This window comes from Taudactylus pleione, unplaced genomic scaffold (genome assembly GCF_031769625.1).
Source record: "Taudactylus pleione unplaced genomic scaffold, aTauple2 ptg000355l, whole genome shotgun sequence".
Lineage (NCBI taxonomy): Eukaryota > Metazoa > Chordata > Amphibia > Anura > Myobatrachidae > Taudactylus > Taudactylus pleione.
Window position 1 is genome coordinate 1,369,943 of NW_028284756.1, and position 70,081 is coordinate 1,440,023.

The following is a 70,081-nucleotide window of genomic DNA, read 5'->3' on the forward strand; positions in this document are numbered from 1 at the left end:
CCGAGTTGAGCAATTCTTAATTGATCGACTGTTTAACCTATTGACTGATTGGCTGAATGACTGAGCAAAGACCGCTGAGCTAGGACAGGGTGAGCTTTCATGTTCTTGTCTATTAGATAAAAGAAAATTCAGGGAAATCATATTTCATGCACCTACTTGCTCTCTTATCCTCCAACTAACCAAACAAAAGGTCACGCTGAGATTGCCTAAAAAACACACACGCACAAACATTTAAGGTGAATAACGATTATACAAAATGCATCTCCACAGCATATATGCCATGTTTATAAATGTAGAGTTTTTTGTGCAAAAGATGTTTTGATGTTTATATGCCATGTATGTGTTATATACAGTAATGTAAGTATACTGTGTATGTGATTACCATATCATAAAAGATATTTGTTTCACTCTTTCATTACCCTCAAACTCCCATTTATTCTCTTTTACTTTCTTCTCTTCCTCCTTTTTTCTACTTACCACCTTTTCACTCTCCTCTAATCTTCTCTTCTTGCCAACTTCTCTTTTTTTTTTAAATACGATGTATTGAGCGTATAACAGTTAAGTACAATCAACATAATAATAATAATAATAATAATAATAATAATAATAATAATAATTACTTTTTCTTGAACGTCCCGGCCGCCAATTGGTAAAGGAGGATTTGCATATACCTGGGGGAGAGGCAGGAATATGAAATTATGGTATTAAGGGAAATGGACCTGGGGCTAATTTGAAGCATCTATTAACAAAATCCCAGACAGCTAAAGGGAAACTACAGGGTGGGAAATTACTGTCCGGGGGAGACGAATCCTGGGAAGCCAAAACAGGGAAGAAACTGTGGCCAGTACCAGCTCCTCAGCCTCAATGTCCACCCAGACCTTCCTCGCATCTGAGTTACACCTCTGCACACAATGAGAAAGCTGTACTGCATAATAATATTTTCTAAAATTAGGAATACCCAAACCACCCCTCTAGAAGGACGCTGTAGTAATTTAAGTCATGTCACCTTTTCATTTGCTTCTTACTCTCTCACCTTACCACCTTTTCACTCTCCTCTAACCCTCTTTCCTTGAAACCTCTTCTAAACTTCTCTTTTATTGGCTATTCAAAACATGTGAGAGCCGGATAGCCAATATGATGCTGTCTCTAAGATCCGAACAAAACTGAGTGAAACCAAACTGCACATACTTACCACCTTTTCACTATCCTCTAAACATCTCTCCTTTCTATCTATTAATTCACCTCTTTCTCTCTCCTTGCCAGCTTTTCACTCTCATTTTCTCTTCTCTACTTTTTATACCTTTTCCCTCTCCTCTAACCCTCTCTCCTTCCCACCAATTCTCTTTCCTCTAACCATCTCTCCTTCCCATTTCACTTTCCTCTAACCATCTCTCCTTCCCACCATTGCTCATTCCTCTAAGCCTCTCTCCAATCCACCTTTTCACTCTCCTCTTACCCTCTCTCCTTGCCACCACATTTCCCTATTTTCTAGCCCTCTCTCCTTTCCATTTCTCTTTCCTCTAACCCTCTCTCCTTCCCATTTCACTTTCCTCTAACCCTCTCTCCTTCCCACCATTGCTCTTTCCTCTAAGCCTCTCTCCTATCCACCTTTTTACTCTCCTCTAACCCTCTCTCCTTGCCAGCATTTCTCTATTCTCTAGCCATCTCTCCTTTCCATTTCTCTGTCCTCTAACCTTCATTCCTTCCCACCATTTCTCTTTCCTCTAACCCTCTCTCCTTCCCATTTGAATTTCCTCTAACCCTCTCTCCCCACAATTTCTCTTTCCTCTAACCCACTCTTCTTCTCACCTTTTCACTCTCCTCTAACCCTCTCTCCTTGCCACCATTTCTCTTTTCTCTAACCCTCTCTCCTTTCCATTTCTGTCCTCTAACCCTCTCTCCTTCCCCCCATTTCTCTTTCCTCTAACCCACTCTTCTTCCCAACTTTTTAACCTTTCTAACTCTCTCTCCTTCGCACCTTTTCCCTTTCCTCTAATCCTCTCTCCTTCCCACCATTTCACTTTTCTCTAACCCTCTCTCCTTTCCATTTCACTTTCCTCTAACCCTCTCTCCTTCCCACCATTTCTCTGTCCTCTAACCCTCTCTCCTTCCCACCATTTCACTTTCCTCTAACCCTCTCTCCTTCCCACCATTTCACTTTTCTCTAACCCTCTCTCCTTGCCACCATTTCTCTTTTCTCTAACCCTCTCTCCTTCCCACCAGTTCTCCTTCCTCTAACCCTTTCTCCTTCCAACCATTTCTCTGTCCTCTAACCCTCTCTCCTTTCCATGTCTCTTTCCTCTAACCCTCTCTCCTTCCCACCATTTCTCTTTCCTCTAACCCTCTCTCCTTCCCACCATTTCTCTTTTCTCTAACCCTCTCTCCTTTCCATTTATCTGTCCTCTAACCCTCTCTCCTTCCCACCTTTTCACTTTCCTCTAACCTTCTCTCCTTCCCATTCAACTTTCCTCTAACCATCTCCTTGCCACCATTTCTCTTTCCTCTAACTCTCTCTTCTTCCCATTTCCCTTTCCTCTAACGCTCTCTCCTTGCCACCATTTCACTTTTCTCTAACGCTCTCTCCTTTCCATTTCTCTTTCCTCTAACCCTCTCTCCTTCCCACCATTTCCCTTTCCTCTAACCCTCTCTCCTTGCCACCATTTCTTTTTCATCTAACCCTCTCTCCTTCCCACCATTGCTCTTTCCTCTAAGCCTCTCTCCTATCCACCTTTTTACTCTCCTCTAACCCTCTCTCCTTGCCACCATTTCTCTATTCTCTAGCCATCTCTCCTTTCCATTTCTCTGTCCTCTAACCTTCTTTCCTTCCCACCATTTCTCTTTCCTCTAACCCTCTCCCTTCCCATTTGACTTTCCTCTAACCCTCTCTCCCCACAATTTCTCTTTCCTCTAACCCACTCTTCTTCTCACCTTTTCACTCTCCTCTAACCCTCTCTCCTTGCCACCATTTCTCTTTTCTCTAACCCTCTCTCCTTTCCATTTCTGTCCTCTAACCCTCTCCCCTTCCCCCCTTTTCTCTTTCCTCTAACTCACTCTTCTTCCCAACTTTTTGATCTTCTCTAACTCTCTCTCCTTCGCACCTTTTCTCTTTCCTCTAATCCTCTCTCCTTCCCACCATTTCACTTTTCTCTAACCCTCTCTCCTTTCCATTTCACTTTCCTCTAACCCTCTCTCCTTCCCACCATTTCTCTGTCCTCTAACCCTCTCTCCTTCCCACCATTTCACTTTCCTCTAACCGTCTCTCCTTCCCACCATTTCACTTTTCTCTAACCCTCTCTCCTTGCCACCATTTCTCTTTTCTCTAACCCTCTCTCCTTCCCACCAGTTCTCCTTCCTCTAACCCTTTCTCCTTCCAACCATTTCTCTGTCCTCTAACCCTCTCTCCTTTCCATGTCTCTTTCCTCTAACCCTCTCTCCTTCCCACCATTTCTCTTTCCTCTAACCCTCTCTCCTTCCCACCATTTCTCTTTTCTCTAACCCTCTCTCCTTTCCATTTATCTGTCCTCTAACCCTCTCTCCTTCCCACCTTTTCACTTTCCTCTAACCTTCTCTCCTTCCCACCATTTCTCTTTCCTCTAACCCTCTCTTCTTCTCACCTTTTCAATCTCCTCTAATCCTCTCTCCTTGCCACCATTTATCTTTTCTCTAACCCTCTCTCCTTTCCTTTTCTGTCCTCTAACCCTCTCTCCTTCCCCCCATTTCTCTTTCCTCTAACCCTCTCTCCTTCCCACCATTTCCCTTTCCTCTAACCCTCTCTCCTTCCCACCATTTCCCTTTCCTCTAACCCTCTCTCCTTGCCACCATTTATCTTTTCTCTAACCCTCTCTCCTTTCCATTTATCTGTCCTCTAAACCTCTCTCCTTCCCACCTTTTCACTTTCCTCTAACCCTCTCTCCTTACCATCATTTCACTTTCCTCTAACCCTCTCTCCTTGCCACCATTTCTCTTTTCTCTAACCCTCTCTCCTTCCCTCCATTTCTCCTTCCTCTAGCCCTCTCTCCTTCCCATTCCACTTTCCTCTAACCAATCTCTTTCCCACCATTTCTCTTTCCTCTAACTCTCTCTTCTTCCCATTTCACTTTCCTCTAACCCTCTCTCCTTGCCAACATTTCTCTTTTCTCTAACCCTCTCTCCTTTCCATTTCTCTTTCCTCTAACCCTCTCTCCTTCCCACCATTTCCCTTTCCTCTAACCCTCTCCTTCCCACCGTTTCTCTTTCCTCTAACCCTCTCTCCTTCCCACCATTTCTCTTTTCTCTAACCCTCTCTCCTTCCCCCCATTTCTCTTTCCTCTAACCCTCTCTCCTTCCCCATTTCACTTTCCTCTAACCCTCTCTCCTTGCCACCATTTCTCTTTTCTCTAACCCTCTCTCCTTTCCATTTCTCCTTCCTCTAACCCTCTTTTCTTGCCACCATTTCACTCTTATCTAACCCTCTCGGCTTCCCACCATTTTCCTTTCCTCTAACCCTCTCTCCTTGCCACTGTTTCTCTTTTCACTAACCCTCTCTCCTTCCCACCATTTCTCTTTCCTCTACCCCTCTCTCCTTTCCATTTCTCTTTCCTCTAACCCTCTCTCCTTCCAACCATTTCACTCTCCTCTAACCCTCTCTCCATCCCCCCATTTCTCCTTCCTCTAAACCTCTCTCCTTCCCATTCCACTTTCCTCTAACCCTCTCTCCTTGCTACCATTTCTCTTTTCTCTAACCCTCTCTCCTTTCCATTTCTCTTTTCTCTAACCCTCTCTTCTTGCCACCATTTCACTCTCCTCTAACCCTCTCTTCTTGCCACCATTTCACTCTCCTCTAACCCTCTCTTCTTGCCACCATTTCACTCTCCTCTAACCCTCTCTTCTTCTCACCTTTTCAATCTCCTCTAACCCTCACTCTTTGCCACCATTTCTCTTTTCTCTAACCCTCTCTCCTTTCCTTTTCTGTCCTCTAACCCTCTCTCCTTCCCCCCATTTTTCTTTCCTCTAACTCTCTCTCCATCCCTCCATTTCCCTTTCCTCTAACCCTATCTCCTTCCCACCATTTCCCTTTCCTCTAACCCTCTCTCCTTGCCACCATTTATCTTTTCTCTAACCCTCTCTCCTTTCCATTCATCTGTCCTCTAACCCTCTCTCCTTCCCACCTGTTCACTTTCCACTAACCCTCTCTCCTTCCCACCATTTCACTTTCCTCTAACCCTCTCTCCTTGCCACCATTTCTCTTTTCTCTAACCCTCTCTCCTTCCCCCCATTTCTCCTTCATCTAACCCTCTCTCCTTCCCATTCAACTTTCCTCTAACCATCTCCTTGCCACCATTTCTCTTTCCTCTAACTCTCTCTTCTTCCCATTTCACTTTCCTCTAACGCTCTCTCCTTGCCACCATTTCTCTTTTCTCTAACCCTCTCTCCTTTCCATTTCTCTTTCCTCTAACCCTCTCTCCTTCCCACCATTTCCCTTTCCTCTAACCCTCTCTCCTTGCCACCATTTCTCTTTCATCTAACCCTCTCTCCTTCCCACCATTTCTCTTTCCTCTAACCCTCTCTCCTTCCCACCATTTCTCTTTTCTCTAACCCTCTCTCCTTCCCCCCATTTCTCCTTCCTCTAACCCTCTCTCCTTCCCTTTTCACTTTCCTCTAACCCTCTCTCCTTGCCACCATTTACCTTTTTTCTAACCCTCTCTCCTTTTAATTTCTCCTTCCTCTAACCCTCTCTTCTTGCCACCTTTTCACTCTCCTTGAAACCTCTCTCCTTCCACCATTTCCCTTTCCTCTAACGCTCTCTTCTTGCCACCATTTCTCTTTTCTCTAACCCTCTCTCCTTCCCACCATTTCTCTTTCCTCTAACCCTCTCTCCTTTCCATTTCTCTTTCCTCTAACCCTCTCTCCTTCCCACCATTTCACTCTCCTTTAACCTTCTCTCCTTCCCCCCATTTCTCCTTCCTCTAGCCCTCTCTCCTTCCCATTCCACTTTCCTCTAACCATCTCTCCTTGCCACCATTTCTCTATTCTCTAACCCTCTCTCCTTTCCATTTCTCTTTCCTCTAACCCTCTCTTCTTGCCACCATTTCACTCTTTTCTAACCCTCTCTCCTTCCCACCATTTCCCTTTCCTCTAACCCTCTCTTCTTGCCACCATTTCACTCTCCTCTAACCCTCTCTCCTTCCCACCATTTCCCTTTCCTCTAACCCTCTCTCCTTGCCACCATTTCTCTTTTCTCTAACCCTCTCTCCTTCCCACCATTTCTCTTTCCTCTAACCCTCTCTCCTTTCCATTTCTCTATCCTCTAGCCTTCTCTCCTTCTAACCATTTCACTCTCCTCTAACCCTCTCTCCTCCCCCCCATTTCTCCTTCCTCTAACCCTCTCTCCTTCCCTTTCCGCTTTCATTTAACCATCTCTCCTTGCCACCATTTCTCTTTTCTGTAACCCTCTCTCCTTTCCATTTCTCTTTTCTCTAATCCTCTCTCCTTCCCACCATTTCACTCTCCTCTAACCCTCTCTCCTTCCCCCCATTTCTCCTTCCTCTAGCCCTCTCTCCTTCCCATTCCACTTTCCTCTAACCATCTCTCCTTGCCACCATTTCTCTTTTCTCTAACCCTCTCTCCTTTCCATTTCTCTTTCCTCTAACCCTCTCTTCTTGCCACCATTCACTCTCCTCTAACCCTCTCTCCTTCCCACCATTTCCCTTTCCTCTAACCCTCTCTCCTTGCCACCATTTCTCTTTTCTCTAACCCTCTCTCCTTCCCACCATTTCTCTTTCCTCTAACCCTCTCTCCTTTCCATTTATCTTTCCTCTAGCCTTCTCTCCTTCCAACCATTTCACTCTCCTCTAACCCTCTCTCCTTCCCCCCATTTCTCCTTCCTCTAACCCTCTCTCCTTCCCTTTCCACTTTCCTCTAACCATCTCTCCTTGCCACCATTTCTCTTTTCTGTAACCCTCTCTCCTTTCCATTTCTCTTTTCTCTAACCCTCTCTTCTTGCCACCATTTTACTCTCCTCTAACCCTCTCTTCTTGTCACCATTTCACTCTCCTCTAACCCTCTCTTCTTGCCACCATTTCTCTCTCCTCTATCCCTCTCTTCTTGCCTCCATTTCACTCTCCTCTAACCCTCTCTTCTTGCCACCATTTCACTTTTCTCTAACCCTCTCTTCTTTCCATTTATCTGTCCTCTAATCCTCTCTCCTTCCCACCTTTTCTCTTTCCTCTAACCCTCTCTCCTTGCCACCATTTCACTCTCTTTTAACCCTCTCACCTTGCCAACATTTCTCATTCCTCTAACCCTCTCTCTTTCCCATTTCACTTTCCCCTAACCCTCTCTCCTTCCCTCAATTTCACTCTCCTCTAACCCTCTCTCCTTCCCACCTATTCACTCAACTCTAACCCTCTCTCTTTCCCATTTTTTCACTCTCCTCTAACCCTCTCTCTTTCCTCTAACCCTCTCTCCTTCCCTCAATTTCACTCTTCTCTAACCCTCTCTCCTTCCCACCATTTCTTTTTCCTCTAGCCCTCTCTGCTTGCCATGTTTCCATTATCCTCTAAGCTTTTTTCCTTTCCATTTTGTCACTCTCCCTTCTCTTCTCTCTACAAAGCTGAAACATTACATAGTGATGCCTGACTAATCACTGTTTCCTGTCATTACAATTCTTTACTACCACTCCTATAAAGAAATCTGTCTTTAACATACACACAGATATTATGAACATTGATGTGCCACATACCACAAAACATTTCCACTACAGCATTTCTGAGACACATAGTTAAAGAGGATCTGTCATCAAAATGTGGTAGAATTCTGTTTTGATTTACACACACCCCATATAACTGATTGTAGCTTTTTTTCATTGTTAGAGACATGTTTTATTTCTCTACTATTTTTATCTAAGAGTTACAGTTTTATCTTGCTGTTTTCCTTCTATTTGCCATACAGTATGTTGGAAGCGATAGTTGCTTTCATTTAATTTTTTCTTTGAGAACACAGTTCCCATATTATTTTATTCACAGAGGTAACAATAAACTCAAATGAATCACTGTTTAAACAATGCTTTACAGATAACAAGCTACAATAGCTTGAAAAATAATATATAAGCTGCCCACACACTATATTATTCTGGTTTCTAATTTTGATAAATTTTGCCAAAACATGATTTAGTGCATATGGCGAGAGGAGACCTTTACCACATTTCATCCAATCGTCGCAGTATTTAGCATAGCTCAGGTTGCTAGTATGCCTAGTAACATAATACACAAACTTAACGCATCTGTAGGCAGTGCTGCGCATGCGCTGGTTTTACAGATGTAACAGCGCATGCGCAGCACTGTTTCCAGATGCGATAAGGTAGTGTAGGCAGGGAAAAGTATCTATTTCCCGAAAAGCTGTCATCGCAAAAATGACAGCTTTTCGGAATAGATACTTATGGAGAGGTGGGATGATGAATTCCACCTATAATTAGGTAGAACTCCATGCGAGTTCTAAACCTAATTATCTCTAGAGAATTTTTAGGTTTAATGAATAGGCCCCCTAATCACAGGTGGCCAAGACCCCCTTAGAAAAAAACCTTTAAATAAAAGGTTGGGTGCTGTGAGACCCTAAGCCAGGGGCAAAATCCTGAGTGGGGGGTGTCACAGTCAGTGTGATTGCTCCCCCCCATAGACAGGCAGAAGAGACTCTGACCCCTTTGCAGCCCAGCATACAGTAGCATTGTTGGGCTGAGAAGAGAGTTTGTTGACAGGTAAAAGAGTGGTAATTAGTACCCACACCCCCTCTCTCAGTGCACCTGATTACCAAGATGGGTTGTTATCAGTGTCCGTTGCAAGGTGGGTGCTGCAGCGCACACCAAAACTGCCAGAGGAGTGCTGATAAAACTATAAAAATAAGTCTAGCCCAATCCAAACACTGATGTTGTGTATTGATTATCAAATTCACAGAGGTTCAGCTGGATCTCTGTGTGTATCACAGGCACCCTTGATTAGCCTGCCCCCAGACTCCTATGTCAGCTAAATCCCATTGGCAACAGTGTCAGCTAGCTCACATTGATAACTGTTCAGCTAGCTCCCATTGGCAACTGTGTCAGCTAGCTTCCATTGGCAACAGTGTCAGCAAGCACCCATTGGTAACAGTGTCAGCTAGCTCCCATTGGCAACAGTGTCAGCTAGCTCCCATTGGCAACAGTGTCAGCTAGCTCCCATTGGCAACTGTGTCAGCTAGCTCCCGTTGGCAACTGTGTCAGCTACTGTAGCTCCCATTGGCAACAGTGTCAGCTAGCTCCCATTGGCAACAGTGTCAGCTAGCTCCCATTGGCAACAGTGTCAGCTAGCTCCCATTGGCAACAGTGTCAGCTAGCTCCCATTGGCAACTGTATCAGCTACTGTAGCTCCCATTGGTAACTGTGTCAGCTACTGTAGCTCCCATTGGCAACTGTGTCAGCTATCTCCCATTGGCAACATTGTCAGCAAGCTCCCATTGGTAACAGTGTCAGCTATCTCCCATTGGCGACAGTGTCAGCTATCTCCCATTGGTAACTGTGTCAGCTAGCTCCCATTGGCCAAAGTGTCAGCTAGCTCCCATTGGTAACTGTGTCAGCTAGCTCCCATTGGCAACAGTGTGAGCTAGCTCCCATTGGTAACAGTGTCAGCTAGCTCCCATTGGTAACTGTGTCAGCTAGCTCCCATTGGCAACAGTGTCAGCTAGCTCCCATTGGTAACTGTGTCAGCTAGCTCCCATTGGTAACTGTGTCAGCTAGCTCCCATTGGTAACTGTGTCAGCTAGCTCCCATTGGCAACAGTGTCAGCTAGCTCCCATTGGCCACAGTGTCAGCTAGCTCCCATTGGTAACTGTGTCAGCTAGCTCCCATTGGCAACAGTGTCAGCTAGCTCCCATTGGCAACAGTGTCAGCTAGCTCCCATTGGTAACTGTGTCAGCTAGCTCCCATTGGCAACAGTGTCAGCTAGCTCCCATTGGTAACTGTGTCAGCTAGCTCCCATTGGTAACTGTGTCAGCTTGCTCCCATTGGTAACTGTGTCAGCTAGCTCCCATTGGCAACAGTGTCAGCTAGCTCCCATTGGTAACTGTGTCAGCTAGCTCCCATTGGTAACTGTGTCAGCTAGCTCCCATTGGCAACTAATTATCGTTTTTTGCTTTCCTGGTCATTTTTCTCAAGAGATTTTACAGTTCAGCCCAGGTCACAAAACACTAAAATCACCTATCATCAAGGGATTACTACAAAGGTCAAGACCCACATTAAAAGCAAGAGTATAAAAGTATAGCAATTAGCCATAGATGCATTAATCCCTGTACTGCCAGAGGGGATATGATTTAGAGGTTATTATTGAATTCTCTTCACAGGTTAAACAAAAAAATGTGTAGAAACAACCAAATGCAGCTTGCATACCATTAGAAAGGAACATTGAGAAAATATATAAACATACTGGCAGCACAAACAAAATAAGAATTGCAAATTGAGAACTACAAAGATTTAGAGGATGCACAGGACCTTTCTCATGTTGGCGCATCGCGTATTGTATAGACCATTGTTTATGACTAGGAAACTAAAGAAAAGTTTTTGGAGAAAGCAAGAAAGGAAAGCCTCTGAAAAAAAACCAAAGTGCTAACGTTAGCCAAGCTTTCTTGGCTAATGTCATCTTATGTCCCTGCAGTTGCATCCTAATTTATGGGTTGATTTATACAGTGTAAGCAAGATCCCAGCAGCAAATGGCTGAGGAATTTCTTGGAAATAAAAATAATCAAAAGATAAGGTTGCAAAAGTGGAAAAAATATTTTTGCAGTATGATTCCAGTCTGTAAATCTATTAAAGGCAGGCAGGGACTGGCCATTGTATTGCCATGCCAGACACAACGAAACATGGTAAAAAGTACTTTTCCTCATCCGTGCGCTCCCTGAGCGTTCCACAAATTTGTATATACTGCAGTATATGTTATTGCACAAATCATTACATAAAATGCATAGCATTGGAAATAAAAATTACGCTTTGGGGTATATTTACTAAGGTGCAGGTTTCTAGAAGTGGATAGGTTACCTATTAGCAATCAATCAGATTCTACTTACTATTTATATAGTACCTTCTAGAAGAAAATAACTAGAATCTGATTGGTTGCTATGGGCACTCGCTAAAGGGGTTATGTAATCTTTTCTGTAATTAAAAATGGCGGTAATCTAAGATTACTGCTGTTTGTCACAGCATCTAACGATGGCGAGAGCGATGCAGTCCCTATTGATGGCAATGGAGACCTGGTGGTGCCTTTCCGGCTTCAGTGAAGCCTTCCAGGGACTGCCGGGTCCCCGTGTCTTGCCCATGTGCAGATGGAACGTCTGATATGTGCATTACACCGGAGCATTAGGCTGCCAGCAGGTGAGCGGAGGACCCCGCCGATGAGGAGGACTTTGCTGAACCAATGTATTATGTATGCATGTATAACAATTTTCTGTGAGTGGAATTGTACTTTAACCATTATACCTATGTGCTGGATTTTCTTTGTAAGCGGGATACTTGCCTTTGTAATGACTCCTTTGAGTTGCTCGGTTGGAAGTGACTTGTATGCCCTTGATAGATATTCCAATGGATCTACCGGTGGCGGGCTGTTGCTGACCTGCCCAAGTTTTGGGTGACTGGATGAGTTAAAAATTTGGCAACACATGTGCGCAGCAGTTTCTGCATTTCCAAATACCACAGGGTCCTATTACTGTGGCCAGTAGGGGGTCATAAGTCAAACAAATGTACACGTTTGCCCAATAAACATCCAGTATTTTTGGACTGGATTATTCCCTGGCATCACGCTTATTTTGACTCCACATACAGCCAATTGGCCAATATCACCCAGCAGTATCAATGTATTTGAGGCCAGCCATCTTCGTTGAAGTGGATATTGGTAGTGGTAAGGATTATTATACTGTGCTGCACCAGAAAGCTTTAACTATGTTATCTTGTTGCAAATTCAACATTTGTGTTCGTGTATGTCTTTTGGGCTACTATTATTCCTGGAGTTCGATGAATCATTGATAGTTGTAACTTTTCTTGCATTTTTACTATACAAATGTAAAAAATATGTATTATTAAAAATATATAAAATACAACATGAACGAACAAATTGGGTCTGATTCAGTCGGACGCAAATGTCAATGTTCTCGGAGTTGATCCATTGCTTGCTACTGCATGTGCGTGCAAATCCCTAAAAACGCCTATGGCACATGAGTTACGCAGTGTGTTTATGTACAACAGTTAATCAGCATATCATGTAACCCAATAGCCATCATATATAGGTCAATGCCCAGCCCATACAGTCCTAAACCTAACAAGCATAGTCTATATGCCTATCATACACAGTGCCATGGTCAACAACCTCATGTGCCAACCACCTATAGTCCCACTGCCCACCACACATACACTGTCTTCCCACTGAATACAGTTCAAACTATACCATGTATGTTATTGTATCCAGCGTATAGGCCCAAAATATCTTAATCATACAATCCCATATGGCAAACTACATAAACCCTATGTGCCCACCACATACGGGCACATATTACCACTACATAGAGCTCATGGTGCTCATGAAATGCAGCTTCATGCAAACCAAATAAAGGCTCTGGCACCAGATGGCTGCCTCAGATGGTTCCTTTTTGGGCTGGATGAACAACATGTGAATCTATTAATTCAGTGTGTATCATATTACACATGTTTTGGTCACCCGTAAATATGTTTAAGTTTGTTGTATAGCTTATCTCACACAATGTAACCTTAGTAGTGCGTCCAAGATTGCTGCCTCGACTGGTATGCCCCTGGGTGGGATGAGAAATACTTGAAACTGATGCCAATGTAAATGCTCTGCTTCTACCTTTAGTATGCAGCATCTTCACCATTTTGTGTCATCTAGGCGTTGCTTATTATACCCAGAGTAACCTGTGTAGCGTGCCCAAAATGGCTGCCTCGTCTGGTACCTTTCGTGTGTGGGTTATGCAACATGTGGAATTTATTACCCAAAATGGCTGCACTAACCCTGCTTTAAGTTCCTTGTCCCCATTATGTTCACTATGTTTATTGTTTTTCGTTTTGTTTTCTTCTAGCTGTAATCCTAAAAATCTGTGCTATGTTTCTGATGCTTGTAATGCGGGTTTGAGTCCTGCTGGAGAAAAGTGCTCTATAAATAAAATTATTATTATTGTCATTGCATAGTTATCCTGGGCACATGTCCTGGCAGCAGTACTGGGTAATTGGTCTGATCTTTGCAGCATGTGTGGACTTAAAACCAGCCTGATAATAATCTAAATCAATGGTATCATTAACAGACATGTTGGTAATTGAGGTCAGATGATGATTATCTGGCTGTTTGTGTAATCGTCTGACTAGAGTTTCTAACAACTGATGCTCATATATGTAAATACTCCAGTAAATAATATGCATAATAGACACATGTATGTTCGAAAATGTTTAACCTACTCCTGAAAGATTTAAAAAAAAATTAAATTTGGCATTTAAATTTTAGCTTCTAGGTCCCAACTATCAAGAAAAATACAAAACATTTTGACATTCATAGTCTCCCTGTAAGAAATTATAGGAGTCCTCTGATTTAGTGATGAAATACAGGCACGCTGAAATGTAGTAGCTGACTAGGCTGATCAGATGACTAACTTACATCTTAGACGGTCTTTGTGATGATAGCTTTAGTATAAAAGTCACTGCTTGGTATAGACCAGTTATTGTCAGCTGTATATAATATACATATATACAAACAGTTAATCTATAAAGGAAAACTTAAATTATGCTTAAATAGACTCATTTAATGTTCTTAAGATTTTAACACCAAATGACACGGCAATCAATGATTGATTTTCAAAACTCATGAATAAGGAATACTGAATCAATTGCATAATTATTTGATGCTAGAAGAATGCCGCCTCACAAACTCTCACTAAAGATTGGTGCTGTATGATTCTGCAAAGGAACCGGAGTGCAGGTGCGTGGAATGGAATCCCACGTATATACTAATGAGCAATGTCTCTTTATACCATATATACCAGTATTGCCCAGTGACTGCCCCATGGAGTTTAAGCACCCCCAGTTCACTATGCACAAGACTCAAAGGCAGTGCAAAGTGTTCAGGATCACATGTACTTTCTTCTCACATGGATAGTGTTAATGCCTGCTAGACAACTAGCAATTGATGAAGAAGACCAGCAGTCAGCCCATGGAGGATGGTGGTACTGAGGGCGGCAGAGGGGCAGGACATAGAGACAGAGATTGAGGTACAGGTGTGTTTTTGGGAGATATCCCACAAATATCAACTGATATATAGGCCCATACTGTAGTTATATAATGGAAAACAGGGAGATATTTATCTTTTTACTAAGGTTTTATGTTTTGTTTTTTGTTTTTTAAACCTTCACAGCAGTCACAAGATGCATATTAGCATAACTTGCAGATCAAATCTTCTAAACTGAACTGAAGAGTAAAGGTGCGTACTGTACACACGGGACGACTGCACGCCGATCAGATAACGTTAACGATCGTTATCTGATCGTTCTGCATGTGTTTGATGATCGTTATCGAACATCCAACACATACATTAACCTATAATCACCCGCAATTAACAATCATGGGACCCTATAGTAAACAGGCTAACATGGTCGAAATCGACCATGTATGGCGGTTTGCCCGGGCGATGGGCGATAACGACCATTCATACCCGCGCATCGACCATCGTTTGGTCGTTTGCAGGGGTCAGAAACTGGACGATTTGAATGATAGCAATAGGATCGTTATCGTTGAAATCGACCATTTTATCTGAGCGTGTGTATGCAGCTTAAGTAGTAAGGTATGTACTATCTAGATCTAGTGTGCCTGGATCTACGGCAGACAGGTACAGCTGAGCTGCTGCAGTAAGTTCTGCGACACTGCTCAAAGCGGCTGCAAATTGTTTGTTAAATCAGATTGTCGAATTGGTACAAAATTTACCAAAATAATGAACTTCAGATCATTTCGAAAAGAAAATAACAAAACAAGAAATTCCAACATGTTCCACCATGTTAAAGCCGCTCAACACGTGTGCTGTACATACGAGCTTATAATGAAACATTGAGACATGTACCATGTGTATTGTTTTCAAGTAGTCCATTTTTATTTAGGTAATCGCCACTGCTCAGTGAAATTTGGCATTTATTACAGATATTACTTGCTTCCACAACCACTCTCTCGTCCTAATTTGTTTGACCTGTCATCATCCTTATAAAGTTATTGTTACCTTTACAAATCTTTTCTGTGGATTAACTCTGAGCAGCACCCACATTAGTCTAACGCCTGGAAAACAAGTAGATCAGGTGACACAGAATCACACCCCTATTCTTGCTGCTGGGCTATAATACTTACTGCTGTATGGTCAGAGAACTGCGGATACAACATTTTTCTCTCACTTAGGGGCCTAGTGCAAGTACATGAACTGTTAGATAAGTGTGACTGTTACACTTCTGCTTAAAGGTTATTCCTGATTCTATTAACATTTTGTATTATGTTACGTAAAAAGCATCTTGAAAATAAGTTTTATATATTTATAATGCAACTTGGTAATAAAATAAAAAATAATGCTCAATAAAGATTTAATATATGCGCTTTATTAAGTATTATTTTGTTATTGTATTAGCTAGTTGCATACCTCATACCACAGTGTGTTCTGCAAACATGTATAGTTGATGCTTCTGTAGCAGTTGTCTGTTGGGCATGTTAAATTTGCTATCTTTTACTGTGACAAACATTCTAAGGGGCATATACACACACATGCATATTTTATATAGATGCATAGACATACACATACATATATATATATATATATATATATATATATATATAAACACAAACACAGACATACTATCTATATACAATACACACACACATATATACATATATACGCACAAATATATATATATTAGGGATGTGCAGGCTCGGATAGGTTCGAGTTTGCACGCCGAGTTCGGATTTTTCCCTCCAAAAAAACGGAACTCAGAAAGAGGCTAAACGTCATCTTGCATGGACAAACATCATCATTCCTGGACTTTTGTCCAGGAATGATGATGTTTGTCCATGCAAGATGACGTTTAGCCTCTTTCTGAGTTCCGTTTTTTTGGAGGGAAAAATCCGAACTCGGCGTGCAAACTCGAACCTATCCGAGCCTGCACATCCCTAATATATATATACTAGGGGTGAGCGGGTTCGGATTTCTGAAATCCGAACCCCCCCGAGCCCCCCCGATCTGAGGCCGATCCGAGTCAGGCTCGACTTTTCCCGCCTGAATCGGATCTGAAATCGAGGCAAAACGTCATCATCCCGCCTTCCGGGTCTCGCGGGTTTTGGATCCTATTTTCTGTGTTTCTGAATTGTGTGCACTGTGGCTGCACGTGCATCAACAAAGGAGCAGCGCCAAGCGTGCGCCTGTGTCCCATAAGTAAAGGGCTGGCTGGCTTGTCCATTAAAGGGTGCTGTAACCCCCAAAGTGCACTCCAAAAAAAATAAAAATATATATTTTTTTGTGTTTGTGAATTGTGTGCGCAGTAGCCGCACGTGCATCAACAAAGTGGCGCCAAGCGTGCACCTATGTCATAGGTAAAGGGCCGGCTGGCTTGACCGTTAAAGGGTGCTGTAACCCCCAAAGTGCACTCCAAACCAAATAAAAAAATATTTCTGTGTTTGTGAATTGTGTGCACTGTGGCTGCACGTGCATCAACAAAGGAGCAGCGCCAAGCGTGCACCTGTGTCCCATAAGTAAAGGGCCGGCTGGCTTGTCCATTAAAGGGTGGGGTAACCCACTCCACAAAAAATTAAAAATTCTCCTTTTTTTTTCTGTCTTTGTGATTTGTGTGGGCTGTAGCTGTGTCCAACAAAAATAAAAAATTATTTTCTGTGTTTGTGTGCGCCTTAGCCGCACGTATATATCAATATAACATAAATGGAGGACCAAACTTTCTCCTGATAAAAATAAAATAGGGAAAGATCAAGAACCACTCCCTCCTAGTTATGAAGCTGCTGCCACTAGTCATGACATAGATGATAACATGCCATCAACGTCATCTGCCAAGGCCGATGCCCAATGTCATAGTAGAGGGTACATACAATCCCAAATGATAAAGTTCAGGAAAATTACCTTAAAAAAAACATTTAAATCATTGGGGAGAAACGTAAACTTGCCAATATGCCATTTACGACACGGAGTGGCAAGGAACGGCTAAGGTCTTTCCCTATGTTCATGACTAGTGGTTCAGCTTCACATGACGATGGAAGTCCTCCTCCCGCTAAAAAAATTAAACGAGTTAAGCTGGCAAAAGCACAGCGAAGAACTGTGCGTTCTAAGAAGATATCACAAATCCCCAAGGAGAGTCCAAGGGGGTCTTTCAGACCCGGTCGTTAGCGCCGATGCGCTCGGACAGGGTCGATGGCCCCCGACAGAGCATGCGCACGCCGGCGCCATCGTGCGCATGCGTGAGACCCGCTACGACCGACAGCGCCGGTCGTAGTGGGTCTCGATCCAAAGGGGACGAGCTGTCGATGTTGATTGACAGCTCGCCCCGTTTGGAAGGCGGGCCGGGGGGGTGGCAGCCCAAACGGAGGCGTTCCCATGGGAACGCCTACCGTTTGGGGGAGGCCCCACTGACATCACTAGTGATGTCAGTGGAGAGCTTCCGGCTCAGACAGAGCCAGAAGCTCTCCGGGGCTTACGACAAGGGAGACCCTACCCTAGGGTCTCGTCGTAAGCCCCGATGGTCTCTGACCATCGCGACCATCACTTGGAGCGGTCGATAGAGCTGTGGGTGTTAACCCACAGCCTAACGACCGCAACAGAGGCGGGCGGTCAGGATGCAAGCGGCCGCCCAGTTTCTGAGCGACCGCTTGCAACCTCCGACCAACTCTGAATGAGGCCCCAAGTGTGGTGGCGGTTGCGATGCCTGACCTTCCCAGCACTGGACGGGAAGAGGTGGCTCTTTCCACCATTTGTACGCCCCCTGCAAGTGCCAAAAGGAGCACCCACAGTCCACTTGCTGATATGCAAATTGCAGATGTCACTGTTGAAGTACAACAGGATGAGGATACTGGTGTAGCTGCCGCTGAGGAGGAAGTTGGCGAGGAGGATTCTGATGGTGATGTGGTTTGTTTAAATCAGGCTCCGGGGGAGACAGTTGTTGTCCGTGGGATGAAAAAGCCCATCACGGTCATGCCTGGGCAGAAGACCAAACATTCCACCTCTTTGGTCTGGCAATATTTCTATCCAAATCCAGACAACAACTGTCTTGCCATATGTACCATATGTAAAGGTGAAATAAGTAGGGGTAGGGACCTTAACCACCTAGGAACATCCTCCCTTATACGGCACCTGCAGAGCGTTCATAAAAAGTTACTGTCAAGTTCAGAAACTTTGGCTAAGACCGTAAGCAGTCCAGGGACACCTAAATCCCGTTGTCCTGTTGTATCCAAGCGCCTGCAAACCACACCATCAACTCCCTCCTCGTCAATTTCCTCCTTAGTCAGGATCGGAAGTAGTCCTGCAGGCCATGTCACTGGCATGACTGACTCTGATATCCGGGATTCCTCCGGAGGATCCTGCATTGCTACGCCTACTGCTGCCGCTGCTGCTGTTGCTGCTGGGAGTCGTTCATTATCCCAGAGAGGAAGTAGGAACACCACTACTTTTACTAGACAATTGACCCTCCAACAGTCCTTAGCGAGGAGGATGAAGTACGACAGCAATCATCCAGAAGCAAGACGTATAACTGAGGCCTTGACTGCTATGTTGGTGTTAGACGTGCGTCCGGTATCCGCCATTAGTGCAGTGGGATTTAGACAATTGATGGAGGTAGTGTGTCCCCGGTTCCAAATCCCATCTAGATTCCACTTCACTAGGCAGGCGATACTGAGACTGTATAGAAACGTCAGAAAAAGTGTCCTCAGTGTCCTGAAAAATGCGGTTGTACCCAATGTCCACTTAACCACGGACATGTGGACAAGTGGAACAGGGCAGACTAAGGACTATATGACTGTGATAGCCCACTGGGTAGATGTATCACCTTACGCAGCAACAACAGCAGCGTCACCAGTAACAGCATCTCAGAAACGCCAGCTCGTTCCAAGGCAAGCTACGCTGTGTATCACCGGTTTCAGTAAGAGGCACACCGCCGACAACCTCTTAGAGAAACTGAGGGAAATCATCGCCCAGTGGCTTACCCCACTTAGACTCTCCTGGGGATTTGTGATATCTGACAACGCCACCAATATTGTGCGGGCATTACATCTGGGCAAATTCCAGCACGTCCCATGTTTTGCTCACACAATAAACTTGGTGGTGCAGAATTTTCTGAAAAGCGACAGGGGCATGCAGGAGACGCTTTGGGTTGGCCGAAAAATTTCTGGCCACTTTCGCCATTCAGTGACTGCGTGCCGAAGACTGGAGCGCCAGTAAACACTCTTGAACCTGCCCCGCCATCACCTGAAGCAAGAGGTTGTGGCGCGGTGGAACTCAACCCTCTATATGATTCAGTGGATGGAGAAGCAGCAAAAGGCCATTCAAGCCTATACATCCACCTATGACATAGGCAAAGGAGGGGGTATGCACCTGACTCAAGCGCAGTGGAGAATGATTCCATGTTGTGCACGGTTCTCCAGCCCTTCGAACTTGCCACATGTGAAGTCAGTTCAAACACTGCCAATTGAGTCACGTCATTCCCCTCATCAGGCTTTTGCAGAAGCAGCTGGAGAAAGTGAAGGAGGAGCTAAGACGGAGCGATTCCGCTCGGCATGTGGGACTTGTGGATGAAGCCCATCATTCGCTTTGCCAGGATTCCAGGGTGGTCAATCTGTTGAAATCAGACCACTACATTTTGGCCACCGTGTTTGATCCTAGGTTTAAAGCCTATGTGGTGTCTCTCTTTGCGGCCGACACAAGCCTGCAGAGGTGCAAAGACCTGCTGGTGAAAACACTGTCAGTTGAAGCGGAACGTGACACGTCAACATCTTCTTCTTCATTTTCTCCCGCAACTGGGGCTGCCAGGATAAAACTTAGGTATCCTAAGCAACACGCTGGCGGTGATGCAGGGCAGGCAGGACCAAGTTTGGACATCTGGTCCAGACTGAAGGACCTGGCAACAATTTCTGACATGTCTACTGTCACTGCATATGATACTGTCACCATTGACAGAATGGTGGAGGATTACATCTGTGAAAGCATCCAAGTAGGCATGTCAGACAGTCCGTACCTGTACTGGCAGGAAAAAGAGGCAATTTGGAGGCCCCTGTACAAACTGGCTCTATTTTACCTGAGTTGCCCCCCCTCCAGTGTGTACTCCGAAAGACTGTTTAGTGCAGCCAGGAACCTTGTCAGCGAAAGGCGTAGGAGGTTGCTTCCACAAAATGTGGAGAAGATGATGTTCATAAAAATGAATTATCAACTCTTCCAGGGAGACCAGCCTCCAGAACGTACAGAGGGACCTGTGGTGGTGGATTCCAGCGGGGACAAATTAATACTCTGTGAGGATGAGGATGTACACAACACTGAAGAGGGTGAGGAATCGGTGGATGAGGAGGATGAGGACGACATCTTGCCTCCGTAGAGCCAGTTTGTGCAGGGACAGATTAATTGCCAGCTTGTTTTGTGGGGGCCCAAACGAACCAATCATTTCAGCCACAGTCGTGTGGCAGACCCTGGCGCTGAAATGATTGGTTTGTTAAAATGTGCATGTCCTGTTTATACAACATAAGGGTGGGTGGGAGGGCCCAAGGACAATTCCATCTTGCACCTCTTTTTTTTCTTTGCATTATGTACTGTTTGGGGCCTAGTTTTTCAAACTGCCATCCTGTCTGCCACTGCAGTGTCACTCCTAGATGGACCACGTGTTTGTGCCGCCCACTCGTGTCGCTTAGCATAGTCATCCAGCTACCTCGGTGCAACCTTGTGGACATAAAAACACTATTGTGAGGTGTGAGGTGTTCAGAATAGACTGGAAATGAGTGGAAATTAAGGTTATTGAGGTTAATAATAGCATAGGAGCAGAAAAACCAACACATTCTGTGATTTTAGCTGTTTTTATGCTTTTTAAAAAAAAAATACAGATCCAAAACACAAAACCCAGAACCCAAAACACAGAAGGGAGGTTTTGGCAAAACCAATCCAGATCCAAAACACGAAGAAAGATCCAGATCCAAAACCAAAACACGAAAAGTGGCCGGTGCACACCCCTAATATATACACACATATATGTCACACATACATTACACAAACATACATACATATATATACACACACATGTATGTTACAGTCACATACATTACACACACACTGCAGCTGCGGGCTGTAGATGGGGATAGGACCCGTCACCATGTCATTAGGTCCCTCCCCTAGTAGCAAAATAGCAAGATTCAAAGGTCAATCAGGAGGGGGTGGGGCCAAAATAACGCGGTTTTAATGGAATTGCATCATATTTGCTGCTCCTCCTCCCATTGACCCGCAAATTGTGACATTTTGCAGTGAGGCTTAATAACATGGTGTCTGCTCTCTCGTCAGTCAGGGGGGATCTGGGTACTCAGAAACCCCCCCTATGTGTGCCACTGGGCGAGCTACTGTGCATTCATGGTCAACGGACCACGTATGTGTGTGTGGCCATTGCTTGGGATGAATCCTACGGATCCCTCTTTCAGTAAATTGCGGAATGTAGCCTATAGGCTACAGCGGCTACCGCCATAAGCTGATTGTGTTGGCGACCGGAGCCAAGCTTGATAAATTCAGTGTTTAGACAGCCCCTATAGAAACCTGTGGGGGCTACTTTTGCAGTCAAAAATGAGGGACCAAAGGAGCTATCTCCGATATCAGCTGTGGTCACCCCCTGGATACATTCAAATGATATGTGAAATTTAAGGATAGCACAAAAAAATGGGGTGTTCGGGGGAAATACTGCATATTACTTTTTAGAAATAGGCTCCTAATACTCTAACTGGCTATAGAGTAATGGATTTAGCAAAGGCACTGAGGGCCTGATTCAGAGCCAGTCGCTCTGAGAGAGCGCTCGCTCTGAATCAGGGCCGGTCTATTTTTTTTTTAGAACGGCCTCCTGGCCACTTGCATAGCTGTGGGTGACCACCCACAGCTATAGCGAGCGGCCAGGAAGATGGTCGCGATGTTCAAGACCATCGCGACCATCGGCATGCGACGAGACCCTTGTGGTAGGGTCTCGTTGCCACAAGCCCCAGAGAGATTTCAGCTCTAACAGAGCCGAAATCTCTCCCACTGACATCACTCGTGTCAGTGGGGCCGCCCCCAAACGGAGGCGTTCACATGGGAACGCCTCCGTTTGGGCAGCCACTGCATGTTTTTATTATGTACAGGTGAAGGATCACTTATCCGGAAACGCTTTATCCTGAACGTTCTGAGAATGTGAAAATAACAAGTAAATAATTGCTGCTGCTCTGTGATCGTGTTATTTGCAAGAACGTGATCACATACCGACCATTTTCTCCCACTGAGCTCAGCTAAACAATGCAATACATAGAACACCAGGGGCAGTGTGAGGAGAGACAGGAGACATTTTTTAAATGTGATACAAATAAGGTTTAGTAAATTGTTAGGTATGGTGATTCGATTTTAGGGCTTTGAAGTCCTGCCTAAGGGGAAATACGGCTTTTATAGCTGGTGAAAGGATTTTATCCTATTTATTAAAGGATAAAGCCAGTTGTGGCTTTTGCCAAATGCTGTCAGTGGTAGCCATCGCTGGGGCTCTCCTATTTGGCAAGGAAAACACTGTCCTCCGAAGAATATTCCAATCTCCGGATGGTGATAGCTGGGGACAGGAGAAGAAAATACCCAGCAGTGTCTGGAAGGGTTCACTGAAGCCGTACCATACCACTGTTTATTGAATACTGAACAGATGATACATAGCGGGTGCTAAAGGGGTTTTGTATCATTGTTAAACCGGGCCCTATATATCTTATTGTATCTATCTATCTACTTTTATAATTCACATTGACTACAAGTCCTGACCATTATACTGTAACTTTGAAAAGTATCATGTGAGGTAGCAGCTACACAACAGAAGAACGCACACAATTAGGCCTATATCCTTAGCCCAATAGGTGGGCTTCATTAGTGTGTGTGAGGCATGAGCCCGGGCAGCAGAATGTTAGCTTCTCAACGCCCCTTAGCAGTGATTAAGTGAAAAATAATTAATGATTAAAAGCCACAATCCTGCATTGTGCCTCAGTTTCACATATGTAAGGTTTAACCCCTTCATTTTCTTTCATTGGTCTAGAATATATGATTTTCTTTCATTCCCACATGAAAGCATAAGCGCTTATGGAAGATATCGTTTGAGTCCCTGAGTGCAGCTGGGGAGCCGCGGGACACCCTGACATGGTTTAGGATTTTGTGCTGACTAATAAGGTTAGATTTTTGAGCTCTTATTTTATTTGTAGCTGAAGTTTCCATCTCATGTTCCCTCTGTTAGTAGTGGTTGGTCGCATCCTGTCGGCTGCTCGGTTACTAAGATAACCTCCAAGTAGCCAAATGGAAGGGTGCAGTGATGTCACATAATTGTGACATCACTGCTCTGCAGCCAATCCTGTAGAGGAGGCCCAGCTCAGCAATAGCCTCCTGAATTACTTACTGCTCCTTATAGGGCTCAGAGCACCCAGTGTAGAGATGGACAACCAAAAAGTCTGTGTTGATCTTTTAGATCGATATGGGATTATTACATGCAAATCAATAGAGTGTGAATATAGTAATAATATTTTTCCGGGACACATTGCTAATTCACGCATATGCACACTTGGGACCCCCTTCATTGACAGAATTGGTAGAACACTACTCTGGAAACAGAGGGTAATGGGCCTGATTCAGAGCCGCTCGTAAGCGGCCGCTCGTTCGCTCCGAGCGATGTTTGCCCAACTGCGCATGCGTACGGATCGTTATACGCATGCTCAAACCAGTCAGTGCGGTCGAAATTCATGTGCTCGCAAAATAACGAATGCCTGAAAATTTGAGTGACAGAAAGAGGCGTATGTGGGTGGTAACGGGGGAAGGTGCTTGAAAACGGGGAGTGGAGATCCGAACGCAGGGGTGCTTAAAGGTCAAAACGGGCGTTTTATGGGTTTGCATAATTAAAACAGCAGCGTCATTGACCACGTCACTGGGTTATTTTATTGTCAGAACTGCTCGCAAAATTGTGTAAGGAAAAACCAACCCCAAGAATAGCGAGCAGTTCATACCCTGGTCGATGTACTCGATTAATCTAATAAATAGCGGACATGACGTAGGATGCGAGCGGCCAGGGGGCGTATTTTTAAAAAAAAACTACCGCAAGTTTTGTACGCTCGTTCAGACCAAGAGGCGTGAACAGACCGCAAAGAGCGAACGGTTGATTTGAATAGCCACCCCTATTTTCTGGACGAGCGAGTGCTAATTGCGTCTGGCTCTGAATCAGGCCCTATATTCGATCTGCCTGATACATTGCACTGGCTGCATTGATTGGGAATCGGACAAAGATTGGAATAAATATTATTTTGGGGTTTTCTTCGATATATCGTTATGCAGTGTCCCTCCCTAGCCCAACATCTCAGTGCTGGCTATAGCTGCAGCCACCCACCAATCAGTGTGCTATTGCAGAGCTGAGTGGTTGTGTAAAGCAAGCAGGGGGTGCTTCCTGGCTGGGCTGTTTTGCGTAGTACGCAATCAGAGTGGCCGGACAGGATCCTTTGTCTGACTCTTGGCATCCACTCCCCTTGGAACTGGGTATAAACCAACATGCAGGAGATACACAGACGTCAGTGACTGCCACATATACAACCCTATGCTAGTGTAAATATCTGACCATCTATGTGAGTACCCATCCACCTTCCTGCATATCACTCTGCCCACTGTTTATCGTCCACAGCCGTCATCATTAGTATTAGCACTTGTACTTATCCCATGCTGGGTGCAAAAGATCCATTAGAAACAGGCACCCTTATCCATTAGAAACAGGCACACACGCCTCACACAAGCAAGGACGTCGAACTACATGCCCACAACACTCCCATGAGATGGAACACTCCCAGTTGCCGCCTAGAAATGCCCATTTTGCAGATAGAGCTATCAGGCCACACATGGAGCGAACCGTCTGCCCTCGTATCCATCCTCCGTGAAGATGCGCATGTATGATGTATGCACAGTCTGCGATTGCTCCTTGCGACACGTGTCCAGTCTGGTGGTAATTCTTTCCTGGAAGTGTCCTCTTTGCATCTGACTCAGGATCCCGTGCTATAACAGTCAATATAATTACAGGTGTGGTAGCAAATAGTGCAGTGTTCCAAACTCGGCGCACAATGCAAACCAACAGTCCAGGTTTTAAGGATAGCCATGCTTGAGCACAGGTGACCTCATTAGTACGTCAGTTATTTTGATTTAACCATCTGTGCTCAGGCATGGATATCTTTAAAACCTGGGGGGAGATGCACTAAGCCTTGGAGAGAGATAAAGTGGAAAAAGTACCAACCAATCAGCTCCTGTCACTTTACAGGCTGTGTTTGAAAAATGACAGTTAGAAGCTGATTGGTTGGTACTTAATCACTCTCCTCTCTATCACTCCCACAAAAAAAAATCAATGGAGGTAATTAGGTTTGGAGGTCGCATGGAGTTCTACCTGATTACCGGAGGAATTCATCATTCCTCCTCTCCATAGCTTTCAATTCCGAAAAGCTGTCATTTTTGCGATGACAGCTTTTCAGTAAATAGATACTTTTCCCTCTCTGCTCTAAATTACCGCAGCTGTAATCCGTGCTGCGCAAATGCGCCGTTACGTTCACAAAAGCGGAAATGCGAAGCACTGATCACAGCTGTGGTAACTCTGTGTCCATCCGTGCCGCCCCCGCCCCCCTTCGCTCACCTTCCCCACCTAACCTGGTCGCCTGGACCCCGACAGGCTGCAGCCACGGACCCCGACCTCCCGCCCGGCTTGCTGAAGATTTTTTAAAATTATATTTTTTTAAAAACTTTATTGTTTTTTGTTTGTTTTTTTACTTTACTGAGTTTTGCTGGGAGAACACAGTCAGAGCAGCAGCCGGAGCCGGAGGAGGGACAAGGGAGCGACGGAGCGAGCCGGAGGAGGACCTGCCCAGCTGACAGCAGGTAAGTATCACCCGCTATACGCCACCTGAGAGTGGCGTATAGTATTAGTAACACCATCAAATTCTGAAAATATATCATTTTCAGAATAGCCTAATTTCTATGTCCCCATACTAATGTATGGGGAGTGTGGAAATTAACGCAGGCGGACTTAACCAGGAGATATCAGTGATATCTCTTGCGTTAAGTGTGTTAATGAATACTAAAAAAAAACAGTAATTAAGGAAAATGTCCTTAAAACCGTTGTTTTAGTGTTGAAGAATAGGCCCCTAAGGCTTAGTGCATCTCTCCCTTGGGCTGTTAGGGGTATATTTACTAAAGTGTGGGTTTTTAGAAATGGGGATGTTGCTTATAGCAACCACTCAGATTCTAGCTATTATCTTCTAGAAGGTGCTAGATAAATGATAAGTAGAATATGAATGGTTGCTATGGGCAACAACTCCATTTCTAAAAACCTGCACTTTAATAAATATACCCCTTAGTATGTGTTTTGAGGTACGATGTTGGGAACCACTGAAATAGTGATTGCAATATCTCCTGTCTGATCATTAATGAAAGGTTTATGTTAATTTTTGGGAAATACTGTTTGCCAGTTGTGACCCTGCTCACCTCAGCACCACCAGCATTACATGCACTCAGTGCTTCACAACAATGGACAGCTACATAGATCAAATAAGACAGTGGGTCAATGTACAGTGGGTGTGTGCTAGTCATGACAGTGACAGTGGGTGTGTGCTAGTCATGACAGTGACAGTGGGTGTGTGCTAGTCATGACAGTGACAGTGGGTGTGTGCTAGTCATGACAGTGACAGTGGGTGTGTGCTAGTCATGACAGTGACAGTGGGTGTGTGCTAGTCATGCAACTGGGGATATATATGCAGTTTCTGGCACATACTGTACCATCACAATGGTCTTATAAATGTGTAGATGTGATTGCAATGGACTATTGATGAAAATAAAATCTTTGGAGATGTTGCAGGAGCTATACAGTATCTGTGGGAAGGTGTCTGCTCCTACGCTGCCTCCATCCGGCACTATGCAAGAAGGAGAGAGCCGGCAGTCACTAGGACAAGCCAGGACTGAGATAAGAGAGGTCTCACCTCTGATGTGCTACTGTGCATGCGTGGCGTCTCTGCGTGTCTTTACTCCGCAGCATGAGGACAGGTCAGACCGGGAGACTCTCACCACCAAAGTGCCCTACGGTACCCTGCTGTATGCCCGCTAGTACACTATACTACCACCATTGTACACTAGGCCACCAGTTCTACCATCCGCCGGTGTCAGAAGCCGGCGCACTATAATGCCCAGCAATACCCTGAGCTCCAGGCTGCAACAAACAGTGTATTACACTGACCACTGTTACACCTGTCTAACTCCCTGTGTCACATGCTACCTGTTGTTCCTGATAAAAAACTGGAACAAAGAGACAGATTTACATACATCACTCCATTGAATACCCCTAAACCACTCCCCATGAACATTCATTGGCTGCACAAGAACAGCTAAACTTAAAGGGGCAATAGCCAACACGTTATAAAAACGGGCAACACTCAAAATACTTGTGGTTTAATGAGAAATAGAATCTGACTGGTTGCTATGGGCAACATCACTTCTTAAATAGAACTCCCATCTTAGTAAATTTACCCATTTGTGACAGTTTTATACTATCACCTGCAGTCACCACCATCTCTGCTAATACCATCATCCCAGGACAACATCCACACGTAACTCATCAGCATCACCCTAGTCAGCGTTTGAGGAGCTCATTACTCTATTTAGGGCAGTGTTTCCCAAACTCATTCCCCAGGAAGCACTAAAGCCGGGTACACACGGAACGATATGCTCTATGAGCGATGTCGTTCAGTGTTGTTCCCTCACCTGCCGGGCTCAGTGTCGTTCCTGACATTGAGCATACACACTGAACGATACCGTTAAAGACATCATTCAGTGACGTCACTGGCCACAGTCCCTAAATGTGCAGGGCCTGACGATATCATCAGATTAGCCTGCATGTTCGGGCGATGGCAGACATCGTTAAAGATCCGCGGGAGTGCGCATCGTTAACGATGTCTTGCATACACATGGAACGATATTGAATGGTATGAAAGATAACTATATCGTTATCGTTCATATTGTTCACAATATCGTACCCTGTGTACACACCTCAACAGTTCATGGTTTCCTTGTTTCCTAGTTGGTGCACAGGTGTATTCATTACTGGCTCACACATTTCAAAAGATCCACAGGTGGAGCTAATTATTTCACTTGCGATTCTGTGAGGAGACCTGGAAAACATGCACTGCTAGTGCTTTCTGAGGAATGAGTTTGGGAAACACTGATTTAGGAGTTGGGAGAGCACGTAATTTTCAGTACAGGAGGTCTGGACTCTAGGGTGATCTTAGGAATGTTCGGTGGAGATGTATCAAGCCTTGGAGAGAGATAAAGGGCCCCATTTACAAACAAAGAATAACCCCTTTAGCGCTCGCTAAAGGGGTTATGCCAGGTTTCTGTATTCAGTAAACAGGGGTAATCTTAGATTATTGCTGTTTTTACAGCATCGACGGAGGGCCGCATTGCCGGCTATGGAGACCCGGCGGTGCCTTTCCGGCTTCTGCAAAGCCTTCCAGGCACTGCCGGGTATCCGTGTCATGCACATGCACAGATGGACCGTCGTGCATGCGCATAACAGTGGAGGCCCGTCGCTGGCAGCGTTAGGCTGCCAGCAGCCCAGCGGAAGACGTTGCCGAGGACTTGGACTTCGCGGGACCTCGTCGGAGGGGTAATTATTACTAAATACCAGTGGAATTTTCATTTGTATCACAGTGATACTAAATTAAATTTCCCGCTGGTATTTCGTTTAATTTATAAATGGGGCCCAAAGTACCAACCAATCAGCTTCTATCATTTTACAAGCTGTGTTTGAAAAATGCCAGTTAGGCGCTTATTGGTTGGCATTTTATCTCTCTTCACTTTCATTTCTCTCCAAGCTTAGATACATCTCCCTCACAAATCTGTTGATGTAATGGGGCCCATCCATCAGTGATGTATTGTCGCGATCACGCGATGCTGCAACCCGGCATCGCGTATTGCAGAAATCCAACATGTTGGATTTTCCCGATTTGACATCGGGGACATATAACATGTAATATTTCAGCGATCCTGCGATGGACCGCTGAACATCGATGTTGGTCGGCCGGCGTTTCCACCAGGCAGATCGGCATTTCCGATTGCGTCGTAGGATCGCGGAAATACCGGTCAGATGTATGGGCACCTTGAGGTGTGAACTGAAAACAGCTTTTGTGCTCACACCTCCTGATGAGTATAATTGAATTACACACCCTTGTCTGTAGTGTTAACAGCTCTTGCTGCTCTGATGACGCCCTCTGCGACGTCAGTTATTATATAATATATATATATATATATATATATATCATTTAGGTGATATCCAGCACTACGAGTACTGAGTATTAAATTGTCTAGGTGATAACCAGCACTAAGAGCACTGGTACTGGAGAATTAAGTGTATGTTTTGGTAAACAGGAGGAACGTTTTGTCCACCATTAGGCGCATGGATTAGTTACACACTTTTAGTGAGACAATTACACACAATGCTGTGAGTGCACTTTCAGCCTATTGCCGGCCGCAGATACCATTGGAGAGAGCCTAATTTTTCTCCCTGTAAATTTGCCATTTGCTCATTTGAATGATGGATTAACTCGGGAGACATAGTCAAATGCAGCAAATGACCGCTGAAGCACAATCATTGTCATGCTGAGCACCTCCATAGAGTGTCCATCATTCAAACTATATCTATGTAATTTATGCACATAAATAAAAAAAACCTAACTTAAAAAATCGGCTGACATAAGTTTCAGAGCATACAGTGCGCAGATGGCCGTGGAACTGGGCTAGGGTGGGGGTAGCGGTACTGGGAGATTGGTTGAAGTCAGTCTCCGGCAGTAATTATATCCATACCTATAAGAAATACATGGTGTTTTGTTGCAGGACCCCAAGTGATTCAATTCATAAATGTTAGAACTCACATGGGGAATGGAGAAAATATATAAAATGAGAATTCAAGTAATATTTTCATCTAGATGCAAAGCACAAACTTAGGTGTCTGTGATTGTGCTTAATAGACTCCAGACCCTTCCGTGACATGTGCGCCCTGCTGCTGCGCTTTCAGATTTGAATTCCGCATTTTCCTCCCACCATCGTTTCTTTTTTTTCGGGCTTCATTAGTCATATTCATTTTCTATGAGCATAAAACAGGCTTTTCATCTCCTGTTTCACTTTGTTGAGGAACAAATATATTCTACCGTCTGTATTATACTTAATTTGCAACTCTAATGCAGAAAACTGTTATTTATTTTCTAACCCTTTCATGCCTGTTTAACATGAACAGACAGTATATTATTCAGCTGTCATTGTGGCCATAGCTAGGGTTGTGTGAGTGGGGCAGCAGCCCAGGGTGCAAGGCCAAGAGGGTGGAATCGTTGCTGCCCACGTGGCACCTGTATTGGCTGGCAGGGTTCCTGGAACATCATCCTGCAGACCCAATGGAAAGCTGCCAGGAAGCTCAGCATCCCAGTTGCGGTCGGTAACCCGGCCCTCTTTTCATAACATCATGATGTCACGATGGAGGGGGCGGGGCCTGTCCAGGGAGCATTATTGTCTTGCTACGGCTGTCTGCTGTAATATATACCTTACAGCTAGTTACTAAGTAGATTTGTCTATTAGCACACGTTATTTGGTGTGTGACTAGGTAATGGTATGTATCACTGTGGTCCTCCCCAAAATAGGGTAACTCTCCTTAGACTACTCATTGGCAACAGCGTAACAAGCTTGCCGGGCACCCTGTGGTGGCCTCGGCCCTGCCCCCCTGAGAGCATGACATCATGATGTCACGCATAGGGGGTAGGGCTGGCAGCACCGGAAAGTGCCTGTCGCGGGCATGTCACAGACTAGCAACTGCACATGCGTCCCGATGGTTACTGCCGGGGGACGCCCATTGAAAGTGAGATACATGCAATTTTGGCTGACATCCAACAGCCATAGACCCACGGAATTTCTGCGCCTGCCATAGGCAGATACAATGTTGGATGGTACGGCCAATGGATGTGCCGATAGTACGTCTTTGTACGCACATCGGCGGATTTGCACCGCAGCCGGTAAGCGTCTCAATAGGATGCCAATCGGCCGTATCATTACTATACAGGAGCAGTAGCAAAAGGCAAAAGTCCACCACTGAATCAGGCTTCTGGTCTCACCACTGGTCTGGATAAAGATCATACAGAAGTGTCCCCGTACACCTAGCGTCTATACGCCATACCGTACAAGATGCCCAGTGCAACAGAGCCGCTCCTAGAGATGTAGTGTGCCATCTTTTTTCTTTCAATTTTGCATCTTATTCACATCGCAGAAGCAGCGAAACACCACTCACAGTGTACTAGAGTCACTGGGCTGCGACATTTACCACACAGGAATTAGTTTTAAACATGTACAAAGTCACAGATGATGCGCAATGGAACTTGGCGTGAGAAACAGCCGCGTCTGCTGCATTGTCGCACTTTGTATACAGAGTCAGACTCATTCACACACAGATTTACAAATATCAAATTGATCAGTGTAATTTAGCAGAGGGGGCGGGGCTGGGAGCACCAGGAAATGCCTGTCACTGAGAGTCCCCTCTTTAAAACTATTATTAGTTATTTTCTGGTGAACTAGATAGGGTTACCACCTTTTTATTTTAGATTCTCAGACATGGGATGTGGCTAGGCGCATAGTCCATATCATAGTAGGGTTACAACCATTTTATTTATCAGATTTCATGCCCCTTTATATGCCTCAGAACCTCCTCCTGCTCCTTTATATGCTCTACAGAGCTCTTATTTCCATGTATATGCCTCAGAGCCCCATTGACCCCTGAATAAGCCTCATGGTCCATTAATTCTACTTTATGTGCCTCAGAGCCTCTCAAGCACTATATACCACAGAGTCCCATCATGCCCCTTTATATTCCTCACAGCTCCCTCATGCCTTTATATGCCAGCCCAGAGCCTCCTCATGCCCCTATATTTGCTTTAGAGCCCCCTCAAATAATGTCTCTTAACCTCTATATGCCAGACAGTGCCACCCATTAATCATAATGATTGCCAATGCAAATGCCCGGAGTAGAACCCCTCAAATCGAAGTCAACTCTGGTACCGGGCCCCCTCATTTTTGTTTACTCTTCATCATAGTAGATTTTCTATTGATTCCAAATACTAGCCCACTCCTCATTAACATATACTGTAGTCACTGTCTTCTCCAGACTCCTGGAAAGCTCTCCTGTGCACTGGCTCACTGTCGTCAGTCACACAGCCAGAAGGAATACTAAGGCAGGCCATGGGGCAGGCAGGAGATTGGAGCAACTGAGAGGGTGTACTGACAGCATCAGGTATTGTTGCCAGTGCCGCCTCCCCTGTGAGATTTCCAAACATCCCTCCGGACTCTGGACTGATTTGATTTCTGCACTGTCCAGAGGAACAGGGTGGCCATCCTAGCACCAGACAATGACTCCCTACACTACAGAACACACTCATTTTTCCGGAGATGGGGGGATTTCTAATGCCCAGATCTCATCAGCCAGGGTCAAACAAAACAGGAATCCGTTTATTACATTACCATTTTTAAGTGCGTAGAACCTGTTTTTTTTGCTGTTTTTGGAAACAGCCAATCACAAGCATATCAGTAATACCAGAGACCATCATCATCATCCAGTATTTGCACCTGACCCTGATCACCTGCATATAAATGAGGCATATATGTGTTTTTATCTGGCTGTGCATGTGTTGGCAATTGTGTAAATATACCCATTCTTATACCGTGCCTGGCCTATGTTAAAACACCCCTGCCCCACTTCATTGAGCCCTTCCAGGCACAGGCAAAACTGCACAGTGCTTATACGTGCCCCCACCACTGCGCAGTGGGCATATGCAGTGGTACAGGATACAGTAAGTAACTTGGACTGGCACTGTACTCTTCCACGTCATCCCCATAATCTGCATTCTTGGTCATAAGGGTTAAAACCACTAATACACACACGCACCCATACCACTAGTTCCCTCAAGTTGTAAAGAAATGTTATATAGTTTTTTAAGCTCTTTTCCAAGCATAATTCCAGTATTACAGTACTTAAGGCAGCTTTTCTCAATTATTTTGGATAATCTTTTCCGTTACAGTTAGATGTCATTCTTGTAATGTAAATAGGAAGCAGGGGGATTTGCACAGGTCAGTCAGATGTTTGGGTCTTACAACAGCAACTAACGGGGAAAGAAAGGGTCTGGAATGGGAGGAAGGTGTGGTACTGCAGTGTGCGGGTCTGCTGGGGACTTCCCCTGTCACCTTACAGCTGACTAAGTCCTATAGATTTTTCTCCCATCGACAGCAGCTAGCAGAGACTGCCTCAGCTCTATTCCTCCTGCGGCTTGGAATGGAGTACCACTACACCCTTCCAACCGTAGCAATCGATAACCATCTCCATGGCAACAGAAGCCGGCCGACACAGACATGAAGCCTCTTATATTTATAAAGGGATGAAGCATCGAAAAGAGAGATTTCTGTATGGAATCCTCTATATATATACAATGGTGGAGTCAGGGAGGGCTGGTTAATGAGTGCGAAAAAAAAAAAATCCACCTAAATCTCTTTTATTCTTAGGTAGAAGTGGGCGGCTAAAATAGAAAAGTAAAATGAAGTTCTAAGCACACACCTACACACATACACATTCCTTTTAATCTGTATTCCCTGCTGGAGTTATTCTAGATTCTTTATTTTTAAACTGATTGTTAGATCTTCTAAGTAATGCGGAACACCACAGCGCTGCTGAAAATGCCTACACACTAATTTACCTTTGTGTTTCCATCCTGGGCCAGAGCCATGATTTATTCACTGTATCACCCCCTCACCTCCCTCTGAGGTACTGTACTTTCTTAAGGAAGGTTTTATTTTCTGTATGACAACGCAGCTTAAAGTTCATTCAGACTCAATTTTTACATACTTGGTTTACTCATATTGACTTTCTACAATAACACAGGGGGCATGCAGATTTCTGGCCTTTGCATAGCGTATGGAACTTGAAAGCATGTTTATAACTTCTGCTATAGGTTGGCTGCAGTGAAAGGAAACAAAGCAAGAAATAGTTCTACTTTATACAGAGATAGGAGCAAATTCGTAAACGGAATGGTGCAGTTTTGCACCTTGACAAAGCTATAACTTTCTCTTTATCCCTCTGGGTGATCCCGGAGAGAAAGGTCCATTTGGGAGGTGCAACGCTGTACAATGCTGCGATTCACGGCCTTGTGCAGGAGGGTCGATGCCATGATGATGCAATTCACAGTTAATCATGTCATCAAGGTCACCTGGACTAGCGGCATAGCAGGGTGGCAGTGCGCCGGCTTTAGGAAGTGGACACTTCGGGCAGCTCCACAGGCTGCCCAGTATTGCTACTGCAAGCCACATGTAGATAGGGATGGCCATCGATAGTTACCAACAGCAGCGGCTCTGGCCTCTTACCTGAGGGGGGCTGCTGCTGGTGCTTGGACCTGGCCATTTGCGTGGCCGGTTCCCAGTGCCTGCACAATAGATCTGGCAAGCGCTGGGACCGGAACATGCACATGCACATGCTCTCCCAGGCATCACCCACTGCCTCTACCTGTCACCCTCTCCCAGGCATCACCCACTGCCTCTCCCTGTCGCCCTCTCCCCGATCACCCACAGCCTCTCCCTGTCACCCTCTCCCCTGCGTCACCCACTACCTCTCCCTGACACCCTCTCCCTGGCATCACCCACTGTCTCTCCCTGTCACTCTCTCCCAGGTGTCACCCACCGCCTCTCCGTCAACCTCTCCTAGGTGTCACCCACTACCTCTCCCTGTCACCCTCTCCCAGGCATCACCATCTGCTTCTCCCTTTCACCGTCTGCCTCTCCCTGTCACCCTCTGCCTCTCCCTGTCACCCTCTGCCTCTCTCTTGCATCACTTTCTCCCCATCACCCTCTCCTGTCACCTTCTAGTTTCTACAAGGCATCACCCTCTCCCCATCAGTGCTTCTCCCTATCACCCACTGCCTCTTCCATCACCCTTTCCTGTCACCCACTACCTCTCCATCTCCCACTATTTCTACCAGTTATCTCTCCTGCCAGCCACTGCCTTTCCCTGTCATCCTCCACATCACCCACTGCCACCTCTGGCATCACCTTCTGACTCCCCCATCTCCCATTCCCTGGGGTCACCCACTGCCAATCCCTGTCACCCTCTCCTGGCGTCACCCACTGCCTCTCCCTGTCACCCTCTGCCCCCCCTGTGTCACTATCTCCCCATCATCCTATATCTTCTGTCACCCTCTGCCCTCTACAAGGCATCACCCTCTCCTTGTCACCTTCTGCTTCTCCTTATCACCCACTGCCTCTTCCCATCATCCTTTCCCTGTCGCCCTCTCCCTGTCACTTAATGCTTCTCCCCGTCACCCACTGCCTCTTTGTCTTCCACTATCTCTACCAGTCACCCATCTCTCCTGCCACCCACTGCCTCTCCCCATCATCTTCTACGTTACCCACTGCCACCCCCTGGCATCACCCTCTGACTCCCCCTGTCACCTCACCCACTGCCTCTCCCTGGTGTCTCCAATTGCCTCTCCAACAAGGGAGTGGCTTGTGGATACAGCATCCTTTTGAGGCCATGCCCCTTGTTGTGAGCACACACCCACTTTCCCAGGGGCACATGCAAAAAAAAGCCCCCTTCCCTTCCATCATGGTGCCCCCCTGTCATTTTGTTCTGGATCTGCCCCTGCTCGTCGGTCACTTCTCAGCCAGCAGCCCAGGGCCATACTCATGCTCCGCCTCCTACCTATGCCACGTCTGCCTGTACAATAAAGTGTTTCTTGTTAGCTGGCGCGACGGGAAGTCATAACGTCACGACGCGCCACTGAATAAGAGAGGAGCTACGGCATGTGAGGACTGGGAAGCAGCTAGAACAGAATAACAAGAAGAGTGAGGTAACTATGCTAAGTGTCTGGGGTTATCGGGGGGCTGCCTATTTTGGCAGTCCCGGGCCACATAATTTCTGATGGCAGCCTTGGTGATTGGAATTGATAAATCGGATTGTCCAACATGTTGGATATCACAGATGGATTGGGGCTGTAGATTGCTAGTGTATGGATAGGATCAGCAGATTTGCAGGCCGTTACCAGTAAAATGATGGGCCTTTCAAGATTGCCAGATCTGTGTTTGCTGCAATCGATCTGCAAATCACTGAAAAAGATCTGTAATATATGGGTGCAGATTGCTAGATTGGGAAATCCTAAAATCGGGCAACAAATCTTCAAATTATTCAATTGTGGTTTTCAGATTGCTGATGTATTTACTGATGCATTTACTCTGATCATTTACTTACATTTATTTATTTTATTTATTTTTGCTAGAATTTAGAGCTCTTTTGTGCCTGGATTATCAGGATGTATGCGTGCAGCAGACCTAATTTCCGGTGGCTTGCAGGTTCATAGCAGCTCGATAGCCACACATTGCCTAAGACTGATTACATGTGTAAGTTCATCCTATATGACCAATTTTCTTAAAACCAATTTATATTTCAACTGAGAAAACAGAGGGAGCAGAGCAGAAGCAGAATGTGAAAATCTCATTCATTATGTTAACAGCCACCAATGCATTTCAATTCATTATAAAGTGCCTTTCAAATAACTTAATAAACGTATCCCTGCTCCATTGCAGGATCACTAATAAATTCCTACACAGGGACCACAAGCTTAATTCATGTGTAATCATTGTAGCTCCAGCAAGCGTTGGTAGATTACCAAATTTATTACCTTATCATTCTGTTTAAGTTTAGACATTGCTGTGAAACACGATCACATGGTTATACCGGTAGTTAGCTGACTGGCTTATTGCAAATATAGAACAACATCTGTCTCCCTAGTATACAATTATTTAAGCATCAAAAAATTCCTTATAATACTTATGAATACTATAGTTGACGGCACTAGCAGTATGGGGCTGCATAGACAAAATTTAGCATGTACATTTCAGGCATCTTTTGGAAAGGAATGTAAGTTAAATTGATTTAGTGGTACTGCCCCTTATGCAGTGCCTTCAGCAGTGGTGCCCCTTATGCGATGCCCCCAGTAATGGTAGTGCCCCTTATGCAGTGCCCCCAGTAGTTGTACTGCCCCTTATGCAGTGCCCACAGTGATAGTGCCTCTTATTCAATGCCTCCAATAATGGTGCCCCTTATTCAGTGACCCAAATAGTGGTGCCCCATATGCAGTGCCCCTAATAGTGCCCCTTATGCAGTGCCCACAGTGGTAGTGTCCCTTATTCAGTGACCCCAGTAGTGGTGCCCCTTATGCAGTGCTCCCAGTAGTGGTGCCCCTTATTCAGTGCCGTGGTGCCCCTTATGCAGTGCCCACAGTAGTGGTGGTGCCCCTTATGCAGTGCCCCCAGGAATGGTGCCCCTTGTAGTAAGGCCCCCAGTAGTAATGCCCCCTATAATAATGCCCCCTGTAGTAATGCCCCCTCTGTAATGCCCCCAGTAGCTATGCCCCCTATAGTGCTGCTTACACAAAAAAAAAGAAAACAATACTTACCTTAAGCCCCGCTCCTGTGTGCCTCTGGTCCGCCTGGCTGCTCCGAGTCCTCTGAACTACAGGAGAGACGTCCTGACGTCTCTCCCATAGTGCCCGTGGGGGAAGCCGGAAGCCAGAGCTCAGGAGTGAGCTCCAGCATCCGGTTGCCGCTTCGGGGAGGGAGCCGGGCGCCCGCTGGTAACAATATCTCTGCGGACGTCCCGCAAACTGAGCTTCCCTGCGGCGCCGGACTAAGGTGGGTCGGGGGAGGAGGAACTGGTTCTGTCTCCAAATACAAGTGACGGAACGCAGTTCCGCCCCATTCCAGCCCACTTTAACCCCTGGTGGGACTGATGTTTTGGTTCTTTTTGCATTTTACAGAGTGCTGCTGCTGCACAGAGCTGCTAGGCCAGGGGTGGTTAAAGCGTCGATCACGATCATCCGGTCGACTGTGGACACTGGACCGGTTGATCGCAGTGGACGTCCAGCAGCACCCAATAAGAATAAGGCTGATTCTTATTGGCTAACTCAGCTGCGCTGAACTGATGCCGCGACTAGCTGAAGCTGTCTCTGTCGGCTGTCACTGTGAACACAATAGCCAATAAGAGTTAGGCAGTGTCTTCTTGGCTGAGGCTATCACATGTAAAAGCCTCCATTGCACTGATGCAAGAGAGCCAGGTTAAGGAGGTCACAAGGGCAGGGCCGGCTTGAAGGCACAAAACCCAAGACGGGACACAGTGCAGACCCTGGACTTATCAAGACTGGGGGGCCTGCACTGAGGCTGCTGCTAGATTGACAGCTCAGCTGTCAATCACAGCACTGGCCCGCCCTCGGACGTTAGGTGCTAGTGTAGTGGTAGTGGACGTTAGGTGCTAGTGTAGTGGTAATTGTAAAAAGTACAGTAAGTACCACTGGAATAGGGTTCCAGAGGAAAACTGAATCAGTCTAGTGGTCGCCAACCTTAATTGGAATGTGGGCTACTCAAGAAAAATGAAACCTCCTGAAGAGCTACTAACATTAAAAAAAAAAACAATCGGGCTAACAACCGAAAAATTAAAGATCATTTAGTGAAAATTTTTATGTTTCATAGAAAAAAATCAATTTAATTAATATAGTGCTATTGTTGCACATTTCACTTTTAATTACCGGCTCCAAAGAGGTAAGTACAGTAGCGGAGCAAAAGATATAGGCAGGGTTGCTGTTAGATTTTCCGGCAGGGCTGGGCAGGAGTCCCGCGTCCCAAATGCAGTCAACTCCTGTGATGTCCAGATGGCGTCCATCACGTATTGTGTCGCCCTATGGCAATCACCTGACGCGCTTCTCCGTCACTCCGCCCACGGCTTTTTCAGAGGTCACTTCCTCCTAGTTGAATCAGCAGTACTGCAGCTAGCAGGGCTACCCAAATTACGGCCGCAAGCTACTGGTACTGCAGCTCATGAGCTACGAGTTGGAGAGCACTGGTCTAGTCTGTGGTGTCTTGTGGCGGTGCTGCGTTCAGTGCTGCCATTAGTGCATATTTGTAAAGCTGCATACACACACAACGATTTTTTGATCGATTATCGTTAAATGATATCGTTTAACGATAATCGTTTGAAAAAATCGTTCACTTTCTGAGTCAAACGATGAACGATAATCGTTCATGTGCGTTCACGTTTGTAGTTTGTAGTTCAGTCAGACTTGTCAACTCAACGATTTTCATTAATGGAATATGCAAAAATCGTTTGTAGTTCAAACAAATCGTTCATTACACTTTAAAAAATCTGACATATAATCTTAATCTGACAGAAAATCGTTCATAAAATCGTTGGTAACAAAATCGTTGTGTGTGTATGCAGTTTATCTGGTTATTATGTTTCATATACTTTGATGCATTTGCAAGACCCCACTTCTCAGCGAGTTTAACCTGAAAATGTAAAGTGGCACTAATAAAATAAGTGCAAAACACACCGGGCTTTGCAATTAATATTAGTTAGTGCTGCTTTTGAGGTCAAACCTACCTAGAGACAATGGACCTCATTCAGAGTCGGTCGTTGCGGCTGCATGGTCGTACGCCACCGATGTTCGCTATACTGCGCATGCGTAAAGTTCGCAATGCGCGTGCACAAACTAGTCGCTACAATCAGAAATTTCTTTCTCCTTGAACACAGCCAGGTCGGTAGTTTGAGTGACAGATTGAGGCGTTTGCGGGTGGTAACAGGGGAAGGTGCTTGAAAACGGGGAGTGGAGATCCGAACGCAGGCGTGTCTAATTATGCGAACGGCGTTTTATGGGAGTGCATACGGATTATGGGAGTGCATACAGTTTATGGGAGTGCATAATTAACAAAGTAGCATCATGGCACATGTGACATGGGAGGTTTTTACACTGACATGATCGTAGAGCTTAAGAGAGGGTATGGTCAACCTTAAGCTCTACGACCAGTTCCGATGGTTCCCGATGGTCTCGATTAATCCTTATATGCCCGGAGATGACGTGCAATGTGTACGAGAAGGGGGCGTATTTTTTTGTCTTCCGACCACTTCCTCCCCTTGGTCGGCCAACTACCGATCCGAACTTAGGGACGCAACTTGCGAGGGAATCATTTGAATATCCGTCCCCTTTTCCCGTACAACCGTGCGGCCGCTTCGACCGACTCTGAATGAGGTCCAATGTTTTTGCTAAGGGAGAAGATAGTTGCTTTTTAGTCTTTTAATGTCACTGACGTGCAAGTCAGCTTGTTCATTGTGTGGTTCATTTCAGCGTGACTATTTTCCCCCTCATTAACCTTATCAAGGTAAGATGGATGTCTGCTACGACTATACAAACACCAGTACAGCAGTTGCATCCTTTTTTAATGTAGAAGATGACTTCTCTTCGGGTCTGCAGCCATTTTATTGTTTTCTTTTTCTTTTTTTTTTTTTTTCGTCATCATGTCCAATTAAGGTTATTATTATTAACTGAACAAACAACAATTATACATCAATGATATATCAGCGGAGGGAACCATGACGGTCTGTTTTTGCACAATTAATTATTACAAACATGATAATTATGAAAAGTTGCAGAACAAGTACAACGCAATTAACATAGTAATCTATAGGTGTGTCACTTCTAGCCAGTGAGAGAGAGAAAACATTACACCGCTATAGTAATGTTAATTGTGGTACATGGAATCAAGATCTCAAATTATTTAATTATTAGCTGCTGTACAGCTGTGTAGCAGCTATGCTGTCCTGAATTGGTAGTACAAAATTGCTATGTGCTGTCCCCACAGTCTTGAGATGCAGTAGTACGAATGATCCTGCAAGTACAACAGACAGACAGTTAATAAATGTAACAAGACAAGCCAATACTCAGACAATCATCAGTAGTTGTGTTAGTCACTAGCCAGTGGATAATAAAAAGCATAACTTGTACTAGAAATAATAATTCTTACATGCACACTTAAGGGGGGTTTCCAGTTGTCCAGATATCACCCCTCTGACCTGATGGACTGATTAACATGTGGGTCCCTCCTTTGTAACTTGCTCCTCACTGCATGCAGCTGCAAAGCCTACAGATCCGTTCCTTCATTTCCTTCCCCTCTGTGTGTGCCCATCTTCATCTGCTGATGGCATGTCACGTGTGGGGCTCATGTGTTCCCTGTGTGCATGTGTGTTTTCATTTCTTATTGCAGCAATAAAACCAGTTAAATAATTAATAGGCCCCATAACCATTTCCACAAACTGAGCACTTGTTGCTTTCATGGTAAAGAGCCTTTGTCAATGCAGAGCTACTCAACATTTAAAGAGCCACAAGACCAGACTAGTCTAGAGACACCATCATGAACTAAGGTAAGACCTCTCTAACTGCTTAACACCCATGACAAATTGGCCACCATCTTGGCAGTACATACTATTCATGCCAAATCTCAAGCACCACTGGAGACAAAATGGCTGTCCACATTCCCCAACCCCGGTAGAGAGTGGGAGTTGGTTTGGCTGCAGGTGCCGTGAAGAAGCGTGTGCAGCTTGTGCAAGTGAGACAAGATAAACAATGTGAGTGGGGAAGACCCTGTGCTCCTTTTCTCCACATGGCCTGTGAGAGATATGCTGCTCAGACCGGGGAGAAGGTTGAGGCAGCTAGGCCTCTGGTTGCGAGGTTCACCCATACTACTACTCCCAATTCTCTTGCCTGCCAGTAAAGCCAAGTGAGCCCAGGCTGAACAATTAGAGGAATGAGGAAGAGGTGCAGAGTCTGATCAGTAAATGATGCCTTGGCTGCGAGATCAGGAGATAAATAGTAATACATTTGAAAGCAATATTATTACCTGTAGTCTGAAGAATCTGTCCGCTTTTATACTTTGTGCTTGTAATGTATCACAGATGTAATTAGAGATATACGGTTCGGTTCTCCAGAAATCCCAGTCCATCCGAATCTTGCGAATCTGGACAGATTTGAGTCGCGGGTTCTGATCTCCCCGCGGTCCGGAATTTGGATTTTATATCTAAATTTTGGGTTTTGGATTGCAAAAATGACTTTTATCAATTTAAAAAAAAAAAAAACAGATCCAAAAGACGGAACAGTCCCACCACCCAGTTTCCGGCCCCTAAACTCCCATGTCACACAAAGAGAGATCCAGCCAAGATCTGTCCAGCGCACAATCAGGCAGAGATATACGCAAAAATGTGTACATTTGCTTCTGCGCATTCGCTGTACGGTAATGGTCGCTATCTGCGCCTGTGAAAAGTGATGCGCCCAACTCAAAAGCATACACATTAGTTTGCTACCGACCTATTCCTTTATAAGATTGGTCATGTTACCGCTCTCATACACTTACAGGTGAGCCATAGCACTAAGGGCCTGATTCAGAGCCGGACACTCTGACAAGAGCGCTCGCTCTTAATCAGGGCCGTCCTACCTAATATTGGAGCGGCCTCCTGGATGCTCGCATAGCTGTGGGTGACCACCCACAGCTTATGCGAGCGGCCAAAAAAATGGTCGCGATGGTCAAGACCATCGCAACCATCGGGCTTGCGACGATACCCTGCGGTAGGGTCTCGCTGCCACAAGCCCAGGAGTGCTTTTAGCTCTATCAGAGCCAAAAGCACTCCCACTGACATCACTAGTGATGTCAGTGGGGCCGGCCCCAGACGGTAGGCGTTCCCATGGGAACGCCTCCGTCTGGGCAGCAATGCCCCCAGCACGCCCACCAAAGGGGGTGTGCTGTCACTCACCATCGACAGCAGGCCCCCTTTGGTGCGAGACCCATAGCGACGGATTGGCCGTCGCTATTCAGGTCTCGCGCATGCGCACGACGGAGCTCCCTCCGCCGCGCGCATGCGCACTAGGGCAACATCGACCCGCTTGCGAGCGCTCAGTGCTCGCGAGCGGGTCTGAATCAGGCACTAAGTTTGCATGATGTATTATCGTGGAGAGAAAAACTTTGCAAGTGGTTTTGAGGCCAAATATTTCTTCCTATATGAAGATGAATCTCCCAGCTAAACTGTTAGTTATAGAAAGTGTCCAGGAAGGTGACAGATTTCTTTCACTTCTCCGCTTCATAAGCCAATAATTCGGTTAGGCTGGCAACTTTATAAATTATCGCTGCAATCCCGATATGTTAGAATACGTTAGAGAGAAAAGCTAACTTACAAAGGGAAGGATGGCAAAATGAACACTAGATTAATTGACAATGGCTGAGAGACTCATCAGAAGTCTTTAAAGGATTACTGTCAGTTAAACCCACCCAGCCTACTGCGGTCGCATCAACAAAATCCAGCCTTTGACAACTATCAGGGGAGCTGAAAACACCCAGTGACTGCTTAAAATAAGATCCCAGATATTAGAAAACCACTTGTCACCTCGCGATGTCTGCTTTCTATTGACATTCATGTTGGCTTAGATCTCTGGGGAATGGGGACAGTACAACCGCACACATCCACTGCTTCATCCTGCAGGGATAGTGACAGACACCAATGTCAGGAAATAGAAGGTGATTGAATATTTCATTCCTCCAGTGCAGATCAATACTCAGTCAATCATATCTCACACATTAGCTGGCATGTGAGTCTGAAAGCTGCTCCATAAACAGGATCAGGGCTTTTAAATGATACAAAGTAGTAGGCTTAATTACAGCTAATATTCTGATAGTCAATTAACTCCAATGCGGGGACATGCAAATTTGCTCTTCAATGACCCTTAGCCAATAATCAATTGATAGAGATATTAAACTGACAAACTAAGTAGCCAGGGGCACATTGACGAGCCAGCAGATTTATTTATTTTTTCTTTTTACAAAAGAACCATTAATATTTCATTTTATTGGCAGTTTTGTATGAAATATTCCAGTCTTGGGGAGCATAGTCTCATTTATGGTGTATTTTCTGTACTAAGCTCTAAGCATAGGCTGTTTACTTAGATGGAGACAGGGCTTTAGAAAGCAGGGACGGGGTCAGGTACTGCAGGGGGCGTGGCTTATTTGTGGAGGCGTGACCACACCCCATACAATGAAAGTATGAAAAATAATACGTTTGGCATTGTGACCTTCACGGGCAGGGCGCCATGTGCACCTCAGCTAGAGGTAGATCCAGTGTGGGGGGTGGGCAATCAGTGCAATCACTCCCCCAACCCCTCTGCACATCATGCAGGTGCAGACTGAGGAGACTGCTGCTGAGCTCAGCAGCAGAAGTCTCCCTTGACCCACTGTAGCTCAGCTGGGATGGGGAGAGAGGCTACTGCCGCTGACAAGGGGTCGGGGAGCACGGCAGACCAGACTCCCGCCAGGCCCCTCCAACAAGACCAGCACTAAGCCAGTTAGAGTATTTTAACTAGGGGTGTGCACCGGCCACTTTTCGTGTTTTGTGTTTTGGTTTTGGATCTGGATCTTTCTTCGTGTTTTGGATCTGGATTGGTTTTGCCAAAACCACCCTTCCATGTTTTGGGTTCTGGGTTTTGTGTTTTGGATCTGTATTTTTTTTTTAAAAAAGCATAAAAACAGCTAAAATCACAGAATTTGTGTGTTTTTCTGCTCCTATGCTATTATTAACCTCAATAACCTTAATTTCCACTCATTTCCAGTCTATTCTGAACACTTCACAATAGTGTTTTTATATCCAAAAGGTTGCACCGAGGTAGCTGGATGACTATGCTAAGAGATACGAGTGGGCGGCACAAACACGTGGTCCATCTAGGAGTGACACTGCAGTGGCATACAGGATGGCAGTTTGAAAAACTAGGCCCCAAACAGTACATAATTCAAAGAAAAAAAAGAAGTGCAAGATGGAATTGTCCTTGGGCCCTCCCACCCACCCTTATGTTGTATAAACAGGACATGCACACTTTAACAAACCAATCATTTCAGCGCCAGGGTCTGCCACACGACTGTGGCTGAAATGATTGGTTCGTTTGGGCCCCCACAAAACAAGCTGGCAATTAATCTGTCCCTGCACAAACTGGCTCTACGGAGGCAAGATGTCGTCCTCATCCTCCTCATCCACCGATTCCTCACCCTCTTCAGTGTTGTGTACATCCTCATCCTCACAGAGTATTAATTCGTCCCTGCTGGAATCCACAACCACAGGTCCCTCTGTACGTTCTGGAGGCTGGTCTTCCTGGAAGAGTTGATAATTCATTTTATGAACATCATCTTCTCCACATTTTGTGGAAGCAACCTCCTACGCCTTTCGCTGACAAGGTTCCCGGCTGCACTAAACACTCTTTCGGAGTACACACTGGAGGGGGGGCAACTCAGGTAAAATAGAGCCAGTTTGTACAGGGACCTCCAAATTGCTTCTTTTTCCTGCCAGTACAGGTATGGACTGTCTGACATGCCTACTTGGATGCTGTCACCGATGTAATCCTTTAACAGACAGACGCACGCTTGTCGCTGCTGCTTTAAGGATGCAGGTGCGGCTACAGCCCACACATTTCACAAAGACAGAAAAAAAAAGAAGAATTTTTTTATTGTTTGTGGAGCGCACTTTGAGGGTTACACCACCCTTTAACAGACAGACGCACACTTGTCGCTGCTGCTTTGAGGACAGTATCATATGCAGTGACAGTAGACTTGTCAGAAATTGTTGGCACGTCCTTCAGTCCGGACCAGATGTCCAAACCGGCCCTTGACTTATGACACAGGCGCACGCTTGGCACTATTTTGTTGATGCATGTGCGGCTACTGCGCACACAATTCACAAACACAGAAAATATTTTTTTATTTGGTTTGGACTGGAGTGTACTTTGGGGGTTACAGCACCCTTTAATGGTCAAGCCAGCCGGCCCTTTACTCATGACACAGGCGCACGCTTGGCACTACTTTGTTGATTCACGTGCGGCTACTGCGCACACAATTCACAAACACAGAAAATATTTTGTTATTTGGTTTGGAGTGTACTTTGGGGGTTACAGCACCCTTTAACGGTCAAGCCAGCCGGCCCTTTACTTATGACACAGGCGCACGCTTGGCACTACTTTGTTGATGCACGTGCGGCTACTGCGCACACAATTCACAAACACAGAAAATATTTTTTTATTTGGTTTGGACTGGAGTGTACTTTGGGGGTTACAGCACCCTTTAACGGTCAAGCCAGCCGGCCCTTTACTTATGACACAGGTGCATGCTTGGCACTACTTTGTTGATGCACGTGCGGCTACTGCGCACACAATTCACAAACACAGAAAATATTTAGTTATTTGGTTTGGAGTGTACTTTGGGGGTTACAGCACCCTTTAACGGTCAAGCCAGCCCGCCCTTTACTTATGACACAGGCGCACGCTTGGCACTACTTTGTTGATGCACGTGCGGCTACTGCGCACACAATTCACAAACACAGAAAATATTTTGTTATTTGGTTTGGAGTGTACTTTGGGGGTTACAGCACCCTTTAATGGTCAAGCCAGCCGGCCCTTTACTTATGACACAGGCGCACGCTTGGCACTACTTTGTTGATGCACGTGCGGCTACTGCGCACACAATTCACAAACACAGAAAATATTTTTTTATTTGGTTTGGAGTGTACTTTGGGGGTTACAGCACCCTTTAATGGTCAAGCCAGCCCGCCCTTTACTTATGACACAGGCGCACGCTTGGCACTACTTTGTTGATGCACGTGCGGCTACTGCGCACACAATTCACAAACACAGAAAATATTTTTTTATTTGGTTTGGAGTGTACTTTGGGGGTTACAGCACCCTTTAACGGTCAAGCCAGCCGGCCGTTTACTTATGACACAGGCACACGCTTGGCACTACTTTGTTGATGCACGTGCGGCTACTGCGCACACAATTCACAAACACAGAAAAAATATTATTTTTTTTAGCACTTAGGGGGAGCACCCCTGATGGACAGAGCACCCCCTGGACAACACTACAGCACCCCTTTAGGACTGGGACACTGCACAGGACTTTGGAGTGGACACAGCCCCTATGGACAACTGACTGCACAACACAGTCCAGCCAGCCCCTATGGACTTTGAAGTAGTGGACACAGCCCCTATTAACAACAGCAGCACAGCACAACACAGCCAGCCCCTATGGACTTTGAAGTAGTGGACAACAGCAGCGCAGCGCAGCACAGCACAGCACAACACTACTCTGCACTACACTACACTACACAGCCCAGCCAGCCCTAACTCCCACCCTCCCTCTTCACTGTCCACAGCCGAGTGAGAAAATGGCGCCGACGCGGGTACCTTATATAGGATCCAAAACCCGCGAGACTCGGAAGGCGGGATGATGACGTTTTGCCTCAATTTCAGAATCCGAGTCAGGTGGGAAAAGTCGAGCCTGACTCGGATCTGCCTCGGATCGGGGGGGCTCGGGGGGGTTCGGATTTCAGAAATCCGAACCCGCTCACCCCTAATTTTAACGGTAAGGCCTCACAGAATTTGGGGACACTATCGAATATTAAATTATGTTTCTTTATTAATAAATTCCTGGCTATTGTTTGTCTGCTAATAGAAACCTAAAAAGTTCTGCCAGGTTTTCTTTCAATACTTATTATTAACTTATAGGTGTAGCACAACCACAAGACCAATATTGAAGGAATGTTAACATGTAAGAACCCTTTCTTAATACTATGTTCAATAAATATATATATTAAAAAGAAATAAAACACATTAGATGCCTAAGAATTCAAAAAATATGTAAAAGATGCTACAGCTATACAGTATTCAGATCCATAAATACCTGTAACCATCATAAGTTAGTATCGACATCATAAATAAAGTATAGATCTTTTCAAAAGTCTCGTTAGTAAACCCATACATCTGTATATTTGCAAGTGTAATCAGTTCGGTACCAGACTTGGGGTGGTGCACATATTGTCTTCTTTATGCTGCGGACGGTCATTAGATTCTGTTTGCAGAACTTTTTCCTGTAGCGTAAACAGTCCCTCATGTAAACAAGGCCTCCTAGTCTGTAGGTAAGTATTAGGCCTGATTACTGCTGATTTACATCCAGTGAGTACGTTACTGCTCAGCTCTGCAAGTCTCAGCTACTCTGGTCAATGCGCTTGTCTCTTCTCTGCTCTTTATATTTATTTCTGCTGCTGCTGTCTCTTATTGCATGTATCACTCTCTCTCTCTCTGTGTCTCTCCTGCCTGACACCAGCACACACTGCCTCACCTCCTCCCTCACACCTCTCCTGCACCAACTGCCACTTGCCTCCAACGGTCACTTCTCACACCAGCCAACACAGCCCATGTGATGTCCTCCTGACCTCTTGAGGAGGCGCAGAGGCTGCTGGGAACTGTAGTCAGTGGTCTATCTGTATAATGACATGCGCATAAACTTTAGCAAGATACTCCTGGTCATAAGTAATCCCTTGCATAGCGGGGTATTACAGATGTTTGAGCCAATGATATTGCTTGAGGGAGTGGTCGGTTTTATCAGGATATCTTGGCTCCTTTGCATGAAGACAGCCTCTTTGGTTATGGATCTTTGAAACCCACCATCCCACCCATTAATAAATTTTGTTGTGTCACACTAACCTTACTTTTCCCAAATTAGGGGAGGCGCATCACAGCGGAAGTACGCTGCAGCTCAGTGGCTTTATGTGGCATAAGATAACTTTGTGGGGGCACTTGCCTTCGAAGAATCTGGCAAATTTATCATTCTCCGTGCGGGGGGACCCGGGCGCTTTTGTACGGAAGCGTCTCGGATTGGCCCAGGAGGGAAGTGGGACATCATTAGTACGTCTTCAGGGGGGACGTTTCTGTCGTTCCCCGAGTACTTGAGTGAGGTGAAAACTAGAACTGAGTCTGCAGTGTCTCTTGCCACCCTAGTTAGGTTAATTAATGAATTATAAATAAAAGCTGTGACCTTTTTAGCCAAGTTATTGTTGTCTGTGTCGTTATTTATTATTAGGTTAAGTATGCTTAAAAAGGTTGTTAAGGGTTAGAAGCAATAAACCAATGTATATCTTAATGTGTGGAGCCTGTTTAGTGAATGCTGTAGATGAAGGATCAGGCATAAGCACAGGCAGTTCCCTATTTTGGAAAAAAAAAACAGACACCCAGGGGTACATTTTCTAAAGGTCGATTTAGATCGATTTAATATCAATCTAAATCGACCTTTAGTAAATTAACACCCCTATCTCCACTGGCGTGTACCTTGCGGTATGCATCTGAGTTTAATATGCATTCTAGCTGCCTGTTAGATCTCAAGGTAGGCTTAATGATGCATTTATTTACAGCAAATGCAAAAAAACAAAAACAAAAAAAGGAGCACTCCTAAAAATGCTCAGAAAATAAAAACATGGTCATTAATCATTAAAAATAACGGCTAACCCATATTTAACCACTTTTTTTTTATCACTCCTTTGGGAGAAGCCCGGAGCTGCAGTTTTTTACTTTGGAGGACATTGCCGGATTCTGACGTTAAAATGTCGCAATTCGCGGATCCGTGGAGATGGGGCAGGGATAAATAACATGTTTTATCGCCCCCTTTCTGCACACTTCTCTTCCAGGGGTGGCGGGGTGGGGGGCTTCCCGAAAATCAGGAGCCTCCTGCAACTTCCAGGAGATTAGGCAAGTATCTTATACTACTATCAGCACATAAAATGTAACTGCCAGTGGGTATGAGCCCTAATGTAGCGTCCAACATAAAATTAAAATGTAGCAGCTGTCCTGCGTGTTTCATATTGATATGACCTATTGATGGTACCTGGGGGTTACAATAGGTGTCAGTGGGTGAGAAATGGAGGTTAGTCCACAGAGAAGCTCCTTAATCAGGCTTGCAGGTTTATTGGTAACAGCGGTAACACACATGGTTAAACAACAGTTTCATCAGTAGCACAGCGGTGGTCACAACTGATACTAGTGGCAGTGGTAATACAGGTAATAGGTGTCTAAGTATTGCACAAGAGTGCAGTACTGTGCCACTCTAACACCGTGGCGGGCGCTAGGTCGCGCATGCGCAGTGACATCATCCCGCCAGAGTCTCTACTGCAGGGAGGAGGAGGCAGCGCAGGGGCACACTCCCCTGTAACATTTTGCTAACTTTAAAATCAAACTTCAAACCAATTAAGACAGTGAAATGTGAAAATTTGCATGTGAATAGATATCTCGGGTACTGTGTATTATCTTTATCGTATCTCTTTTGTCGAGAGATGGAGAGTTTGTCAGTTTTTACATTTTCCTCCCCTTGAGATGTTACATTCATTAGCCATATTGTTTGGGAACTGTAAATGACTAATAAACTGATTGTTGTGTCGCATAGAAAATAATTTGACATTTCACTGAACACAAATAAAGAATTAATTTGACCTGATTCTTTGCAGAGTTTCTGTACTTTGTCAGCGGCAAGACCAGAGATCTCACGTGTTGTGTTTAGGGCGACATGTGAGCCAGGGGAATTCTGGGAAATTGTTACTTTCATAAAATGTACTCAAAAGTCTGGACTATTATAATGTATGAAACACATACTCATATATATGTGATACCCCTGGCATTTAGGAGACTGCCACGTGGTGGAGCGGTTACATGCCACAACAGAGACAATCCAGCAACAGGACCAGGTGTCTGCGTTTGGACATTTGAGACTGGGAAACGCTGCAGAGCGAGGTAGGAGCCACAGATCTGTGAAAGACAAGAGACTGAGCAAAGCATTATCGCTGAAGTGGTGAGGGTAACAGAAGCCACTGAGTACCCACGGATGGTGCGCTGAGTGACCTCTGCAGAAACACCAGAAGACAGAGAGCCGGAGTAGTGTGTCAGCACGGGGAGTTGGCAACTGAAATCCATGGAGGTCGTGAGTGAGTAAAAGTGCTGTAGAAGGGAGACGTAGAGCTACTGAGAATTGTTTAAGACTACTGAATTCTGTTAAAGAGCCATCCGGGCCTCTATATTATCATTATTTAATAATGGTGGGTGATTGCGGTATCCGGCGCATTTGCAGAGACATTCTCCCTGTATTTTATCACACGCTCTGTCCCTGTCCAACAGTGCCTGAGGTTACCACTATAAAGAGTGACAGCCATTTTGTGTGAACTATAAGATGATTAAAGAGATTGGGTCTGAGTTATTGATCATGGGAAGTGCTGAAGATAATTGCCATATTGAAAGTGGAACTGTGTTTATTGTACCTTGTCATTGGAAATCCAAAGCTATTGTTCCCTGAGATCAGGAAGGAACAGCATTATATGCTAAGCCTATGACTATTGACTATTGTGGATTACAAATGATCGTTCAGCAACAGAGTACTCCAATGACAGAACATTGTGTGCACTTTACAGTAAAATACTGAGCTTTTTGCTAATTCTGTATTAACAGTATTAATGTTAGCAAACCTCATTCTACATTCCATCTGATGTGCAGCACATCAGATGGGAAGATGCAACCACACAATTCACTATATGATATCTGTGACTGGATTACCTCACCTCACCAAGCAATCACAGTTTATTTTTGATCCCATTGGGTGTTGGGGTATTAGAGATTCCCTCTACTTGTCAGTTACTGTCTATTACTGGCTCTGCCCCCTCGCTGTGGGCATGTAACTTTGCTGCCATCACCAAGTTCACTGGCACTTGGAACCACTTACTTCCACCCAGGCTCCTACACTGGCACCTAGAACCACTTTTTCCAGGTTCCTACATCAGCACCTGGAACTGCTTACTTCTGGGTATGTGTGGGCACGCTGCTGCAACACTTCCTGGATAGTGTCGGCTAACTTCCACTGGCCCCTCACCATGGACCAGTCTATGCAGGGTAGCCGGCAGAGGGTTTTAGCTTGGAGACACTGGGCTCAATCCAGAACAGCCGGAGAACAGAATAGTGTTTTGCGCTATTCTGTTGGTCACAGGAAACGTGGAAGCGTCTTGAAGCAAGTAGATGTCTATTGCTCAGGTTTTAATAATACAATTACTCCATAGCATATAGGTAGTCTTCAAAAGTATAGAGTCAGAGGACATCTACTTTCAGAGCTCACAGACCCTATTTGGTTATAGCAAGAGCACATAATACAACAGGCTACAGCCCACCCCACCACAACCACTAGGGCAACTATGTCACAACATATAAATATAGAAATACTCCCTGGAGTGCATTTATTTGTAAAAAGAGGGTTTAGACATTTAACACTAGGAGTAGATGTACTAAGCCTTGGAGAGAATAATGTGGACGGAGGTAAAGCACTAACTATTCAGCTCCTAACTGTCATTTTTTCAAACACAGCCTGTAAAGTGACAGGAGCTGATTGGCTAATATTTCATATAGTGTGTACCTACCTCTCGGGACAGGATAGAAAAGTAATTACAATATTTTTTTATATTTTAACACAAAGGGGTCTATTCTTACCCCGATAATTAACATTCTAACTTGACACATGCACCGGAGCAAATAATCATTGTTCAGGCGCGGAAAAATCTGCTCTGAAAATCAGCTGTCTTCCCTTTCGGAGACAAGAGACAAGTGCGCCTACAGGTCACACGTGCACAAGAGCCCCAACCAGTGGCGTAACTATGGAGGGTGCAGAGGGTGCGGTTGCTATGGAGCCCGGCGGCTTAAGGGGCCCGCCAGCCCAGCGATCGCATCCCCTGCACCCTCCATTTGCTGGGCGCCCGCTGAGATTGTGTTACCAGCGGGCGCCCGGCTTCTCTCCCCCCCGGCACCAGCAGCAGCAGCAGCCGGAGGATGGAGTCAGGCCTGGCGACAGGGGGGTACAAGGGGCACACCGCCGGGCCCCGAGGTCATGAGGGGCCCCGAGTGCTCACTGGCACAAATCGAATCTCTGCCGCGAGTCTGAGGCTAATATTAAATACTGTTTTAACTTAACTGGCCCGCTGGTCACCCGTTTGGCTCCCCTCCCCCTTCCGAAGAACGCACCGCCTTCCCCATCACTTTTGTTGTGGCACTGACACTGGCTCGTGATCAGCCGCCTGCAAATATCGCGTCATGACGCTGCGCCGGTCTTCCTCCCGGTATCCCTGGCCTCCCTCCCGCTGCACTGTGTCATCCACCGAGGAGCAGGGAGACCAGGAACTAAAGTACAATCGACCATCACCACGCATAGAGAGGCCACCTGTGTGCCTGCAACTCAGCACTGTTCTCTACTGTCTGTCCCAGCACAGCGGATCTTATAGGGGTGAGTAAAAGTGACTGACTTCCATAACAGACAGTGCTCATTTTATTAAGATCTACAGTGCCCTTTATCTTAATTATACAGACAGCTCCAATATATATCTAGATATATATATATATATATATATATATATATAGATATATATGTACACTACAGGGGCCTTACTACTGGGGGCATCAAATGGGTGCACTACAGGGGTCTTACTCCTTGGGGCACTACAGGGGCCTTACTACTGGGGGCACTTCAAGGGGCATTACAGGGAGCATTACTACTGGTGGCACTGCAGGGGGCATTTTTACTGGGGGCACTACTACAGGGGGCATTACTTTTAGGTGCATTATTACCAGGGGGCATTGTTACCAGGCGCATTACTATAGGGGGTGTTATTACTACTGGGGGGGACTGCGTAAGGGGCACCAATACAGTGGGCATTGCATAAGGGGCCCCATTACAGTGGGCATTTAATGTTTTAGTGGAACTACTATGGGCTTTGTGTAAGACCTAAGTTAGGGGGGCCCCTTAAAAATGTTGCTATGGGGCCCAAACAGTTCTAGTTACGCGAATAAACAAAAGAGAGAGAACCAAGGGTTGTTATCTCATGGGCGCACTAGGCGAAAGGAGCCGGATGGGTGCGGAGGGATCTGAAAGGATCCCTCTTCGCAACCTGGGACTCCTTTCCATAGGGAGGGAGCGGGTTGCGAGCAGGAGCACTCGCCATCTGAAGATGGGGAATGCTCCCGCACTCAAGCTCCGAAAATATTGTATTTTTGGAGCTTGATGAACTCTGTATCCATACTACCATACTAGTGTCTGGGGACAGCGGGCCATTCCGCGAGAGGAAGGTAAGTACGAGATATCTGTGATACTAGTGTATGGGGACAGCGGGCCATTCTGCCAGAGGAAGGTAAGTAGGAGATATCTGTGATACTAGTGTATGGGGACAGCGGGCCATTCCGCCAGAGCAAGGTAAGCAGGAGATATCTGTGATACTAGTGTATGGGGACAGCGGGCCATTCCGCGAGAGGAAGGTAAGTAGGAGATATCTGTGATACTAGTGTATGAGGACAGCGGGCCATTCCGCGAGAGGAAGGTAAGCAGGAGATATCTGTGATACTAGTGTATGGGGACAGCGGGCCATTCCGGGAGAGGAAGGTAAGCAGGAGATATCTGTGATACTAGTGTATGAGGACAGCGGGCCATTCCGCGAGAGGAAGGTAAGCAGGAGATATCTGTGATACTAGTGTATGGGGACAGCGGGCCATTCTGCCAGAGGAAGGTAAGTAGGAGATATCTGTGATATCTCCTGCTTTACCTTCTTAATGAATGGGCCGATAACTTAATTTCTACAATTGCAGGTGAAAATGTTAATTTTCACCTGCTTTTGTCGAAATGAAGTGATGATGAATAGTCCCTAAAGTAATTTGGACAAAGTATGCGTCTGAGATTACTTTTATACCAGTGTAGTGAGGTTAATATTTGGATATTGCACTGTGGAGTGGCGCCTGGAGGCAAGGTCTAATCCAGAGCCCATCATTAACCCCGACAGACCAATAACCCCCGTCCCACATGCACACACACCCCATGTCACGTGTAATATTTGCCTGATTTTACCATAATATCTCAGCCATTTCCATAGTACATGGTGGTCCCACACATTCAAGGTAGGTATAAGGAGCAGAGTTACAGATGATAGGGGGCACACATGTGCAGCGTGCAAAGATTCTGTATACCCTGTGTAGACATGCAGCCAATTGTGAAAAGGAATGGGGCAGACCCTCTGGTGCCCCAGGCTGCCACCAATATCTGAAAGTAAATATGTTTTCTTTTAAAAAAACTAGCTGGACCCTCCTGCGCCCTGAACCCACTCCCCCCTACACACACACCAGTCCTGTTGCCTCTTGGAGTTACACCACCACTGGCACTGAGCAATTGTGAGTAAATACACTTTATCTTAATGATTCTGCTGTAAATATGCTAATATATTCCTATATAATATCCTCTCCTCAGTCATATTTATTAAATGAATAAGAAAATAAATGAAAATACTTTTTTTTTTTTTTTTAAAGTAAAACATTTTCTATGCTGCCTCGTTGCATAGACATTTGACCAGTTTGCCACAGCCCTGAGCATGTCTTTGTGTGTACACTGTAAATGGCCACAAAACGGTTGCTTGTTTTACCTGAAAGCGCACCTGTCCCCATTTTTTTGGGCTGAAATTGAATCATTGTGAGTTATTATCATGTAGTATCACTTTACTGGGAACCTGCGCCTCATATATACGCTGGAAATGCCTCCTAAATATTTATACTGAACCAGTGATGTCATTTGTCCTTATTCTCAGGAATATTGCTACAGCTCCCATAGTGGACTTACCTAGATCAGACCGAGCTTCTGCGGCTCGCCAACACTCGGCTGTAATATGCCTCCTCACAAACCCTGTTCTGCAGGTTGTATAAATGTGTTAATAATATGTTAAGTAAGGATTAATATATGGGTGAATTGTGGATATTTAAATGAAGGATGTGATACACCCCTGGCATCCAGTATCTTATGTAACACAAATTAATGAAATCTGTGTGAACGGGTGTGAGGCTCCATATATGTTACTTCATTTCACTTCCATGCTTAACATGTCCCATTTACATTCATTAACCTAGTGTAAATGGTCACCATAGGAGCCAGGTCTATGGATTTTGTCAGGTTCCAGACTGTGCACTTGAATTATACTGCACAGTAATATTATGTATTGTCTTCAATGCACTGCTGCTATTAATCTGGTACATTATTATGCATTCACTAGCAGTATTTACTATATATATATATATGTGTGTGTGTGAGTAAATATTTAAAGGGGACCAGACCTCCTCTGGAGGCTGGCGACACCCCTAAGTATGAGCCCCTATCACTGCATTCCCCCAGTGGGCCCTTCATGCCCCAGTCCAACTTTGCCTGTAATGTCTAATTTTGATGGCTGCCAAGCTACGCTGGCACTTGGAGAACAACAAGTGTCAGCGTGCCTTAACACCATTAAAAACAAATAAAAAAAACAAGACAACCACATCGTAGAATAAAAAAATTTCTCTAAATTAAAACAGCACCAAATAACCCTCATTAACCACTTTATTACATATATATCAGGGTTGCCGACTTTCTGGCTGCCCCTTCCGGGAGGGGGCAGCCAGATCAGCAAATCAAGGGGGTGTGGCCGGCATTCGTGGGCAGAGTGGGCGTGGCCACTCAGTTGCATCATTTTGGCCCTGCTACACAATGACGAGATTACCGGCATTGTGAAGCAGGGGGCGGGGCCAAAATGATGCGATTCCGTGAGACTTGCGTCACCGCCCCACCTCCCTGCTGCGGGGGATTCTCTTATTACTGCCGGGGGGGGACCGGAGGGGTCGGCGGCTGCCGGGAGGCTTGCCTGCCTTCCCTGGGGGGGGTGGGGGCCCCCATTTTTCGGAAGGAAGGTATGATAAACATTTCGCAAACCTCAGTCAGGGATCGAGGAGGCCGTCCTACTCTACCAGGAGTATGGGAGAACTCTAAATCATACTTCGGTACTTCTGAAAAAGCATTTCAGGGAGATTGTTAAAGCAGCACCTATGAGTGCGGCGGTAAAGTGGGCATGTACTGCTACATCTGAGAGGTGTGTCATAATACTGACTTACATTCAAAAGTAAAGCAGTTAGTAAGAGCTACGTGTTGATGAAAACACACTGATACTTGTCAGAAAATACATGTAGCCATATGGATCATTGTGCCCTATAACCAATGCAGGGAAATTATACTAATGATCCCATTTGAATGTATATATCTCTGCGAGTTTTTTATATAACAGCTTCATAATGGAGGTAATGTGCAATCAGGGAGATTGCTGGACTCTTCAGGGAGTCAGGGAGATTGCTGCTATTTCAGGGAGTCTCTCTGACAATCAGGGAGAGTTGGCAAGTATGCTCTAAATTTGTGAATCTCCCAAAAGTTCCTGGAGGGTAGGTAAGTACAGAATTTATTTGCTACTGGGGCACATTTTTGGAGTTTTATAAACTACCATTAATACTGGTAAAGAAATACATTTTTAAAGTATCATATTAAAAAAAAATTAAAAAAAGAAAAAATTTTTTTTTTTGGAATAACCATCGTGAATTTATTCAGTATCCTCAAACTGTTACATCTAGTTGTATTCTGAAGATGTTTTTTACAATTTATATAGCTGAATTGGGCGTACTACATGAGAGATGGCCACTACGCAGGTTTGGGCAACAATAAGCCTTTCTCATAAGAGTAATTTTAGTAATTTTTTGTTAAATTATGTCATTGGCACAATTTGACTTTTCGTTTGGCTGTATTTATATGGAACAATTGGAAAATAAAGCACTAATATTAGGATATAAGAGCACCATGTTGTTTAGGCCTTTGATTATTGCACGAAGTGTCATCGTCATCCTGAAGACTATCCGATAATTATGATATTGGCACTTTTATTTTTTTTTATAGCGACAACCTCAGCTGGGTTTTTGCAATCTGGATTATTATTTTGCAGAGAGGAGATCTCACATTTTACAATTCTCAACAGTTTATTTAACACTCTTTTTTTTGCCCAAGAGATCTTTTATTTTCAAATTCCCAAGTTTTAGCCCTTTTCAGTTTAAACATTTTTTTGTGCCAAAAAAAAGAAAATACAGCATTAGCAGAGTTGAAAAAATATGTAATTGCCTGAGCAGCTCGGAGAGTAACACTGTTTTCATCTGGCTCCTCGGCCCTCAGAGAAAATCTTTAATAGTCTCCCCTCTGCTAACTACACATTAATAAAGCAATGTAGTGGAATTAAAGTGGAAATATATCCAATAATTAGTGAGGTATAATATGTACTTAGAAAATAATTATATTTATAGCAATAATGATTACTGTAGTTTATGTACAAAGTGCATATACACAGCACAATATATTTGGTAGTATGCAGTCATTATGTCAACTTCCAGAATGTTGACATGGTCAAAAGGATGACAGTTAAAATGTCGGCATTCAAAATGTTGAGAGTCCACCTTAGTGTTAGGTACAGGGTTAGGGTTAGATTTAGAAAGTTAATAGGGAGGCTGTGGTAAGGGATAGGGTGAGGCTGCGGTTAGGGATAGGGTGAGGCTGCGGTTAGTGATATGATTAGGCTGCGGTTAGGGATAGGTTGAGGCTGCGGTTAGGGATAGGGTGAGGCTGCGGTTAGGGATAGGGTGAGGCTGTGGTTAGGGATAGGGTGAGGCTGTGGTTAGGGAAAGGGTGAGGCTGCGGTTAGGGATAGGGTGAGGCTGTGGTTAGGGAAAGGGTGAGGCTGCGGTTAGGGATAGGGTGAGGCTGTGGTTAGGGATAGGGTGAGGCTGTGGTTAGGGATAGGGTGAGGCTGCGGTTAGGGATAGGGTGAGGCTGCGGTTAGGGATAGGGTGAGGCTGTGGTTAGGGATAGGGTGAAGTTGTGGTTAGGGATAAGGTGAGACTGTGGTTAGGGATAGGGTGAGGCTGCAGTTAGGGATAGGGTGAGGCTGCGGTTAGGGATAGGGTGAGGCTGTGGTTAGGGATAGGGTGAGGCTGTGGTTAGGGATAGGGTGAGGCTGTGGTTAGGGATAGGGTTAGGCTGCGGTTAGGAATAGGGTGAGGCTGCGGTTAGGGATAGGGTGAGGCTGCGGTTAGGAATAGGGTGAGGCTGCGGTTAGGGATAGGGTGAGGCTGCGGTTAGGGATAGGATGAGGCTGTGGTTAGGGATAGGGTGAGGCTGTGGTTAGGGATAGGGTGAGGCTGTGGTTAGGGATAGGATGAGGCTGTGGTTAGGGATAGGGTGAGGCAGTGGTTAGGAATAGGATGAGGCTGCGACTATGGATAGGGTGAGGCTGCGGTTAGGGAAAGGGTTAGGCTGCGGTTAGGGATAGGATGAGGCTGTGGTTAGGGATAGGGTGAGGCAGTGGTTAGGAATAGGATGAGGCTGCGGCTATGGATAGGGTGAGGCTGTGGTTAGGGATAGGGTTAGGATGCGGTTAGGGATAGGGTGAGGCTGTGGTTAGGGATAGGGTGAGGCTGCAGCTATGGATAGGGTTAGGATGCAGTTAGGAATAGGGTGAGGCTGCGGTTAGGGATAGGGTGAGGCTGTGGTTAGGGATAGGATGAGGCTGTGATTAGGGATAGGGTGAGGCTGCAGCTATGGATAGGGTTAGGATGCGGTTAGGGATAGGGTTAGGGCTCAAAAAAAACTATGATGAAAATTGAAATGCCGACTTTCACAATGTTGGCATTATTTCCATGTAGCCATTGCATCCATATTGTGCTACACCCATATATAGTGGTTCCTGATACATGCAATTTAGAGTACATACGATTTTTTGATCATATTTATTACCACTTATTTATATTGCACATACATATTCTGCAGCGCTTTATAGAGATATTTGGACATTCACATCAGTCCCTATCCCAGTGTAGCTTACACTATATTCCTTACCACATGCTCACACACACATACCTCCCAACATTTTACGCCTGCATCCAAAAAGGGGGCGTTACCTCATGGTGAAGGGCATGACCTCATGGCACACCCCCATCTTGTCACTCTGGGGGCATGCCCAGCACTCCCAGAGATGCTCTCCCTATGCTCACCCATGTGCTCCCCCCAACCCCCCACTACCACAGGACGCTGCGGCCCGCGGGTGGGACAGATGGGAGGTATGCACACATACACACTAGGGTTAAGTTTTGTCAGAAGCTAATGAATTAACCTAACAGTATGTTTGAGCAAACTGGAGTACTCTGAGGAAACCCACACAAACACAGGGAGAACATACAAACTACAATCAGTTAGGGGCTTAGTGGGAATCGAACCCACGACCTCAGTCATACTTGCCGACATTCTGGCTGCCCACTCCATGAGGTAGCAGCCAGGTCGGCTTAGCAGGCGGTGGGCCGGCATAAAGGGGCTGGCCGAGCACTTTACACTGCATTTAGGGGCAAAGCCGGGGCGCGGCATGTTGGCCACGCCCCCTCTACACAATTGCGAAGCAGGGTCATACTGACGCGATTCAGCAAGATTTGCGTCATCTGCCCCCTGCTGTGGGTGTTCGTGGCTGAATTGCGGGGGCGACTGGAGGGGCCGGGAGGCTTTAATACTTTTCTGGGGGCCAGGAGCTGTAAGGCAGTAAGCTCATCATTACTCCACCATGCTGCCCTTATGAAACAGTAAGGGAATATGGCTCTGTCCAAAAAAACTTACAATCTATGACTGACGTAATGTGCATCTTCTTCAGTCACTTCTCATTTTCACATGTCCAGTTACAATTTGCTGATTTGAATGAATAAAGCCATTGGAATTTAGGAGGCGATGGATAGCCATAGTGTTTCAGAATGGCAAGTTGATTGCTTCCTTCTGAAATAGAAAAAAAATGTAAGGATCTAGACAAATTAGTCATTAAAGGAAAGAACATGTAAAAGTTTGAACACAGGATGAACCACTGTAAGAACACAAAGGGAGAGAGCGGGAGTTGTCATCGGTCAGATTTTTCTGTCACCTTTATTCTATTTTTATTTAATACAAATTCAAAATGACTGACATATGAAAGGTCTTCAAACACAGATGAAAGAGAATTGACACGAAACATCACTTCTGCTACGGTATAAAATACATAATGTAGGACCAGATCATCCATTTCGCTCACAAAAATACTATTAAATCTTTTATTTGATTCAATTAATATAAATAATAGACTCTGCGTATTGTAAAAAATAGTATGTCTATCAAACCGCCCAGCTAATCTAAAGCTTTCTTCAATCAGCCGCCATTCAGCCAGTAAGTGATTAGTACAGTCCACGCCTCCTGTACTCCCTCCATGACATCTTCTCACCAGCCGACTCATTTCCTCTAACTCCAGAGACAGTTCACTGCATTATAATTATTAATAATGTTTATTAGTAATACTGATTGATAATAATGGCAAGTACATGAAATATTACATTTGTTTTTACAACGGCCCATTACAAACGGTGTGAAAAGACCCACATGGAAGGTATGAATGCGGCTGTGTGCTTTTAAGCATTCAATAGGAATTAGCCGGTACTGTAGATCGGGTTGGTTATGGATGCCGGTGCTCGGGATCCCGGCGGTTAGAATCCCAACACCGGCACCTGTTGGTAAGTATCCTAACCCTCCCAGTCTTACTACCCCTAACCCTCTCTTCCCAATGCCTAAACCTATCTTCCCCCCCATGCCTAAACATAACCTCTCCCCTCCGCAGCCTAAAACTAACCCTTCCTCCCTAGTGCCTAATACTAACCCTCCCCTTAGTGCCTAACCACTAACCCTAACTCTCCCCCTAACCCCACTACTTACCGTCGGGATGCCGGCACCGAAATTCTGACCAGTGTTGGCAGGGCCGTAGGGAGGTTGGTGCGGCCGGTGCCTCCGCACAGGGTGGAATCCTCCCAGGTCACTGGCTGCACACTTTCTGGCTCAGAAGGTCTGCAGGAAGAGACCTCCTGCAGTGGTGCATGGCGCACCAAGAACGCCGGCAAAGGTTTCCGCCCGCCCTCCACCCCCTAGAGGGAAAGGTAAGCGCTCAGGGGGAGGACCAAGAGGGGCGTCAGTGCTGCACAGGACACACTGCCGTCCAGATACGGCGCCGGGTGTTGGGATTCCGGTGCCAGGCTTATACTACATCCTTGTAGATCATGACCAGAGCATGGAGCCTGTCTTGCACCCGCCCCTAGAGAAGGAGCAAATTATTGTATTGATTCAGGAGGAGGAACTGCCAGTTGGAGCTGGCAGAGTATCGGGGAAGCCATATATAGGTGGTTAAGGAAATGGAGAGCGAAGAAGAGGAGTTAGCATCTTGCTTTGTGCTAAAGGGCATAAAATAATCAGTAGGTGCGCTCACCACCAGAGGCATAGCGTGAAGACATAGCACCCGGAGCTAGACTATTGTGCGTGAGGCTCCGATGGTACCGATGTTTTCGCAGACTTCCAAGGCATTACGCATGTGAGTAAAGGGAAGTGGGCGTCTTTATGTTGTGCTGTGGTGGCAATGCGATCGCAGTCATTTGCATAATTTCACAGCAGAACTGCATACATGCTTGCTGCCGCGATCACATCAGCGATCCTTGCTGTATCAGGCCCTCAGGTACAATGAATGTGTTAGAGATGACTCTTTATCTGTATGATGTGACTGCCTGCTAACCAGGGTAACCTACCACTCTCCAGCTATTAATAGGGAGAAGAAAGGTTGATTGTTTATTAGATTGTAAGAATAAGTTTATATTGTACAGTATTTTGTGAACTTTGTTGTGTTTTTCTTTTAAAAAATAAAACGCAACAAATTAAAAGTATCTATGATGATAAATAGCTACATTAAAGTAAATGAAAAGAGTATGGTTGGGATTTACTAAAGTGAAAATGACATCATCTGTAGAATGCGTTGCACAATAGAAGCCTATGGATAGCTTTCCACATTGTGTCCTGAAAAAAAGATCCAATAGGATCTCTCCCAGTGTCCCCAGAGGTTCGCACGTCTGCCAGCGCATGCACAGAAGGACCCCCGGGTCATAATCCCCGCAAGTCTGCACACCGCAATGGACAGTTCTTTTTGGAAGGACTGTCCTCTGCTATTTTAATTGCATTTGTACGTGCATACTGGCATCATTAATGTCGGTATGCATGCGGTCAGTGGCAGGATATATAACATCCATAATGCAATGCTTGGTATATATAAAAATTCTAGAATGGAGATATTCCTGTTGAAAAAGTTGACGTCTGTGTTGCGGTTAAGGGAAGCGGACTAATTCATTGTCCCCGGAGAAAGGTTGGGACTGTACCGACAATTTTAGGTGGAACCCCGGGAACTGGACTGAACGGCGGTCCAAGAAGGGTATCCCATCCAATGGAATGAGTAACTACACCTTATTTATAGTTGGCACTGTAACAGAGTGTCAGTTGGCCAGGCGGTTGGGCATGGCGTACGTAACCCTTGGAATGCCATGGCCCTTGGGGCACTTAGGGGTAAATTTACTAAAGTGAGAGTTTTTAGAAGTGAGTTTTAAAAGTGATGTTGCCTATAGCAACCAATCAGATTCTAGCTATTATCTTCTAGAAGGTGCTAGTTAAATGTTAAGTAGAATCTGATTGGTTGCTATGGGCAACATCACTTTTAAAACTCTATTCTAAAAACTCTCACTTTAGTAAATTTACCCCTTAGATTGCCCAGTACACCTCCTTTTTCTCCACTACTTAGTGTTATGTCAATTATTATGTGTCGACAATATTATGATCATTTTTGGTATAGAGGGGCAGCTGACTTCATTACAGTGATGCAGTTTGCAGAGTTCCTTAAACACAAGTTTTAGCTTGTATTAACAAAGTTGCTTGTTCATAATGATCCTTACTTGCAAGTGAGTGTTACCTGCACGTATTGGGCCCTATTCAGTGATGGACAGTATTGGTACGCGAAAATACGCGTCCAAAGACGCAGCTTCGGATCACCATCACGACCATTGGGCAGTCATCGGTCTCCGCCTTTGTGGCCAGTAAATCAACCTCGGAGGTTATGTAGTCACTGGCTCCCACAAAACAGAGGCGACGCTCCTCCGTTTTGTGCAATGGTCCCCATCTCCTCCCCCAAGCGGCTGCAGTCTGTCAATCATGCTGCGGCTTCCCCCAGACTCTGCGCCCGGAGCTGCAGCAGTATCACGGCACAAGCGCACTGTGACTCCGGCGCAGCCGTAGTTGAAAAAAATATCGGACATCTGCGACCGAATCGGTCCAGCGACTGTCCGGAATGCAAGTTCACTTCTCACCAAATACATATATATATATATATATATATATATGAGTATAATGCACAGCCCTATTAATAAATATAAGACTACCTACAAAAAAGGCCGTAACCCTGTGCACCTTGGCCTCGGAGGCAAGTTTTAGATAGGCAGCAGCTTTCATTATATTATTGTCAATAATCTGTATGTTATGCCAAACGTATGTAAAAGACCTTGCAGGTATATTCTCTGCATAGATCTTACACGAGTGACATCTCTATTCCCAAATTATAAATATTACACTAAATGGGAGCATATGCTTTAGAAGAGGGACGTCATTACTCAACACGATACAAAGAGAAATATTACAGGAGACACAGAGAGACATATTCTCCCCACCGACAAAAAGTCTGATTTCAGCATTTTAGCTTTAGTTCCAGTTTGAGCGCAGCGCTTGATAAGACAAACGGATGATTAGCATAGTACCGGCAACTAAGCATATCGATCTCCATCTCCATGAACCCCCCAGAGATTAATAGATAACAGACTGACCTTAATGTATTTTGTTAGAACTCAGAAGAGCAATCTCCGTGATCATCACACTTCCATCTCCCTGAATGTGTACTGAATGCAGAGACTGGAAGCATATACACCTTAACGCTCTGGTAAATATACTGCAGTTTCCCATGATGTATTATATTCTTTTGTGCGCTGGCACTAGCAGTGGGTACCCACTACCCACTCACTTTCTTCTGCTTATTGCACAGCGGACTTCAGTCCTAGATGGAGAGACATTGGGCCTCATTCAGTACTGATCGCAAGTCTGTAATCGCACGCACCCCGCACGCTGCAATAATTATGCAAATGAATGCGATCGCAGAGCAACTGCAGCAGTATACCAAGATGCCCACCACTGTATAAAGCTGCCCACTTCGCATTACATACATCCGCAAGTCAGCAAAAACATTGGTAACATTGTGTAACATCGGATCCATAAGCACAGTTGTGGTTGAGCTGACCCTGACTCACAAACTGCAAAACTTCCTGTCGCCATCTAGACCTCTGGCTGCGTATGCCATCACAGGGGCTAAGTTACGCACGCCCCTGTAACGGCGTTCAAACGCACAGGCACGCCTGCGTTCCTTCAACTAACCCCCCTCTCCACACCCAAATGGTGCTTCCTGTCAATCTCTCTGCGATGGCTCTGCGTATCCGCTGTGCACGCTTTCGCGATCGCAGCGGGCAGTTCACGCACGTGCGCTGCGTTGCATTACCCATGCGCAGAATGCAAACATTGACCAGGTGCGTGAGTCCGCAGACTTGCGATCCAAGATGAAAGAGCCCCAGTGTCCACAAGCAGAGATTTAGCAATTAGGAGAAAATTAATAAAAGCAGGAGACAACCATAGAAATGAAATAATACAGTAATCACCATCATGGTTCATAAGTAGAACAGGTATACAGGTAGTAAATAATTGCCAGGCTGGACTAACGTAAGGAGCCTGGCTCTAAAAGACAAACAACCACATGATGTATAGACTGACATTTAAGATGATTGTATGTATGGACATAGGAACAATATGGGAAGGCACAGCAGAGCGACATTTGCGTTTCAGCAAAAGACATTTTGAATGGCATTTAAAAGTAGAAGGACCTTAAACAAAAAAATGTTATTACAGGGTGGCGACTCTGAGGAATCACCGAAGTAAAGTATTACCGATTGCAATCCCAAAACCTAAAACCTTGTATACTACCAGACTAAAAAAGACGTGCTGTACGCCTCAAAAAGGGCTCAGTGACTGCCTGAACACTCCCTACCGCCGGGTCACTAAGTTACTATCTGTCTCTGTGATTATAGGCTGAGGGCCTGATTCAGAGCCGGACGCTATTTGCGATCGCTCGTTCAGCAAAAAGGGGTGGCTATTCAAATGAACCGTTCGCTCTTTGCGGTCTGTTCACGCCTCTAGGTCTGAACGAGCGAACAAAACTTGCGGTCGTTTTTTGGATAACTACGCCCCCTGGCCGCTCGCATCCTACGTCATGTCTGCTATTTATTAGATTAATCGAGTACATCGACCAGCGTATGAACTGCTCGCTATTCTTGTGGTTGGTTTTTCCTACCACAAATTTGCAAGCAGTTCTGACTATAAAATAACCCAGTGACGTGGCCAGTGACGCTGCTGTATTAATTATGCACACCCATAAAATGCCCGTTTTGACCTTTAAGCACGCCTGCGTTCTGATCTCCACTCCCCGTTTTCAAGCACCTTCCCCTGTTACCACCCACATACGCCTCATTCTGTCACTCAAAATAGCAGGCATTCGCTATTTAGCGAACAAACGATTTTCGGCCGCACTGACTGGTTCGCGCATGCGTATTACGATCCGTACGCATGCGCAGTTGGGCAAACATCGCTCGGAGCGAGCTTACGAGCGGCTCTGAATCAGCCCTGAGTGTAATGTGGTTAGTTATGTTGCAAAGTAACAACCATGTCACTATTGTTAGTAATAAAGTAAGTATACTTTATTATTTCGCACCAATGGTGTTATAATGTCCTTCATATGTAAGGTGAAGCAAAACAAGCACTACACTATACCCAAGCAAGAACACCCATTTTTATTATTATTATTATTATTATTATTATTATTAACCTTTATTTATAAAGTGCCACAAATTTCTGCAGCACCATACAGAGCAAACATAAAAGAACAGGGTAAACAATAAGTACATTTATCATACAAAGTACAATGGTTTTATGGGGGATTCTATCATAAGAAAAAGCAAAAGAGACAACAGGTAAGATAAGCTTGATTGCTTTAGGACTATAAAGTTTTCCACCATATAGCAATTTTCTCTTATTAGTTTTTATATGACCTTTTGCAGCTTTCTCTGTAAAGTGTGCGCCTTTCTCTCTGAGACTTGCGGCACTTCCTAAAGAATACAGTATGTGGTGTTTCTCATATCCTCTATAAGGTGAACCTCGTGCACTTCTCTCTGCAGATTATGCTGCCAGCCTCAGCAATGGCCAATCAGCCTCTACTCCTGGCACATTCCCGCTCTCCCCATCCTTCTGCTTCCCCTTTGGTGGGCTCCCATGTAATTTCCCAAGTTCTAGCTCCCCAGACATGCTAGGAAATGTAGTAGTTGGCACCCAAGTTGGTGCTGGACAGTTTTCTACTGCCAATGGCTCTCCCTGTGTCACACTATTCCCTTACCAGGCCCCACTACATAGGTGAGCGCTGAATCCAGGGGTGACATATGGATAAAATAAAAGCATAGGAGAAAACATTACACTTCTGATTAATGTACTGCTAATGAAGGCCGCATCACAAGGACAGTACAAGAAGTAGCCAGAAGAGGCAGCCGGGTACGGTATGAAATATTCCTACCTAGCTACCAGGAGGCTTTAGGCCAGGGGATGGGGAACCTCAGGCCCCAGGGGCCATATAAGATCCCCGGAATCATTTGGTCTGGCCCTCAAAGCTTTTTTCTGCTAGCCTCATCTGGCTAGCAGGGTGCCTATAGAATGGCACCCTGCAGCCAGAATATATGCAGCAGTGCCGCCTGGAGTGCCAGCGATTGTGGACCCGTCCCCATGTGATGTCACACGGAGGGGGCGTGGCCTGCACCAGGCCCACAAATAAAGTTATATATGTCTCAATATGGCCCTCGGCAGAAAAATGGTTCCCCACTCCTGCTTTAGGCTATCTCAGGGCAATAACACAGGTCAATAATGTTGATCAAAGAATATTATATTCTTCAGTCCTTTGAAATATTAAGAGAAGTAGAGTAGAAAACTCTGGGTTCCAGAAATTTGCATAATTACTTACACATGTTCAATTTGGGTTGTATCGCTGAGTTCGCTGTCAGAGACTGGCCGGGATTAAACTTTACTATATAATAGTAACGACATTAACAGGAAGTCTGCAGGATGTTTGGTTCTGCATTCTATAAAAGAGGCCGCTATAACTGCAAAGCTAAAGAGGGTGGTGCAATGGTTAGCCAGACAATATGCACCAAGCAGCGTCGGACTGGAGCATGGAGGGCCCACCAGGGGAATTCAATGGAAGGGGCCCATGGTTAATGGGTGTGGCCAGCCACCACAAATGCTTGGTTAACCAATAAGCAAATCTGGTGTAGTATCTACAGAAACCAACCAAAATACCCATGATCAGTGGTACTACTCCACCAGGTAACTGACCATCTAATAGAGTAACAATGTATGGTTTGAGGTCTGGAACCTGGCACCTAGAGGAGTGGGTGGGCCCTCAGGCAGTGGGGCCCACCGGGGATATCCCCTGTGGACAGTCCAACCCTGGCACCAAGGCATGCAACATAGGCTTGCAGAGTATGGCCATTTACCTGGGCTACAGGTGCGGATCAATCATACATTACATCAGTTCTGGCATCACAGTAAACGGTTGTGGTATGGGAAGATTGTCGGCACTCGGCACAGACTACTTTGTCCCAGTTTTCATTCATGAATGTTATGAGGAATTGGTTGATCAGGAAACACACACCTGCTTTGCTTGCCCTTTCATATGCGTGGGCCTGATTTAGAGTTGTGCGCTACTGCCGCTGCGTCGGTGTAGGCTAATTCTGCCGGGAGATGTATGGAGACGCCCACCTGCAGATACGCAAATCCAAGCTCTGCGTATAATGTTGCAGCATCTGTGAACAAAGACTCAACATCGGTTGCACATAATTCAGTTGTTGCAGTCCTGAGTGAGTGTATGGTCCCGCAGAATGGGCGTGGGAATCGAGATGCCGACGCCATATTCCTTACAAACGAGATCTCAGTCGTTTGTAAGGAATGGTAGCATCACCCCTGCATTCCTTGCCGACACTCCCCGTTCCTTCCCGCAAACACTACCTGACTGTCCATCACACTGCGAAGAAATATTTGCTGCGAGCGGCTGCGGTTATGTACAGTGACGCACGCGCTGTGTGACTCGGCATAGTGTACAAATGTGAATCAGACGCAATATCCACATATTAGGAAAATGTGATCAAATACTAATCAACCAACATTAGCACTCAGCCAGACAACGCATGATGACTGCATGATTTTCCAGCCGACCTTGTGCGGGATGTACTAAGCATAGCACCAGCGATGTAGTACATTCTGCCTCTTATCAGGTACATAACGGTGATACTATCGCTGGTATGTATCTAGAAATGCAAATAAAATTGCAAAGGACTGCTGTCCCGTTAAGAGCAGTCCTTTGCAATAGAGGGACTTCGGGGTTTATGACCACGCGCAGCAGAGGATGCTGGGAGGGATCCGATTGGATCTCTCTCAGGGGAAATGAGAAAATAAGCCCATGGGCTTCGATTGGGTAACGCCATCTAAAGATGACCCACCAGGTCCAAGCTCTAGAATGTATAGCATTCCATAGCTTGGTACATATAGAAATGCGGCCAAAACTCAGAAAATGGGAGCTTTGACTGCATTTCAGCCTTCAGTAAATCCAGCCCATATGGTTTAGAGCTCCTGCTGTGAGTGCCAAAACACCTATTCTTGCCGATCATCTCAGTGATGTGGCAATTACATCATGTTCATACTGGGCCTGATGGTCGAGATTCTGTGCAGGCGCCTGACCTGTACTGCACATGTGCAGTACGGGCCCTGCCTGAACGCACGCAGAGCGGCAACAGACTGTCAGTGGCGTGTCGCCTTTGTTAAGGGGGGGGGGGAGAGGCCAGGATTTCCGGCGGCTGACAGAGATTTCCTGGCCTATACCTCATCTGCGGAGGCCGGTTTGCGTGACGGAATGTGTATCACTTGCGTGCAGCTTTGCAATTCCGTCTGAAGCTGAGTCAGGCCCACAGACTTCAACAGGACACAAATTGAGCACAGCAGGCTCACTGATCCCCACGACAGCTTACTTACAGCAGGGGTATTCATTATGTGGCCCTTTGGTTGCTGTGGAACTATACATCTCAGCATGACCTGTCACATTTTTATAATGCCCTAATAGCAAAACTGTGGAGGGAGAATGCTGGGATGTGTAGT

At 45.4% G+C, this 70,081-nt stretch overlaps 1 long non-coding RNA gene across 1 annotated transcript; it reads right to left on the bottom strand.

The window, feature by feature from the left end:
• Positions 1–40,731: 40,731 nt before the first annotated feature.
• LOC148508569 (uncharacterized) lies at positions 40,732–60,685 on the bottom strand. Its single transcript, XR_015869580.1, has 3 exons — positions 60,539–60,685; positions 42,042–42,218; positions 40,732–41,033 (listed from the first exon to the last, which is right to left on the bottom strand). It is a non-coding gene; the product is annotated as an uncharacterized LOC148508569 (long non-coding RNA).
• Positions 60,686–70,081: the final 9,396 nt, after the last annotated feature.